General features: G+C 39.5%; 4 protein-coding genes and 7 non-coding genes across 12 annotated transcripts; all 11 read right to left on the reverse strand.

The window, feature by feature from the left end:
- Positions 1–14,753: 14,753 nt before the first annotated feature.
- LOC118491945 lies at positions 14,754–14,872 on the reverse strand. Its single transcript, XR_004892390.1, has one exon. It is a non-coding gene; the product is annotated as a U5 spliceosomal RNA (small nuclear RNA).
- Positions 14,873–29,357: 14,485 nt separating this feature from the next.
- LOC118491454 (suppressor protein SRP40-like) lies at positions 29,358–30,680 on the reverse strand. The gene is made up of 3 exons (XM_035989251.1): positions 30,509–30,680; positions 30,147–30,409; positions 29,358–29,726 (listed from the first exon to the last, which is right to left on the reverse strand). Exons 1-3 carry the CDS (start codon positions 30,678–30,680, stop codon positions 29,358–29,360), a joined length of 804 nt encoding a protein of 267 aa, XP_035845144.1.
- A 2,383-nt stretch (positions 30,681–33,063) lies between these two features.
- On the reverse strand, positions 33,064–33,182 carry LOC118491835. Its single transcript, XR_004892280.1, has one exon. It is a non-coding gene; the product is annotated as a U5 spliceosomal RNA (small nuclear RNA).
- Positions 33,183–34,079: 897 nt separating this feature from the next.
- Positions 34,080–34,197, reverse strand: LOC118491868. The gene has a single exon (XR_004892313.1). It is a non-coding gene; the product is annotated as a U5 spliceosomal RNA (small nuclear RNA).
- A 1,625-nt stretch (positions 34,198–35,822) lies between these two features.
- Positions 35,823–35,941, reverse strand: LOC118491956. The gene has a single exon (XR_004892401.1). It is a non-coding gene; the product is annotated as a U5 spliceosomal RNA (small nuclear RNA).
- A 4,226-nt stretch (positions 35,942–40,167) lies between these two features.
- LOC118491846 lies at positions 40,168–40,286 on the reverse strand. Its single transcript, XR_004892291.1, has one exon. It is a non-coding gene; the product is annotated as a U5 spliceosomal RNA (small nuclear RNA).
- Positions 40,287–42,212: 1,926 nt separating this feature from the next.
- On the reverse strand, positions 42,213–45,367 carry LOC110935897 (COP9 signalosome complex subunit 7-like). Its single transcript, XM_022178243.2, has 3 exons — positions 44,251–45,367; positions 43,411–43,549; positions 42,213–43,280 (listed from the first exon to the last, which is right to left on the reverse strand). The coding sequence occupies exons 1-3, from the start codon at positions 44,295–44,297 to the stop codon at positions 43,209–43,211; spliced, it is 258 nt and encodes an 85-aa protein (XP_022033935.1). The 5' UTR covers positions 44,298–45,367; the 3' UTR covers positions 42,213–43,208.
- On the reverse strand, positions 45,079–45,158 carry TRNAL-UAG. Its single transcript has one exon. It is a non-coding gene; the product is annotated as a tRNA-Leu (tRNA).
- A 184-nt stretch (positions 45,368–45,551) lies between the features above and the next one.
- On the reverse strand, positions 45,552–49,210 carry LOC118491662 (putative uncharacterized protein DDB_G0272516). Its single transcript, XM_035989619.1, has 2 exons — positions 46,071–49,210; positions 45,552–45,610 (listed from the first exon to the last, which is right to left on the reverse strand). The coding sequence occupies exon 1, from the start codon at positions 48,959–48,961 to the stop codon at positions 48,116–48,118; it is 846 nt and encodes a 281-aa protein (XP_035845512.1). The 5' UTR covers positions 48,962–49,210; the 3' UTR covers positions 45,552–45,610; positions 46,071–48,115.
- A 961-nt stretch (positions 49,211–50,171) lies between these two features.
- LOC110935896 lies at positions 50,172–54,924 on the reverse strand. 2 transcript variants are annotated; one of them, XR_004891787.1, is made up of 7 exons: positions 54,622–54,924; positions 54,049–54,117; positions 53,468–53,779; positions 52,958–53,365; positions 52,748–52,862; positions 50,691–52,662; positions 50,172–50,230 (listed from the first exon to the last, which is right to left on the reverse strand). XR_004891787.1 is itself a non-coding variant. In XM_035989620.1 (6 exons), exons 4-6 carry the CDS (start codon positions 53,264–53,266, stop codon positions 52,652–52,654), a joined length of 435 nt encoding a protein of 144 aa, XP_035845513.1. In that variant the 5' UTR covers positions 53,267–53,365; positions 53,468–53,779; positions 54,049–54,117; positions 54,622–54,919; the 3' UTR covers positions 52,308–52,651. The 2 variants fall into 2 exon arrangements, 1 of the variants encoding a protein (XP_035845513.1); XM_035989620.1 differs by lacking the exon at positions 50,172–50,230 and having other exon boundaries at positions 52,308–52,662; positions 54,622–54,919.
- Positions 54,925–56,600: 1,676 nt separating this feature from the next.
- LOC118491879 lies at positions 56,601–56,719 on the reverse strand. Its single transcript, XR_004892324.1, has one exon. It is a non-coding gene; the product is annotated as a U5 spliceosomal RNA (small nuclear RNA).
- Positions 56,720–64,806: the final 8,087 nt, after the last annotated feature.

Genomic DNA, 64,806 nt, shown 5'->3' on the forward strand with positions numbered 1-64,806 from the left:
TGGAAGAAGGGCTCTTACATGTCCCCTTTCTCATAGTGGATTCTTGTGGGAGTAATTTGACGGAAAAACCAAGGAAGTTTGAATTGAACAAGATTAATCAATGTCTCCCAAATAGATTAGGATTACAATTAGATTTTCTTGTAGTAACATTATCAATAGTCCATTTTCCATATAAAGAAGGAAATTTTATTTATTCGGAAATCAACCGGTTAGTAGAACATAAGATGTTTATCGAATGATTTATGGATCTTGGGATTTATAATTCGGGTCGCTCAGAGGTGCTTTAATAACATGTCACCCTTGGGTCGTTCAGAGGTATTTTAATAACATGACGCCCTCTTTAAAATCCTACCATACATCTTTTTATTTGATCCGGGTTCCTGACACGTGTCCTCCATGACACGTGTCTTTATTCTATTGGACAGGAATTTTCAAGGTGTTACATCCTCACCCCCTTAAAAGAAATCTCGACCTCGAGATTTACTGAAACAATTGAGGGTATTTCTCTTTCATCGTGGATTCTAATTCCCACGTATAATCAGGACCTCTGCGGCCCTCCCATTTGACCTTGACAATGGGTACATACTTCCTTCGAAGCTTCTTTACCTGTCGGTCCTCAATCGACACAGGTTTTTCTATAAACTTTAAGCTTTCGTCTATATGCACATCCGTATGCGGTATGACTAGCGATTCATCAGCTAGACATTTCTTCAGATTGCAGATGTGGAACACGTTATGAATACCACTAAGCTCCTCTGGTAAGTTCAACTTGTAAGCCACCGATCCTACACATTCGACGATCTCGAATGGTCTGATATACCTCGGGCTTAACTTACCTTTCTTGCCGAATCTCATTACCCCTTTCCATGGTGATACCTTGAGCAAAACTTTATCGCCAACCTCGAACTTGAGGGATTTTCGCTTACCATCAGCATAGCTCTTTTGCCTATCACGGGCAACTTTTAGGTGCTCACTAATCTGGGTAATCTTGTCCGTTGTCTCCAGGACTAATTCTGGTCCTGATAACTGAACGTCTCCTACCTCTGCCCAACAAATGGGTGTTCTGCATTTTCTACCATATAATGCCTCAAAAGGCGCAGCCTTAATGCTGGTGTGGTAGCTATTATTGTAGGAAAATTCGATCAGAGGTAAGTGTCTATCCCAACTTCCTCCTAGGTCAATCACGCATGCACGAAGCATGTCCTCCAAGGTTTGAATAGTACGCTCACTTTGCCCATCCGTCTGGGGATGATAAGTTGTACTAAAATTCAATTGCGTACCCAGGGACTTTTGGAAACTCTTCCAGAAATGAGATGTGTATCTGGTATCCCTATCAGAGATGATAGATACTGGTACGCCATGCAGGGATACAATCTTATCCACGTACAGTTGGGCTAGCATGTCGGAACTGAAAGTTTCTCTAATGGGTAGGAAATGTGCTGACTTGGTCAGTCGATCAACTATCACCCAAATAGTGTCATTTCCTTTCTGCGTCTTAGGCAACTTGGTGATGAAATCTATTGTTACCATTTCCCATTTCCAAGTGGGAATTTCAGGCTGTTGTAGCAAACCTGACGGTTTCTGATGCTCGGCCTTAACTTGAGCGCACGTCAGACATTTAGCCACATGGGTGGCTATAGACTTTTTCAAGCCTATCCACCAATAATTTGCCTTTACATCCTGGTACATCTTATCCGCTCCAGGATGGACGGAATATCTGGAACTGTGGGCTTCCTTAAGGATGACGTCTCGAAGTCCTCCATAAACAGGAACCCATATTCTTCCATTTAGTCTCAGGATTCCGTCCTTGCCATAGGATAACTGCTCTTCAGTTACTCCTAGCTTTTCATTAGGGTAGTTAGCTTCTAATACTGCCTCTTTCTGTGCGGCTAACAACCTTTCATTTAGACTGTTCCTGACCTCAATGCTTTTGGCATTGATCCTGATTGGTTTTACCCTCTCCTTTCTGCTCAAGGCATCTGCGACTACATTAGCCTTGCCTGGATGGTATCTGATTTCACAATCATAATCATTCAGAGTTTCCATCCAACGTCGCTGTCTCATGTTCAATTCTTTCTGGTTGAACAGGTGTTGGAGGCTTTTGTGATCGGAATAGATCACACATTTGGTACCATACAAATAGTGTCTCCACAACTTTAGTGCAAATACAACGGCACCCAATTCCAAGTCATGGGTGGTGTAATTCTTTTCGTGCACTTTTAATTGTCGTGAAGCGTAGGCAATGACCTTGCCTTTCTGCATTAACACACAACCCATCCCGGTGTGTGATGCATCACAGTAGACTACAAATTCATCAATCCCATCAGGTAACATCAACACGGGAGCGTTACTCAATTTCTGCTTCAAAATGTCGAATGACTCTTGCTGCTTAGGTCCCCAATTGAACTTGCTATTCTTGCGAGTCAGCAAAGTTAGGGGTGCTGCAATTCTTGAGAAATTCTCGATGAATCTCCTGTAGTAGCCTGCTAAACCTAGGAAACTGCGGATTTCCGTAGGCGTCTTTGGCTCCTGCCAATTCATGATAGCCTCAACTTTAGCGGGATCCACTTGAATACCGTGCTCACTGACCACATGTCCAAGAAATTGGACTTCTCTCAACCAAAATTCACATTTTGAAAATTTTGCATATAGCTTTTCTTGATGAAGCAGTTTCAGAATACAACGGAGGTGTTTTTCGTGGTCAGCTTGATTTTTGGAATAGATGAGGATGTCATCAATGAAGACAATAACAAATTTGTCCAAATATGGCTTGCAAACGCGATTCATGAGATCCATGAATGCGGCAGGCGCGTTAGTGAGCCCGAAAGGCATCACTAGGAACTCGTAGTGACCATAACGAGTCCTAAACGCAGTCTTGTGCACATCTTCATCCTTAACCTTCAACTGATGATATCCCGACCTCAGATCTATCTTGGAGAAATAGCTTGCCCCTTGAAGTTGATCAAACAAATCGTCGATCCTGGGCAAAGGATACCTATTCTTGATAGTATCCTTGTTAAGTTCTCGGTAATCGATACATAATCGCATCGAACCGTCTTTCTTCTTGACAAATAAGATCGGCGCTCCCCAAGGAGACGAACTAGGTCTAATGAAACCCTTGGCTAGCAAATCGTCTAGCTGTGTTCTTAATTCCTTCATCTCCGTAGATGCTAGTCTATAAGGTGCTTTAGCGATAGGTGCAGCTTCAGGAATGATATCGATCCTGAATTCCACTTGCCTGTCTGGTGGCAAACCAGGCAGTTCTTCTGGAAAAACTTCAGGGTACTCCGAGATAACGGGAATGTCCTCAATCTTGGGCTTCTGTTCATCAATGGTCACTTGTGCCATATAGATAACACAACCATTCTTCAAACATTTGGATGCTTTGAGCATAGACACTTGCTCAGGCAATCCATGATGTGTATCTCCCTGAATGGTGAGAGGCTCACCGGATGGAGTCTTGATTACTACTTGCTTCCTATTGCATACAATCTGCGCTTGGTTATGCGATAACTAATCCATGCCCAATACTACATCGAAACCGGCTAACTTAAAGGGTAGCAGGGAAAGAGGAAAAGAGTGGTTCCTAATGGATATAGCACATCCATCTAACACAGTCGAGACGGTTTCTAAAGTTCCATCTGCCAACTCTACCTCATAATTTGCACTTAAGGCTTTAACAGGCAATCCTAACAGCTCACAGAATTTACTATCCACAAAAGATTTATATGCTCCAGAATCAAACAATACTCTTGCGTAAACGTCATTAATGAGAAACGTACCAGTTATGACGTTATCGTTTTGGATGGCCTCCTGCACATTCATCTGGAAGACCCTGGCATTGGTCTTCTTCCCATCTTCAGTCTTCTTGACATTCTTTGGGCAGTTGGTCTTGATGTGCCCCTTTTCATTGCAACTGTAACAAGTTGCATCTTTCAACTTCTTGCACTCAAGAGTTCTGTGCTCAGAAGACTTACATATCCCACACATCTTGGGTTGGGATTTCTGTTCGAACCTGCACCTCCCAAAATGGTGCTTCCTACAAACCTTGCACTTGGGCCTGTCGCCCGACTGTTACTCGCTCCTCCTGGCCTCAGATCCCTTCTTACTGTCACGGTTTCCCCTATGTTTCTTGCTCGATCGACGTGAATAATCATCTTCACGTTTCCTCTGGTCAGAATCCGCATTCTTCAAGGTTCTTAGTCTCACTGCATCTTGAGTGAGGGACAGAGATAAATCGGTTACAGATCTGAATGTGATAGGTCTAGAGGCCTTCACACTAGCCTTGATTTCTGGGGCTAAACCCCCAATAAAACACGTGATTCTCTTGGGTTCAGGGGTTACCAGGTAAGGAACCATTCTGGACAAGGTGTTGAAACTGGTGAGGTATGCCTGGCAGTCTAGGTTTTTCATAACCAGAGATAGGAATTCAGATTCTATTCGTTCAACCTCATGCTGAGGGCAGTAGTTATCCTTGACAAGAGCAACAAATTGCTTCCAAGACATATTGTACAAGGCAACTTTTCTAGAAGCCTGGATCAACGCTCCCCACCAAGCTAGAGCCTCCCCCTTGAAAGACTAGGATGCAAACTTAACCATATCCCTCTCAGCACAACCACTGATGTCTACCACTGTCTCTATCTCGTCAAGCCATGTCATACAGTCTACTGCCCCTTTTTCTCCAGTAAACTCTCGAGGTTTACAGGATACAAAATATTTATACGTGCAACCCTTAGCACGTGGGGCTTCATCAAACACGATCTTCTTGGGGTGAACACTGTTTTCATTCGAGGAGTGTCGGTCATCATCTTTCTTAGATTTGGGTGGAGTAGGTGGTGGTTTGTTGTGAGCCTCAGAATGATTCTTTGGTTTAGCCTGCGGTGTAGGTAAGGTTCTACTACGGGTCTCACTGTACTCACTGTACTGTCGTTCTAAGGCTTTTGCAACCGCATCATTCACAATTGCTTTTAACTCAGCACCAGTTACTAGGAATTTTGCATCATCACGGTTCCCTACCGGATGGCTATTGACTTCCTCTGATCCAGCCATGTAGCTTCAATTGCTACATATAAATGATGGACAAGGTTTTAACTCAAAGGCTCTTATAGTATTTTATGTTTTATTAACCAAGGTTTTAAATTGCCATTTTAGGTTAATTCGTTAAAACATTAGGATTTTACTATTATCCTATGATACTTTATTATTGGCACATAAGGCCTAGTCACAAGGACAGTTAAAATAAATAATTAAGATTTTATAGTATCTAGGTGTGTTAGGTTGAATCATAGTTCATTTCCATTTAATAACAGGGAGTCATAAGCTACCACTGTCCTTAGTCACGGAGGACATTTAATTATTGCCCACAGGCACTTCACTTCAAAGAAGTGGTTAAATAATTAAGGGAATTTAAAATTAACCCTTTATGAGAGATGGCCTGTGTGACTTTACTGATTCACAGTTTGCCAAAATCATTAACATACTAACAGATGTTAATAATTGGAATCTATTGTGTGGGTTGTACCATCTTGGCCAGGTTTGCAATAACACAAAGGCTAGGTTTTACCTCCAAGATTCTTTAATAATCAATGCAGAATAGTCCTAAATTGAGATGTTAATTATGGATCTTAACCTAATTATGGAACTACCATCTTGGCCTTGTTTTATAAACCAAAAGGCTAGGTCTTGGTTCTCTTTAGATTTTTACCAAATTTAATATAATGGCAGATCTTTTTAAATTTTCATTAATTTTCATATTTCATGCAGATAATTAATCAAAATGAAAACTTAATTAAACCATCCCACAAATTGTCTTAAACAAGTACAACATTTGCCCAAAATGGGACTTCTACAAAAACAAATGCCCACGCAGGGGCGGAATTCAAGAACAAACCCACGCAGGGGTTAACTAACCAAACATGCCCACGCAGGAGCAGAGTACTAAAAGACAAGCTCACGCAGGAGCTGAATACTGAAGCAAAACGTCCACGCAGGGACTGAATTACAACTAAATAAAAATAACAAGGATCTTCAATAGTCCCTCCTTTTGGACTTTCCCTTGATCAGATCTGATAGTCCTTTGAAGAATCCTCTGTTGTGTCTGCGCTCAGTCTGAATCTCCCGTTCACAACGGCCTAGCCTCTCAAGGACTTCTTGCTGGCGTTCTGGAGGAATTATCTGTGGCTGTGGCGGTGGTACACCGGTGGAGGAGGCGGCGGATGCTGGTACCCAAAAGTCGGGTAGCCAGTAGTCCATAGGCCACCATAAGGCCCCTCTGGGTGACTAGCGTTGTAATCCCATGCTTCCTGATATGGATCCACACTAGCGTAGTTGTAGTTGTAGTGGGTATGCGCCGGTTGCTCAAAAGGATTATACGCCGCTGAACCGGCGTAAGCAGGGATTGGGTTATCGAAACCCAACGGTGGTGCCACAGGTACTGAGTTGATTTCTGGAATGGGGCTTGATGGACCCCCCAACTGTGGTTCTTCTTCTTCCTCCTGAAGTGGCGGATAATGGCTGCCACTTGATGGTTGGGGTGTGCTGATGCAGACACCCCCTCGCACGGACATCCGTGCGTTCGACCTCCTCCGCCTCGGTGGCTCCAGAGGCGGCTGCTGTTCCACTGGTGGTGGTGGTGGCGGGGTAACTGCCACGAAACTAGAATCCTGAGAAGGATCCTGTTACTGTTGCTGCTGCTGCTGGTATGGGGACAAGTGGTGTGAGGGGGTAAAATACCACTCGATGTTTCGGAACCTCTCATCGTAGCTGTCTGGACCGCGATAAGGCGATCCGTGGAAAGATGATCCGTCAGAGATCTCTATCGGGTGGTTGGGCGTCCCCGTAGCAGGCTCCATAGGGTCAGTATCCTCGTCCATATCGTTATCCCCAGAGAAGTGGTCTTCCGGTCCAAGTGGGTTAAAACCCACGGGTTCTGGAAAAAACGTTGGCCGGGTTGAACCGGCTCTGGAAGGTTGGAGTTGGGTCACCAAAGGAGTGGTGAGAGTTGGATCTCTGCAGAGGTATAAAGGCGGGTGGTTGGTCGTTGGGCTCGTTTTCTGATTGGGGCCCAAAGGAGTGCTAGTAAGAAGGTGAAGAGCTGAGGGAAACTGACCGTCTCCCGGGTTCAACATAGAGCCTCCATGGCTCTTGCGGGCTGGTGCTCATAGTAATGGATGGGGTTCGTCGGTGCGAAGGCCCGGCTTCATGATCATGACCCGTGACGGGTCCCTTGCCTCGACCGCGGAGAAATCTTGGTGGCATGATGACCTGCATACATGATTTAAATAACAACCACAATATAATTATAAAAGACTCAAAATAAAACAAAACAGAGTTGGTCCTATGTTCAATGTCTAGACTTGGAGCTCGAAGAATGTGCAATTTGTGCACTGAGATTAAACACAAAAGGCTAGTGTTTAATTCACTCAGTGTTGGCTCTGATACCAACCTGTCACACCCCGAATTTCCACGTGTCACCGGTGGGCCCGGTGGGGGATTAACATGACGTAGTTGATATCATCATAGTCAAACAACACAAATTATAATGCACAACGGAAGCAAAAGAAATAGATTTATTTCAACCATCGAATGTAATATTTAAGTATCACAAGTAGTCGAAATAGATCCACAGGCGGATCGGAATAAAAGGAGAAAATTGTTCAACAGATAAATGCATCCCAAAGCTTGCGAGGCTCTATGATGCTAAGGAGAGACCAGCCTATTACGTATAGCACCTGCACTTAATCTTTTTGGGGAAAATACGTCAGTTTACACTGGTAAATACAATTTAACTGACTCATTTTGAAAAGGTTTTAAAAATTGATTTAAATGCTCAAGGCACAAAACATTTTATAACTTAGGAATAATTAATCAAAGTTAAACTTGTAAAAGATTTACATGTTTGTTGTGCGTTCAGTCGCCCGAGTCGTGTCGGGTTTAAGGTTAATTGACACACCACTTAGTATAAGCTCGCGGCGGGAAGCCAACGTTTATACCTTAATAATGAACATAATACCGGGTGTACGCCTACACCCGGGTGTCAAGGTCGTGGCCAAAAATGATGCCAAGGATATCCGGGACATGGTCAATAAGCTCCCAAAGGCGTAAAAACAAACAAAACCAAGTTTTCAAACGGGTCACATTGATAATACCCAACTACTAATGAGTTGGGGTCAATTGCCCGACCAAGCGGTATTTTATATACCGTACCCCCAAGCCAGTATAGGGAAAATAAGTTAAAAGTATTTACCTGAGCAAGTATAAACCACAAAAGCAAAAATGCAAGTGTCTTTTACTGGGCTCCTATTCTGGAACGAAGGTTTAATATAACCTATTAGAATCCTAACGGGTCTTTTAACATAGCCTAAGCTTAGACCGATTAGTTTCGAAGAATAAATATGGTTTAATCGCGAGGAAGGCGAAAAACCGAAAAGGAATGTGACTTAGACCCTACAAGCTTGGATACTTGTATTACATGGGTAAACTAAACACATTCTGGATTTAGAGACTAAGATGTTACGGTTTGACCCGTTTCGGCTAACGTGCGTAGACTAGTCACATAAGCCGATCCGAACGCGAAAGTGCGTAACGGGTAACCATATAAATCATATACATGTTTCCTGAGATTATATGCACCAAAAATGTTGTAATATCAGTATGGTATGTCCCATTATGCCCCGAATGATTTTAAACTCCAATTACGCCTCAAAAGGGTATTTTGGTAATTTTACATAGGCTTAAAAGGTCAAAACGGGAAACCTGAGTCCTCAACCTTAGTTTACTGTTATAACATGAAATTTTATTAAATATATCAGTAGGTATTAGACCTTTAGTATAAAAACTAGTTTTGACATATACTATGTCGTAAAAATGCCAAAAAGGCGATTTGGAGCCATTTCCGGGTTTTAAAGGAAAAGCTGATATTTCTATAATTCCAGAAGGCTCAAAATATTATATTTAACATAATAAATCAGTAGGAAAAGGTTTGGGGTCAAAAGGTTTTGTAAAACTCATTTTATGGCCGAAAAGGGCAAAACCGTCATAAGCCGAATTAAGCTTAAAACCTCTAGTTATGCTCATTCTAAAAATAAATAAAAATCTTTAAAATTCCCAAAATATTATTATATAACAGTGGGTATAAAGTTTTTGTATAAAATCTAAGTTAAATAGGCTATGCGTTAATTACGCTAATTATTCACTAAGAAGGCTTCTAATTACGCTAATGAGCATAATTCTTAATCTAGACCCCAAACTGATGTCAAATTTTGGGAACAAGTTTATATTTCAGTAACTAACATGTCTACCCTTTTATTTTTCAAAAATCATGATTTTTAGACCTTTGGGCATAATGGTCAACATATGTGCATTTAACGGAATCATGCAAATGAACAAGATATCTAATGAACCGAGTTGTATAATCACTGGAGGATATACTAACATGTTATTAGGTTCAAAAGAAGCTCTAAGGAAATCTTAATCTTGACTAAAGCGGTTCAGAACTGAAAGTCAAAGCGAAAGTCAAACTATGCGACTTTCGGTTCCGAACCGGGTCTAAATAGAAAATTGTCGAGTTGAACATGTTGGAACATGCTCTTATACTTATTACCAAGTTATTTTAATGTTCAAACAGGTTACATGCAACCTACATTGCTAATTATGTATTAATTTGAAATTAAGCATCCTGTTGACTTTTTATAGTTAGCTTTGACTCGACAATTGACATGCTTAGAGTGGGAATCTGGAAGTACCCTTTTAAGGATTTGTTACCCACTTAATTACCTACTTAGAGGTATCTTTAATTCGTGATTTGACAGAGCACATTATGATTAATCACGAAGTCAAACCTTAATTACGACGGTTTGACTTTTGCTTAATTAACTAAGCTAGAATGGATTAAGGAGGTTAAGGACACTTACAAGAGTCCTAAGAAGGATTATGGAGCCTAAGAAAACTTGGTGATATCCAGAGAAGCTCCAAGAGTGCCCTTGAGTGAAGTGTGAATGAGCAAGTCCTAAATGGTCACCACTCAAGTCCCTTTTATAGTGAACTCAGAGGCTTTAGATCATGCCAAGATAGTCTAGGATAGTTAGGAGATGATCCCAGGTGTCCCTAGAGAGCTATTTACTGCCTAACAAGCCCATGGTTTCAAAATTTTACGTTTTAAGTCGGTTAACAGGCTGAACAGGCAGCTGTCCATTTTCTGCTGCCAGCGACCTCCTTACGGACCGTAAGCACAAGGTCTTGCGGTCCGTATGCTCCTCTTACGGACCGTAAGCTTAAACCTTTACGGTTCGTAACCGACCCTTGCGGAACATGCCCAGGTACCCTGCTTACGGACCGTAAGCCAAAGGCCTTGCGGTCCGTATCCGATGACGAGAGACAAAAGTTTGAAAACTTTTAAGTCTTGACCATGCAACCAATAATATCCGAAACATGCTATCTCTTTTCAGTTTGTGGGACCTCTTGCACAGCCATTGCATGGAAGAAGGGCTCTTACATGTCCCCTTTCTCATAGTGGATTCTTGTGGGAGTAATTTGACGGAAAAACCAAGGAAGTTTGAATTGAACAAGATTAATCAATATCTCCCAAATAGATTAGGATTACAATTAGATTTTCTTGTAGTAACATTATCAATAGTCCATTTTCCATATAAAGATGGAAATTTTATTTATTCGGAAATCAACCGGTTAGAACATAAGATGTTTATCAAATGATTTATGGATCTTGGGATTTATAATTCGGGTCGCTCAGAGGTGCTTTAATAACATGTCACCCTTGGGTCGTTCAGAGGTATTTTAATAACATGACGCCCTCTTTAAAATCCTACCATACATCTTTTTATTTGATCCGGGTTCCTGACACGTGTCCTCCATGACACGTGTCTTTATTCTATTGGACAGGAATTTTCGAGGTGTTAACAGGTATCAACGTACGCTCGTTATTCCTGTTCTGATTCTGTTGGTTGCCTTGATTCCTGAACGGATTCTGGTTCCCATGCTGAGCTGGCTTTGTACATTCTCTCTTGAAGTGACCTCGCTCACCACAGTTGAAGCACTTAACTGACTGTTTATCGAACCCATACTTGGTGTCTTTCTTGCTTTCCAAGCTGGTTCTGCCAGTCCTTTCCATGAAATCCTTTGCCCCGACTTACAGCACTTGCGAAAGCCCATTTGATGTCCATCAAATCCATTTCCTCCTTATCGATCTGCTGATAATCTTCTTGTGTCAGATTGATGTTTCCGATCTGACCTTCTACTAACCCACAATACGCGCTCACCAAGGTGTTCAGTAGCTCCATATGTTCCTTAGCTACTTCAACACTTACTTTCGAGAAACTTGACGTGTCAAGCCGTACTGTATTTGGCTTAGATGGCTGACCAGCAGATGATGTGCTCCCATAACAAGCTTGTTGTTGAACAGGAAGTGGATTCCCGTATAAGTCAGTTGCTACGGTAGATGGCCGATAGCCTTGCTGTTGTGGAGCTGGTTGTAGAGGATTTCCATACAGGTCTGTGGTTGGAGCTGGCTTTACTGGAACTTGTATCGGATTGCCATATAAATCTGTGCTAGTAACAAACGCCGTTTGAAGTGGAGCATGTGAAACTGGTCTCGCAGAAGTGCTGGAAGTTCCATAACACATATCAGGATTTTGTGGCCTTGGAACCCTTTTCGCCTTTAGGGTTTCTTCCTGATCTTTGTTTTCCAAGAGCTGAACGAAGTCATTGATGTTTGTCGTAGCCAACACTCCATTATATTTCAGAATTTCCAAGAAACTATTCCATTGAGGTGGCAATACATCTCCAAACTTTGTGACTACCTCTGCTGGAGTTGTTACTACCCCATAATTACTCAATTCAGTCAGCAAGTGATAAAACCGACTAGTCAAATCTCCTAAGGATTCTTTTTCCATACACGTGAAGCCATCAAACTCTTTCTTGAGTAAGTCGTGTCGCAATTGGCGAGTCGCTTCGTTTCCTACACCTCTCGTCTTCAATGCCTCCCATAATCGCTTTGTCGTTTTGAAGCTGACAAATTGATGATAGATATCCTTGCTCAACGCCTGAGTTAGAATAGCATATGCCTTCTTTTCCAAATCATATGCCTTTTCCTGATCTTCCGAAAGATCGGCAAATGTCGCGGCGGTTGAAGCGGCAACCTCGAGAGCTTGATCGAAATCTGTGGTAAAACGTAACCACAATTCCGTGTTTTGCCCAAGGACGTACGTATGGAATCTATCTACCCATCCAGGATATTCGTTTATGTGCATCAATTTCGGTGGGCGATTTAGACTTCCGGTCTCGCTTTCGCTTAGGAGTATGCTTTGAATACTTGGAGTTTGATTTGAAACAAACGCCCACTGACTGGTCGAAATTGGATTTGCTTGCGAGGATACCGGTGCGGGAGACTCGGCCCATGATGGCGACAAACCCGTGCTTCTATACTTGCTTTTAGCAGTAGATGGATTACCCCACCAATCCGGATTCATTTTGGATGCTTAATGATGAATACCTGATTGAATCACTCAAATCAAACCGTTAAATATGATTTGCAAAGCTTCTATTAAAAATTTTAAACAATTCGACGAAATAGTATTACTCGACGAAACAGTTAATAAACGACGAATCAGTTAATGATTCTGTACGACGAAACAAGTATACGACGAGACAAGTTGATTATGATGTCTGACGAAACAAGAATCCTTATCACTGATCGACGAAACACACTTCTTGAAAGATAGGCGGCGAAACAGGTAATGAAGTGATCCTACGAAACAGAATGATCTTTGAATGTCGACGAAACTGATTTGATTAAAGGTGCGACGAAACAGGTGTTAGATGTTATGCGACGAAATGAACTTCTCTTTTGGGCTCCTAATCGACGAAACGGCCCAATCCAAATTGAGGCCCAATGTACGACGAAACAAGTTAGGCCCAATTCAGGTGCGACAAAAGTGAAGTCGACGAAACCAATGCTTGTGTTTCGTCGAAGAAGTTTTTGGCGAAATGCTTTTGTTTCGTCTGCTTGTTCGTTTCGTCGAAAAAGTAACAGAGAGTTGGTGAAAAAGTTGGTGAGACTTTTCGCCTCAACCTTATCCCCAAACTGACACAGACACAACTTTTCAACTTAAGGCATGTTGATCTCACCAAACAAAGGATGGCATGTAATATTTTAATCAAATTTCAATTTCCAATTCTCAAACAACTAAACAGATACTTTGACCAAGATCAAAAACTTCAAAACATAAAGAACACTTTGAAGATGAGATGAACTTGATGAGTTTCCGGTAAACTTATGAGTTTTCCGGTGAACCGAAAAAGTTTCCGAAACACGAATTTTGCAAGAAACTTCACTAAAAACCAAAATTTAACATGTGAATATGAAGATTAAAATGGTTTTTATAAGAACTAACTGCAAAATACGAGGATTTTCGAAGTTTTAAACAGAAAATTTTCAAGAAAAATATACTTCAAAGACCCGAAAATCAACCGAAAACCACTCGGTTTTAGCAAGGAGAAGAGCCAAGGCTCTGATACCACTTGTAGGTCCGGCTAGGGGAGGATCTAGTCGCCTAATCCTCGTGTTCGATCTCGGTTTGCTATCTCGGTTGGATTCCGCACAACCGGGTTGGTTTGTACACAAGGATTAGGCGACTAGATCCTCCCCTAGCCGGACCTACACCCTTTTATAACTACCTACCTCCATCTCTTATTCTTCTTAGCCACCCAATTTGGGATCATTAACTTGTGATGTTTAATTGTTCCAGGCTTACAACTTGTTTAATATTTCAATATGAAATTTTTTTTGTAGTGTTAAATATTGAATTTTAAGAGTCCAGCCCTACCAATTTGAATTTTGAGAGTTCGGCTCCCATCGAGTTTCGTTCAAGCTCCGCCACTGATTATACACTTAGGGTGAAGGGAGTCGTTACCTATTCCAAATAGGTAAACTCCCCATTCAACCAATCAAACAGTGCCACGTCAATTCACCAATTAGTTTACCTATTGCTAAAAAACGTTGGCGGTGGTTTACCTATTTTGGATTAGATAAACTATTTTTTTATTTTTTATTTTTTTAAATTATGTGTTAAGATAAAACAAATAAAACATCAAACTTATAAATAAAAAAAAAACATTACATTAAAATCTAACTTAAAAAAATAATAATAATAAAACAACGCAACAACTAAAAAACTAAAAATTACAAGGCAACCATATTTTTTTGCGATCTCGCGTTTTCTTGCGAGTGTGATTTCCAATATCGAAGGGTGAACATTGTCGTGAGGCCGGTTAAACGTCTCCAAGTCCTTGTCGAACACAATGGCAGTGGAGTTGAAGTGAGGATGATGAAGGTGTACTGGTTTGTTTAATAATGAAAATTAGATTTTTTTAATAATGTAAACGGCTATATAGCCGTTAGAAGTGCACAATGGTCGAAAAAAAACATCTTCCCTCATCGGTAAAGCTTCACCGATCAAACAACCTCACCGAGCGGTAAACACCGTCGGCGGCGGTGTTAGCGATCGGTAAACCACTTTACCGATGGGTTAACCGCACCACACCGTTCACCCTTATACCTCTTTTTTTCTGGGTGAGACGAGCCTTACGCCAACCACTTGTGTGAGGAGCACCGTAAGTACATCTGCCAACGACTGGACTTACTCAATGCTGTTGCTATTTTGTCTAAAAAAAGTGCATGTGCCACACATTGCTAAAAAGAAAAATGTGCCTAAAGAATGTTGCTATTGTGAGAATCTTACTTTTTTCAATAAGTGAAAAGGCTCTCCAAAAATAAGTGTATGCCATTTAATGTAATGAGCACACGGTGTTCTTTAGTAAAAGGCGAAAGAATAGTTCGCGTTGTACTCACTACATGGCTGCATACCTTACAACCAAACTAACTACATGTTTTATAACTACCTTCTTCCATCTCTCATTCTGTTACCCAGCCAATGTGGGATTTAAAAGCCTCTCACCTTGTGGTTTATTCACCTCTACAACTTTTTCAACTTAATTTCATAAAATTTGTTTTTAATAAATCCTGGTTATGTAATTTAGCTTTCTAAAATAGAGATATGGACACCTTTTGGGTCTTCTTAGTCTATCAGATTCTAGTTTGTAAGTCACATATACACAACAAACGTTAATCTTCTGAATGACAAGTATGCGCTTTTCACAAAGTTGCCCCCGAACATGGATCGATCATGATTTATGAACAAGCAGAACATCGTATTGATCTTCTGAATGAGGGTTGTTCCTCCTCGTAGGAACCTTGAGGTCATAAAAGCTGTTTTGGAAAAGACTAGTGTAGAAGGAGTTTAAAAGTAGCTATTTTGCAGAGGTGACGACTTCAGTCAGTTCGTTACAAGTGGGTCGATCTGAGTTGTGTAAAATCTCAAATTGGGTAAGACTTGCCCTCAACCACTTGTTTAAGGAGCACTAAAATACATGTGATATCGTTAAGCTATTTTGTGTAAAAAAGCACATGTACCAAAATTGCTATAATATAAAAGAGCCTAAAGAATGTTGCTATTGTGGGAATTTAACCTTTTTCTGTAATATAATCTCAAAAAAGATGGTCTTTGGAATCAGTCACAAATCTTTATAAGTAGAGTTATATTCTATTATAATGATTCTCCAGTTTGTTTAATGGGTATGGAGAAAGCTTTTGATCCCATGCCAAATGAAAACAAGAAAAGAAATGTGCAGATAACAAAAAAAATCTGAAAAGAAAAAGAATTGATATTCGAGAATATAATTTGTAGGTCCACCCGGAGGATCGAGTAACCTCTATTCCCTGTTTTCCGACAAACCCGAAAGATTCAAACGGGTAAGTTAAACCAAGTTACGAACACAAAAACGACAAACACAAGATTCACCGATTAACACTCGATTGTATTAATCTAGAAAACGGTTACAAAGCAATGTTTACAAATGGTCTCTGTAAACTCTTAGTGTGTGTGTGTGTTACAGTGTGTTCGCTCTCAAATCTATTTAGACTTGTCTCCTTAATCTGTGTCTTCAGTCTGCTGTTTATATACTGAAGTGGACGGCGAACCTTCACATGTGCGACGAAGGTTGATGACGAAGCTTCACATGTGACGAAGGTTGTAACCTTCGTCACTTTTATCTTTGACGAACAATGGAACCTTCTTCATACATGTTCCAAAATCAATCTTCGTCATTCAATGGAACCTTCGTCAAGTCAGGCCCAAACTAAACATGATGTAAGCCCAAATCTATTGAGTCTGATGGAGGCCCAATAAGCTTCATATATTCGATAACATATATAGCAGTTTCATTAGAAACTTGTATTTTGTCAAAGTTTATGACATCATCATGATGATGTCATGGTGATGTTAGCTTGCGACGCTCCTTGCTTCGAGTGTCGAACTCTGGGGCGCACGACGGAGGAATGTCGTGACGTCGGGCTTGAGCCGAACCTAACCGAGTCGAACCGAACCGAGTCGCGTCCACATAATATGTATCAACAAACTCCCCCTTGGACGCTACTCGTGAGGTTCATCTTCCATGTCGAAGGATCTTCAAAGTCTTCACGTGTCGCAAGTAGAAAGTGAATCAACAAACTCCCCTTTTCATTTAGGAAGTGTATCAATAAACTCCCCCTTTGATTATGCTTGTGAATCTTTTGATCTTCAATGCTTAAGATCCTTGTGGTGTTGACTGATTGGTCAGCGGCAACTCGATCTTCTTGATCTTTTGAGTGCGTCCAGGTTGTGTCTTCATTCCGAAGCTTTTCATCTAACACGTTCTCTTCGCCTTTAGCTGGTTTGATTGCAGAATCTACACATACAAGAAAGCTAAACACGTAATGAGAACAGACACTTGGAATATAGTTAACATAAATAAACGACACACATGTGACGATTTTTCAATCAACCACCGTCCGACAGTTTGAAAGTTTAACAAATTGTTCAATTTTAATCTTTAACTTTCAAAACTTGCAAATTTCGACCGTTTATGAAGATTTAGTCGATTTGGTTTTCGTTCAGGTTTCAGGTAACGAAGACTCATGATCCAACATCGTTCAATCGAAAATAAGATAGAAATAAAATCTTTTTGGCTTTTATAAAGTTTATATTAAAACACACCTAAAATCTTTCTAGTATTTTGAATATTTGAAATGTAAAGACTGAAAGCAGTAAATAAATATATACAGAGTTGCAGAAACTAAGAAAAGTAAATATATACAAACATTCTTTTTGCGAGTTTCGAGGGTAAGAGAATCATATCAGTGTACGGTCACGCCAAAACGCTCTTGTTGTTCTATTGGTTAACATTTAGATAAGCATCCTATAACAATTATCGGTATTGTTGTCCACATAAGCTCAACTTATCAGATGTAATCATGGCGAGGGGATACATTAAGGTATGATTTATACTTACCGACCGGTGTTCATCCACATCACGACACATTCCCGTATCAAGGTATGCACGAGGGTTCATCTTACTGGTGAGTATACCGATTATCATATGTTTTGACGTATATGAAAATGTGAGAAACTCACTTATTTTGTTTGAAAACAAGCCCTATGTGATAGAATCACTTATTGATGAGGAACTTGATTTTCAGATGCATGAGGGCACAGGAGCAAGTCTGTGAACAGGTCAGTACTTTCGTACAGCAAAGAGACGAACTTGACTCCCAGATAAATGTGATAGATTATCACTTATTTTGTGGACATGTGATTGTTGATCACTTATTGAGGTCGTATGCAATATGTACACGTATGTATAGTATCATGGAAGATCTAGACTTGCGTCCCCGTTATTTTTCGGTAAAAGATACAACCATGATACCCAGATGATAAACAGCATAAGGACCACATATCTTAGAACCTCGACAATCTATCAAACGAAATTTCGGTACTAAGACCATATGCCAATGAGCGGTTCCCACCCGGTCTTCAGTCGATTTAGATTTATATAACCCTGCACACTTTAAAATGATTGTGAGCCTACCGATACATCTTATATAGAGCTGCTTATCATTTTTCAGTTTAGGTTTAAAGAGGTTTGGACAGACCACTGATGTACTATCATTTTCTCTTTTGCTCGCCAGGAAACTCATTTTTGTTTTTCTATTGTTTTTGTGTTCTTAAATTTTTCGATGTTTTTGGATTTTTTTTTTTAATTTGGATTTACTCCCCCTAAAATCAACAAACTTACAATAATTTTAAAAACACACAGATATTTACAAAAACAATTTTCTGATGTGGATTACTCTTGCTTGACCTTAATGTCGTTTACCAATAATAAAAAGTCAAATCTGGATTTATCAAATGCTTTGGTAAAAAGGTCGGCACGTTGGTCATCGGTATGGACCATGACAACATTGACGAGTTTCATATTGAAACAATCACGTTTGAGGTGATATTCGAGATCAACGTGTCTGGCCAAGAGGTGCTGTACGAGAGGATAATAATTCATAAAGCAGCATAAATATCGACAAGTATAAGAGAGATTAGAAATTTAAGACCGCATCCTGCAACTGCTTCGTGCATTGCCAGGAATCTGAGTGCTCTCCCAAACTAGATATCCACCCGATGTGGACTTCAAAATCGATTTTTGTTGCTACTTCAACTAACCAAGAAATCTCTTCACAGCAACAAGATCATAAACCTTTGGGTCCGGCTGGTCTTTCACATTGCACCAGCGAAGGTCTTTGACTTTCTCTTTGAGAAGTAGTGTGCGGTTGTTCAATCCACCCCAAGGCATCCGCACTGTAACACCCCCAAAATACCACCTGCGGAAACTCCGCGAGGCGTGTTACGCATCAGAGTCTGAGCCACCAATCACATTGAACCAATGATAAATATTTAGATAAAACATGTCATTAATTACTAATATCAAATGTCAAACATAATATTAATCCCAAAGAACTGTATACCGGAAGTATATAGTAAATCGTTTAACAATTGTTTCATATGAATACTCAAAACCAATGTATCACATATTTGTTAATCCCAGAGTCTCGATTCATGACCACTCCAGCACTCCCAGATAGCAAGTCCTTGTCTCAAGACCTAACGACCTGCAAGCATGTAGAACAAGTGTCAGACGATGCTGGTGAGTTCAGAGTTTGGTTAACGTGTTTTGTTACCAGATATATGTTAGGTCAGTTCAACGTTGTGATATGATGCTGATTATAACTTGTTGAGATACCCTAGGGAGTGTGCCCATATGTATCCGGGAAGTGTGTCCCTTAATAACCTGAAATGTGACCAGTCCCCAATAGCGCTATCGATTAATTACCCCATTTCCCTACAGGCAACCCAACAATGATTTATTCCAGGTTCAATAACCAAGACCCAATTTAACGGTTTACCCAAGATTCCCTTCCAAACGTTTACTAGTTGTCCCAAACCACCGGGACGCATGCTTGAGAAATGCAGTGAACTCACCTTGGTTTGCTCGGTAAGATTAATTACTCGTTCACACTTAATCAGTCAAGTCCTAAAGTAGGCTGCACGTATACATAATCAGTTTATAATCACGAAGTTGGTAAGTGAATCATCGCATCAATAAGCACCGAGTATCACATTGCACGTATTCGTAGTCATATGAGTATTGTTTTGTATTTAACAGCAGTTAAATATCTCAATTAACTTCTAACAGGGTTAACTCAGGTTACTGTGCAGATTGTCCAAGTTGGCGAATCACAAGTTGGCGAAACACATTCTGTTTCGTCGGAATCCCCTTTGGCGAAACACATTCTGTTTCGTCGACTGCCCCTTGGCGAAACACATTTTGTTTCGCCGAGAGGTCTATTTCGTCAAGTCTGTTTCGGTGTGATGTTAGTTACGTCGCATTATGTAACAGTTACACTATCATCACAGAAACCCTAATCTCACAACTACAGCCGTTACATATCATCATCATCATCAAACAAAACGTTCAATCATCATCTAACCAACACATGACTCGCTACTTATCTAACGTAGTTAGGTTCGTGATAGTAACACGTATTCGATCAGTGTTCAACCAACAGAATTAACAAACATCAACTCGATATGAACGTCACTAAATCCAGTTCCATCAAAAGCATATTCATATCAATCCGACTCGCTTAGTAGCATTCTAAATTAACATCATATTTCGCACAACGTTACATAACCGATTAACAAATCAAGTATGCACAATACGTATAAAGAAATCAACGAATCAAGATGCCGATTAAACAAACACGCACTAACCGGTTCGAGATGAATAAGTAAGGATTCGAGAGGGAAAGATGATGGTGAAAGATGGTTGTCGCCGTCGCACAGCAGAGCAAGTTCTTAGGGTTTCTAACTTTTGCCAAAGATATGAAACGGAAGTCTGTTTACATTAATATACACAATATACCGAACTGGGCCCGAACTGGGCCTTGGCGAAACTGGGCTCGGCGAAACAAGTCCTGTTTCGTCGAGCTATGGTTGAGGAATCACCCTCTTGTTTCGTCGAGATTGCTTATGGCTATGCAATTCTGTTGAGTTAGGTTGTGAAGGTTATACGAGACTTAACTAGTTCAAGTGTGTACTAACAGGTTCACATAATATCATTAACACATAAAACATGTAATACTCACGATACATTACATCAAATCACCATGTGCACATTACAAGTCAATAAGTCAAACAACTAATCAGTCAAGGTCAACGTGCATTTAATGCGAAAGTGAAGTTCGAAAACTCGAGTTGTCACATCATCCCCAACTTGAAAGAAATTTCGTCCCGAAATTTGATGAGCCATCCGCAACACGATGCGATGCTAATCAGGATGACTGTGCATTTTCCACGGGTGTCACATCATCCCCAACTTGAATGGGAATTTCGTCCTGAAATTCACTAGTTACATGAGATCTAGAATTGCTAAGCTTGGTGTTGTCTTTGGGGAACAAATGTGGATACTTACGTTCCATCTGGTCCTCGCGTTCCCACGTGAACTCCGGACCACGTCTTGAGTTCCAACGAACTCTCACAATCGGGATACGACTGTGTTTACGAACTTTAACTTCCCGATCCATAATCTCAATTGGTTCTTCGACAAATTGCAACTTGTCGTCTATCTTCAGTTCCTGAAATGGTACAACTAGTGTTTCATCAGCTAAACACTTCTTTAACTGCGATACGTGAAACACATCATGGACGTTACCCAACTCAGCAGGTAGCTCTAACCTGTAGGCCACTTTACCAATTCGCTCCACAATTTTGAATGGCCCTACATAACGAGGGTTTAGCTTGCCGCGTTTCCCAAAACGCACCACACCCTTCCAGGGTGAGACCTTTAACATGACGCGATCATTAACTTTAAATTCCAACGGTTTACTACGCTTGTCGGCGTAGCTTTTCTGGCGGTCGCGAGCTGCGGCCATACGGTTTCGGATCTGCACGATGTTTTCTGATGTCTCAAGCACAAGCTCAGGCCTGTGATCTGACTATCTCCCACCTCAAGCCAACAGAGAGGTGAACGGCATTTCCGTCCGTACAGTGCTTCGAACGGAGCTGCCTTAATGCTTGTATGGTAGCTGTTATTGTAGGAGAACTCTATCAATGGCAAGTGTTTCTCCCACCCCTTCCCAAAATCAATCACACACGCCCGCAACATGTCTTCAAGTGTTTGAATGGTGCGCTCGCTCTGACCATCCGTCTGTGGGTGGTAGGCAGTACTCATATCGAGTTGGGAACCGAACGATTTATGCATTGACTGCCATAATTCGGAAGTGAAACGCGGATCTCGGTCTGAGATGATAGAAGTTGGCACCCCGTGCCTAGAAACCACCTCCTTAAGATACACTGCTGCCAGCTGAGAGAATTTGTCTGTTTCCTTGATTGCCAGAAAATGTGCTGACTTTGTGAGTCGATCAACAATCACCCATATAGTATCGTTTCCAGCCTGAGTCCTCGGTAACCCTGTAACGAAATCCATGGCGATCTGTTCCCACTTCCACGTGGGTATCTCTGGCTGTTGAAGTAGACCCGAGGGCTTTTGATGTTCGGCTTTGACTTTAGCACAAGTCAAACATCTGCTGACGTAGGTTGCTATGTGAGCTTTCATGCCAGGCCACCAGTATGTAGTTTTCAAGTCGTGGTACATCTTATCTGATCCAGGATGTACGGAGTAACGTGATTTATGTGCTTCCTCCGTCACGAGTTCTCTTAAATTGCCATATAATGGGACCCAAATACGTCCGGTTACGTAGTAAGCACCGTCTCCCTTTCGTCCTAGTCGTTGCCTCGAGCCGCGTAAAGCTTCAGCCCGGACGTTTTCTGGTTTCAACGCTTCTACCTGAGCGTCTCGTATCTGGGAAGGAAGATTGGATTGGATCGTGAGTTGCAATGCTCGTACCCGCCTAGGTGCATTAATCTTTCTGCTGAGGGCGTCAGCTGCGACGTTCGCCTTGCCCGGATGACACTTGATGGCACATTCATAATCATTTAGTAGTTCAACCCATCGCCGTTGCCACATATTCAATTCTTTCTGGTCGAAGATATGCTGAAGACTCCTATGGTCGGTGTAGATGGTGCATTTGGTACCGTACAGATAGTGCCTCCAGATCTTCAACGCAAATACCACCGCTCCTAACTCCAAGTCGTGTGTCGTGTAATTTTTCTCGTGAATCTTCAACTGTCGCGAGGCATAGGCTATCACCTTCTCGTGTTGCATTAACACACAGCCGAGACCTTGAATCGATGCATCACAGTAGACCACGAAATCTTCGGTACCCTCTGGCAAAGACAAGATCGGTGCACTGCAAAGTTTCTGTTTTAACAACTGGAAAGCCTCTTCCTGTTTCGTTCCCCAAGAGTACACCGTGTTCTTCTGTGTCAGCGAGGTGAGAGGTTGCGCGATTTTCGAGAAATCTCTAATAAATCTTCGATAGTATCCGGCGAGACCAAGAAATTGGCGCACCTCAGAAGGAGTCTTTGGTGCCGCCCAATTCTTAACTGCGTCCACTTTCGCAGGATCCACATGTATCCCTTTTTTCGTTAACGACGTGGCCAAGGAAATGCACTTCCCGAATCCAGAAATCGCACTTGGAAAACTTCACATACAACTGTTCCCTTCTCAAAAGTTCCAAGATGAGACGTAGGTGACGCTCGTGATCCTCCTTATTCTTTGAATAAACCAAGATGTCATCAATGAACACTATAACAAACTCGTCGAGATATGGCTTACATACGCGGTTCATGAGATCCATGAAGACCGCTGGTGCATTTGTCAATCCAAACGGCATAACCAAAAACTCGTAGTGTCCGTAGCGCGTTCGAAAAGCCGTCTTGGGGACATCCTCTTCTCTAACCCTTACCTGGTGGTAACCCGACCTTAAGTCGATCTTTGAACAAAAACTTGACCCTTGCAGCTGGTCAAACAAGTCGTCGATGCGTGGCAATGGATAACGGTTCTTAATGGTTACCTTGTTGAGCTCCCGATAGTCAATACACATGCGGAATGTCCCATCCTTCTTCTTTACAAACAGAACTGGGGCTCCCCAAGGTGAAGAACTGGGTCGAATGAAACCTCTATCCAATAATTCCTGTAGCTGATTAGACAATTCCTGTAACTCCCCAGGGGCCAACCGGTATGGAGCTCGAGCAATTGGGGCCGCTCCCGGCGCAAGATCAATCTGAAATTCTACTTGTCGGTGAGGAGGTAGCCCTGGTAGCTCCTCTGGAAACACATCAGCGAATTCTCGCACCACTGGTAGGTCTTCGATTCTTCTCTCCTCAGACTGAGCGTTAGTAACTAACGCTAACATTGCAGGATACCCCTTTTGTAGATACTTTTGCGCATGCATGGCCGAGATAATACCAACCATCGTCCCACTACGATGTCCTTGAACTAACAATGACTCCCCATTGGGGAGAGGGATACGCACAACCTTCTCCTTACACAAAATTTCCGCTTGGTGCTTGGACAGCCAATCCATGCCTACCACTATATCGAAACTACCGAGCGTAACGGGAAGGAGATCAATATCAAACACTTGACCCACGAGATCTAGTTTGCACCCGAAAAGGACATTCGAGGCTTCTATCGTTTTACCATCTGCTAATTCTACTACTTGCTTAACTTCTAAAGGTGTGGGGGTTATCCCCAATCGTTGACTAAACTCTAGGGACACATAACTCCAATCGGCACCAGAATCAAATAACACAGAAGCAATATGATTGTTTACAGGAAACGTACCGGTGACAACATTGCCGTCATTCCTAGCATCCCCTGCCCCAAGCTGAAACACCCTGCCCCGAGCACCATTACCCCCATTGTTGCCATTGTTGTTGTTGTTCCCAGCATTGTTGTTATTCGGGCGGTTGTTGTCGTTAGCATTCTGGTTTAGCTGAGGGCAATCCCGCTTAAAGTGACCCTCGTCCCCACACTGATAGCACCCCTTTCTGAAGCCCTGATTCTGCTGGGGTGGTTGTCCCTGCTGTCTCTGGTTCTGCTGGTTCTGTTGCTGCTGATGTTTGGGCTGTGGAGCCCTACAATCTTTGGCCTCGTGGCCCGCTTTACCACACCTGCTACATGTCCGTCCACACTGCCCGAAATGATGATAGCCACACTTGTTACACCGTGGCTTCCTCCCTGCATACGAACCCTGACTTTGGCTACTTCCCTGGCCTTGATTGACAGAAGACGACTGGCTGATGCTACGATTGCTATTGTTGTCTGGCCTTTTTCTGAGTCTGACCCGCACTAGATGCTTTGTCGTAATCGTTCCACTTCCGCTTGTTATCATTAGCGGACGCAGTGGTAGTGGGTGCAGCAGTAGTAGTGGCTGAAACACGCGGTGGTAACGAGTTACTCTCCACCTCTTGATCCACAATCTTGTGGGTCAAACGGACAATCTGTGTCAAATCATTGAGATGGGCTGTAGTGACCAATCTTCACACGCGGAGGCAGCCCCTTGATGAATAACTCGATCCTCCGAGACATAGGCCGGGACAAGTTCGGGCACATGTCGGCCAATTCATACGATCGCTTCACATACGCTTCGACTTCAGATCCAACCATCTTCAAGTCATAATACTCGTTTTCCAACTTCTGGGCCTCATCCCGAGGACAATACTCTTCCCTGATCAGCTCTTTAAAGTCATCCCAAGTTATGGCATTCGCTGCCTCGATGCCCAGCAACTGCACTTGGGCATTCCACCACGTTAGGGCACCATCCGCCAGGGTACCCGCAACATATTTCACCCTGTCCCCAGCGGGACAGTTACATATAGCAAATACTGACTCTGCCTTTTCGAACCATCTCAGAAGTCCCACAGCCCCTTCAGTCCCGGTGAAGGTCTGTGGCTTACAGTCCATAAACATTTTGAACGTACACGCAGGCTGCTTAGGTTGAGGTTGCACTTGCTGACCTAAATGACGAAAGGAAACACATTATAGGAGTGAAAAGACGTGCACGCGATATAAGAGGAAAAAGTACTTGGTACATTCCGTACCAGCTTGATAGGCTGCTAAAGCCTCAGCCACACGGGTGTTAATTAGGTCAGTCAACTCAGCCTGAGTCATGTTAATGTTGCCACGTTCGTGTCCTCGTCCACTCATGATTCTATATATATAAAGATGAACCGATTCAGGAAATCGAAATAAGATGGAAATCAAGTATCATGTTGATATCTATGTACTACCAAGTTCACACATAATAAGGCGGAACCCTTCTCACACTCGATAAGCCTCACTGGGACTTGCATGCACCCCACGTTATTATTAAGTGTGCACCCATAATAATAAAGCAATTTGCATGCTTATCTCAGTGCCTCTTAGCTTGCGCTCGAAGTTTCCCCCGTTCACACAACACAACGAATGGTATCGCAGATTTGCAATCCGTATAAGTCGAAAAGTAGTGTCACACTATCAAGTCATCATAGTATTAAGTGTATCGTTTCATGCAAGTGATGAGTGGGTGACTACTAAGGAAGTAATGCATAAACTAAACAGAAGACGAACCTTGCAATCTGGAGTTGAGTGTCATGATCGATTCTTCGAAGGTATTCGGTTATAGTCTGGTTTTATAAAACGTTTTAAAACCTAGTTCGCTATAACCAGTGGCTCTGATACCAAACTGTAACACCCCCAAAATACCACCTGCGGAAACTCCGCGAGGTGTGTTACGCATCAGAGTCTGAGCCACCAATCACATTGAACCAATGATAAATATTTAGATAAAACATGTCATTAATTACTAATAGCAAATGTCAAACATAATATTAATCCCAAAGAACTGTATAGCGGAAGCATATAGTAAATCGTTTAACAATTTTTCATATGAATACTCAAAACCAATGTATCACATATTTGTTAATCCCAGAGTCTCGATTCATGACCACTCCAGCACTCCCAGATAGCAAGTCCTTGTCTCAAGACCTAACGACCTGCAAGCATGCAGAACAAGTGTCAGACGACGCTGGTGAGTTCAGAGTTTGGTTAACGTGTTTTGTTACCAGATATATGTTAGGTCAGTTCAACGTTGTGATATGATGCTGATTATAACTTGTTGAGATACCCTAGGGAGTGTGCCCATATGTATCCGGGAAGTGTGTCCCTTAATAACCTGAAATGTGACCAGTCCCCAATAGCGCTATCGACTAATTACCCCATTGCCCTACAGGCAACCCAACAATGATTTATTCTAGGTTCAATAACCAAGACCCAATTTAACGGTTTACCCAAGATTCCCTTCCAAACGTTTACTAGTTGTCCCAAACCACCGGGACGCATGCTTGAGAAATGCAGTGAACTCACCTTGGTTTGCTCGGTAAGATTAATTACTCGTTCACACTTAATCAGTCAAGTCCTAAAGTAGGCACGTATACATAATCAGTTTATAATCACGAAGTTGGTAAGTGAATCATCGCATCAATAAGCACCGAGTATCACATTGCACGTATTCGTAGTCATATGAGTATTGTTTTGTACTTAACAGCAGTTAAATATCTCAATTAACTTCTAACAGGGTTAACTCAGGTTACTGTGCAGATTGTCCAAGTTGGCGAATCACAAGTTGGCGAAACACATTCTGTTTCGTCGGAATCCCCTTTGGCGAAACACTTTCTGTTTCGTCGACTGCCCCTTGGCGAAACACATTCTGTTTCGCCGAGAGGTCTATTTCGTCAAGTCTGTTTCGGGGTGATGTTAGTTACGTCGCATTATGTAACAGTTACACTATCATCACAGAAACCCTAATCTCACAACTACAGCCGTTACATATCATCATCATCATCAAACAAAACGTTCAATCATCATCTAACCAACACATGACTCGCTACTTATCTAACGTAGTTAGGTTCGTGATAGTAACACGTATTCGATCAGTGTTCAACCAACAGAATTAACAAACATCAACTCGATATGAACGTCACTAAATCCAGTTCCATCAAAAGCATATCCATATCAATCCGACTCGATTAGTAGCATTCAAAATTAACATCATATTTCGCACAACGTTACATAACCGATTAACAAATCAAGTATGCACAATACGTATAAAGAAATCAACGAATCAAGATGCCGATTAAACAAACACGCACTAACCGGTTCGAGATGAATAAGTAAGGATTCGAGAGGGAAAGATGATGGTGAAAGATGGTTGTCGCCGTCGCACAGCAGAGCAAGTTCTTAGGGTTTCTAACTTTTGCCAAAGATATGAAACGGAAGTCTGTTTACGTTAATATACACAATATACCGAACTGGACCCGAACTGGGCCTTGGCGAAACTGGGCTCGGCGAAACAAGTCCTGTTTCGTCGAGCTATGGTTGACGAATCACCCTCTTGTTTCGTCGAGATTGCTTATGGCTATGCAATTCTGTTTAGTCAGGTTGTGAAGGTTATACGAGACTTAACTAGTTCAAGTGTGTACTAACAGGTTCACATAATATCATTAACACATAAAACATGTAATACTCACGATACATTACATCAAATCACAATGTGCACATTACAAGTCAATAAGTCAAACAACTAATCAGTCAAGGTCAACGTGCATTTAATGCGAAAGTGAAGTTCGAAAACTCGAGTTGTCATACGCACACCCGGTTGGTTTGATCAACAAACACATTTTCTTCAATCACACCGCGAAGAAATGTACACTGCACGTTCATCTTGTTGATTTTGAACTTCAGACGTGTTGCAGGTGCGTACATTTTGATTTGAATCTATCATGTTGACCCGATCAAAAAACATAACAACCAAATTTTTGGCACATATTTCATCTTGTCGAATTTTTCAACTTCATTCAACCACATTCTTTCACCAGACATTTTTGTCTTCTATTCTCCTCTCTCCATCAAAGGCAAAAAATTCTCCTAGATGTAACAATATTTTGAAGCCTTATGTCGCCGATCATGTGCATGGACGCTCCACTATCAACAATCCTAAGACTATCAATAGTTCCTTCTGGAACATCCTGCACACTCATTCAGAGATTAGTTGGAGAGAGGGACCCAAGCCTTCATGGTCTTGGGTCGTCCTTCATCATCGAGAATTGTAACATCCATTTCCCGATGATTCGGAATTGATGTAGCTCCCCCTGAAACAGTTTTCAATTTTGGTTTCCAAATCTGTTTTTGTTTTTCATGTTTAACATTTGATTTAACAGATTTTGTTTGGACAACCTCTGGTTTTAAAACCTTCTCAACATTTTTCCGTTGTTTCTTTATCTGTTTCACTTCTTGTTGTTTAACAATACGAGGGTCCTGTTTTGGTGAAACAGATCTTTTATGGTATTTGTTACCACGGGGGGGTTCAGCCTTTGACTTTCCCTTGGTGAGATATGGACAATTCTTAACAATGTGTCCATACTTACAACATTCAAAGCATGATCTCCGCTCAACAAACCTCGAAGTATCATAACTGTAAGAACTTGACGATGAACTTCGTGATCTTGAGGTACTTGGTCCTACATCACAGCCGTTTGTGTGTTGTGTATAGTTGTTTTGACTGTTTCTTTTCAAATTGTTTTCGAAAGTTTCAATTTTATCAGTCCCTCTGGATTTCACGAATTTTATCTTCTGAATCGTCTTCTTGATTTGGCTTTGTTTGCCTTTTCCATTTCCTTGGGCAGCGTGATTTTGCTTTCGTTGATTGTTTTGTTTTTGCAATTTTTGATTCCCATATTTCTTTCTAACTTCGGATTTTGGGATAGGAGCACACTGAGTTACTACAACTCTTGGGCTCGACTTTCCCAAAAACTTACTGGTAGAATCTTCGAAAACTTTATCAATCAAAGATTGATTGACATTTTTGATAGGGAAATCCTTGTCTGAATATATTTTATCAGATCCAATCAACGTGTAAAGCAAGTTCACGCTTTCACAACTTCCAGATGAGGATTCAACGGACTTGGCTTTAGCAGTCACAAACGGTTTTGCAGGTGGATCACAAAGAATGTGATTCTCGAGAGGTATGTTTTCTCTTTTGTTACCGTTTCTGACTGTTCAGAGTTAGTATCCTCGGATTCATCATCTGACGAATCAGCATCCTCAACAATGACTGGAGGATCCTGATTTTGTTCAGCACTTGACACATCTGTATCTGCTGACACATCTGAATCTGAAGATACTTCCTTTTTGTAACCTAGCCCAATTGTGAATTCCTCAAGGCTCAATGAAACTGAGGGCTCAAAATGAGGTTTATTTTCCTCATCAGACATCGAAGAATAATCGTGTTTAATAGGTGGTGGACACTTCTTATAACCTATGCACGTGACATCCTTTTTCTTTTTCTGTATGTCAATGATGTGATCCAGCACATACCTAGAGTTTGAATAACTATTCAGCTTAAGCTGGATCGCCTCACTTCCTCACACTTAGCACAGGCCTAACTCTTTTTGCATGATCTCAAGACGATTGATGTAAAGGTTTATTTCAGTTTGTTTTCTTGAAACCATTTTCGTTAGCTCGGTCTTATCTTCTTTTAATCTTTCAATTATCTTTTTAAATTCCTTTTCATAATTTTCACGAAACATGTTGGCCTCTGTGCATTTCGAAAGATCCACGATCAAATGTTGATTGTGGATAAATGTCACATCATATTTGCTTAGCAAATCGTCATATTTGCTTTGCAAATCGGACAATTTAACATTTAATCCAACACACATATCACATCTATCACAACTATCAGATTTTGATTCATCGACACGTACCTGACTGGAATCACTCTCAGATGTTGACCTATCTGCATCAGAATCAACAACCTCCTTTGATGATTCACATTCAGATCCATCCTTGCTTGAACTTGAAGTTGTAACATCTTCAATTGAAGTTGAAACGTCTTCAACTGAACTACTGTCATGTTCAGAACTGTCATAGTTTCGCGATGATTCACCATTGCTGGCATCTTTGACAATTTTAGCATAAAACGCCGTTTTTGTTTGACTACAGTTCCTTGGATCAAGAGATGATGGTGCTACAGTAGAACGATGGCATTTTGAAGCAACTGGTGGTAATGGATTTCCATACAAGTCTGTTGTTGGAGCTGGCTTTACAGGAACTTCTATCAGATTACCATATAAATCTGTTGTCATTTTCAGTTCACTTTGCTTTTGATTAGTAACCGATGCCCATTGTTCTGCCGTAATTCGAGGTGGTGTGGGAGATTCGGCCCATGATGGCGATAATCCCGTACTTCTATACTTGCTTTCCGCATTAGACGGAGTACCCCACCAATGCGGATTCATTTCGAATATATAATGAAGAGTACCTGGTTAAAACAATCAAATCAAACAGTTAAATATGAATTTGAAAGCTTTTGTTAAAAACTCTAAGTATGATCGACGAAGATTGGAGAGTTCGAACAAGACTTGTGTGACGAAGGTAGTTAAGTTCGGCGTGTACACAAGTGACGAAGGTTGAGGTTAAGTGAGTGTGAGGAAGGTTGAGGTGAGGAAGGTTGAGTTGAGGAAGGTTGAAGGTGAGTGTTACGAAGGTTAAAGGTGAGGAAGGTTGAGGTGAGGAAGGTTAAAGGTGAGGAAGGTTAAAGGTGCGTGTTACGAAGGTTAAAGGTGAGGAAGGTTAAAGGTGAGGAAGGTTTAAAGGTGAGGAAGGTTAAAGAGAGGAAGGTTGATGTGAGTGTGACGAAGGTTGTAAGTGGGGAAGGTTAGGGTGAGGAAGGTTGTAATGTATGGGGAAGGTTGTTTAGTGGCGAAGGTTGTCTGCATGTATGGCTGAGGTGAGGAAGGTTGAGGTGAGTGTGACGAAGGTTAAAGGTGAGGAAGGTTAAAGGTGAGGAAGGTTAAAGAGCTAGGGAAGGTTAAATAGATATTTTCACACAAAGTAAATCTTATCCTCTGAACCTTATCTTTTATCTTCTGACAAAAGACACCCATTTTCAAACTACACCTCACTGTAACAGTTCACTCAACAACTAGTAATCATGTCTTTTGTACACAAAAGTCAAATTAATATATTTTAAGCACAAACACTTCAATCATTCACCAAAACAAAGATCAAAATACAGAAATATATGGAGAATATTATGAACTGTATGAAGATCTGATGAACGCACTTGATGATTTAGGCCAAATTTTCACCGGATAAATTTTCGTGACCCAAATTTTTGCTAAATCTTTCAATAAAACCCCACAATAACGTACACGCATGTAATATAACAAGGTTTCCACTAAAACAAGAAGCAAAACATACTGATTTTCAAGGTTTTGAAAAAGATTTTTCAGAAAAATGATTTTCAATCAAGAACATAAACTGAAATACACTTTCAAAATCTATCAAAACACGAGAAAAATCGACTTGGTTTAAACAAGGAATCGAGCCAAAGCTCTGATACCAATTGTAGGTCCACTCGGAGGATCGAGTAACCTCTATTCCCTGTTTTCCGACAAACCCGAAAGTGCGGAATCCAAACGGGTAAGTTAAACCAAGTTACGAACACAAAAACGACAAACACAAGATTCACCGATTAACACTCCATTGTATTAATCTAGAAAACGGTTACAAAGCAATGTTTACAAATGGTCTCTGTAAACTCTCAGTGTGTGTGTTACAGTGTGTTCGCTCTCAAATCTATTCAGCCTTGTCTCCTTAATATGTGTCTTCAGTCTGCTGTTTATATACTGAAGTGGACGGCGAACCTTCACATGTGCGACGAAGGTTGATGACGAAGCTTCACATGTGATGAAGGTTGTAACCTTCGTCACTTTTATCTTTGACGAACAATGGAACCTTCTTCATACATGTTCCAAAATCAATCTTCGTCATTCAATGGAACCTTCGTCAAGTCAGGCCCAAACTAAACATGATGTAAGCCCAAATCTATTGAGTCTGATGGAGGCCCAATAAGCTTCATATATTTGATGACATATATAGCAGTTTCATTAGAAACTTGTATTTTGTCAAAGTTTATGACATCATCATGACATCATCATGATGATGTCATGGTGATGTTAGCTTGCGACGCTCCTTGCTTCGAGTGTCGAACTCTGGGGCGCACGACGGAGGAATGTCGTGACGTCGGGCTTGAGCCGAACCTAACTGAGTCGAACCGAGTCGAACCGAACCGAGTCTCGTCCACATAATATGTATCAACATAATTCGAGCAGAATGAGAATTACAAAGAAAATTGTATGAATACCCCTTGTTACTTACTGAAGGAAAAAAGAAAAAGCTACAAAGTGAAGAAATCTGGATAGATTGATTTGTAAACTAATATGGTTATAATGGTGGTGTTGCCTGGCCAAGTACAAATTAGGTAACTTCCTCTAAAATTCCGGTCCGTTGAACTTTCAAGTTTAATATTTGTGTGTTTCTCAGCCCATTTTGGGTATTTTTGAAATACCTGGTCGGGTTGTACCTGAGTGTGTTTGAACCCGCAACTAAAGGGGTTGTTCTAAAAGTACTTATGAACAAACATAAATGAAAGGTAGAAAAATTAATTATTCAGTTTGAAAAGGAGGTATAAATTAACAATTTTTAATATTTATCAGCTTTAAACTAAAAGATTTGTTGAAGAAACATAATAAAAATTAAAAGACAGGTTTTAAAAAAAGGTATAACTTAACATTGTATTTATATATATATCAGTTTTAAACTAGAAGATTGGTTGGAGCTCTTCAATAATAGAAGTGGCTCTCCAAAAACTAATGTATGCCATTTAATGTAACAAGCACACGGTATTCTTTAGTAAAAGGCGAAAGAATAGTTCGCTTTGTGCTTATTACATGGCTGCATATACATTCAAACCATACCAACTTCCCTTTAATAACTACCTTCCTCCATCTCTCATTCTCTTACCCATCCAATGTGGGATCAGTAACCAGTGATGTGCAATTGTTCCAACATGTTATATATTTTAATATGAAATAATGAATTTGTATAACAATATGTGTATGATTTCTACTTTTTTGGACACTTTATCCTAGTTTTTGCGGTAACTTGATATAAAAATATGTTTTTATTTGTTAGAAAGCAAGTCTGAACAAAGTATGTTGCTAATTTCTATCAGATTCTTGTTTGTAAATCACATGAACAAGACAGGTGTTCATCTTCTGAACGACGGGTTCGTTCAATTGATTCATGAACAATCTTCATTTTGAGCTTCATGATCTTCTGAATTACGATGGTAATTGAGGTCATGAATGCATTTATCCGCATAACCATTCGACTATACCTCTTTGTCCTCGGCGAGACTTACCCTCAAAGCCTCGACTACTTGTTTGAGGAGCACTGTAAAAACAGATGATACCACGAAGCCAATGACTTGACTTACACTACACTGTTGCTATTTTGTGTTGCATTATGTTGCATCTAGACTACAAGGTTAACATCAAGGTCATTGTTAAGAAACTCGTAAGACCATAACAAACCAAAACCGATATTCGAGCAACTTTTTACTTGGATTCTTTTTGCCCTGTGAATTTTGAAAGTTAATAATTTTTTGTGATGGAAGTAGTCTAAGAATAGGTAGGTGAGAAATAAACTAGTGAGCAAAACAAACAACCTCAATGAGTTTTGACTAAAATAAGATTTAAACTAAAAATTTTGTTAGAAATACAAGTTAAAAAAAAAGATTATGATATAGAACTCTAAAAAACTACAATTTTTAAACTAGATGATTGATTGGAGCTCTTCAATAATAGAAGAGGCTATCAAAAATAAATGTATGCCATTTGATGTAACAAGCACACGGTATTCTTTAGTAAAAGGCGAAAGAATAGTTCGCTTTGTGCTCATTACATGGCTGCATATCCTAAAACATTACTAACTGTGTTTTTTATGACTATCTTCTCCCATCTCTCCTTTTCTTACCCAACCAATGTGGGATCTCAACAAACCTCTGATGTGCAACTGTCCCAACTTGTTTTATATTTCAATATGGAAATTATATTTTTCAATAAACCTCTGATGTGTTTGATTTCTGTTTTTAATTTGGACAACATATCTTAGTTTTTGTAATAATTTGATATAAAAAATGTTTCTTCTTTGTTAGAAAAATTAAGTCTGAACAAAGCAAGTTGCTATCAGATACTTGTTTGTAAATCACACGAACGAGACAAATGTTCATCTTTTGAACGACGGGTTCACAAGATTGCTTAATGAACAAGTACAAGAGAGTTCATTTTGAGCTTCTTCATCTTCTGAATGGTGATGGTATTCGAGATCATGAATGAATTTATTTACATAACTGTTCCACTATACCTCTTTGTTCTAGGCGAGACTTACTCTCAACCACCATATCGTGAAGCCAATGACTCGACTTACACTACACAGTTGCTACTTTGTGTAAAAAAGTGCATGTACCAACTATTGCTAAAAATTTAAATGTGCCTAAAGAATGTTGCTATTGTGAGCATCTACCTTTTTTCTGTATCAAAACCTGAAAGTTGAAAAAAAAAGAAGGCCTTTGGAATCAGTCACAAATCTTTATGATTAGAGTGATTAACTGGTTATATTCTGTTATAATGATTCTCCATTTGTTTAATGGGCGTGGAGAAAGCTACTGATCCCATACCAAATGAAAACAAGAAAAAGAAATGTGCAGATAAATAAATAAAAAAATCGGTTGCAAATATAGAATCAAATTCTGAAAGAAAGAAAAAGAAACGATATTATATGAATATTTCAAGCAGAATGAGAATGACAAAGAAAATGGTATGAATAGTGAAGGAAAAAAGAAAAAGAAGAAGCTGCAAGAAGAAATTTTACAGAAGTAGCCTTTACTTTCTCATTATAAACTTAATCCTCATGTTAAAAGATGCTATCCAATTCTCAATACGATTACAAACTAATGGTAGGTAGACGAGCAACAAGCTGCGCCGCTACCCCTTTCTGAATAGCAAACCCTACCCTGCTAAACACAAAATTCTGCCCCTTAACATGTGCGGTGTTACTGCTTACCACCTGTTGAACCCGCTTAAGGAACCGCACCGCGTCAGGGGCGAGAGCGCCAAATGTATCGAAATTAGGTGATTTCATCTCAAATTCTGTTGAACTCTCAAGCTTGATAAATGTGTGATTTTTGATCCATTATGGGTGTTTTTGAAATACGGGTCGCATTGTACCTGAGTGTGTTTGAACCCGCAACAAAAGGGTCGTTCTAAAAGTACTTAACAAGTGCAAAGAAACGAGAGATATACCTGATTGTGTTTGAACCCGCAACTAAAGGGTCGTTCTATAAGTATTTAACAAGTGCAAAGAAAGTTATAAAAATAAATTAACAATATTTTTAGAATTATCAGTTTTAAACTAAAACATTTTTTGCAAAAACATTTAAAAAAAAATCAAAGATTAGTTTTACAAAAACATGTAACTTAACGTTGTATTTTTAAATATCAGCAAATCAGTTTCAAACTAGAAGATTGGTTGGAGCCCTTCATTAATAGAAGAAGCTCTCCAAAAATAATTGTATGCCATTTGATGTAACGAGTACACGGTATTCTTTAGTAAAAGGCGAAAGAATAGTTCACTTTGTGCTCCCTACATGGCTGCATGCCTTTGAACATTGCCAACTGCAGTTTTTATAAATTCCTTTCTCCATCTCTCATTCTCTTAGCCACCCAATGTGGGATCAATAACTTGTGATGTGCAACTGTCCCAACTTGTTTTATTTTTCAATATGAAAATTTACATGAAATCCAAATTATAATGAACCTGTATAACAATATGTGTTTGATTTTGGACAATTTATCTTAGTTTTTGTAATAACTCTATATTAAAAAAAATATGTTTTTATTTGTTAAAAAAAGCAAGTCCGAACAACGTTGTTGCTATCAGATGTTTGTTGGAAGTAACGATTTAAGTTTTCCACACATGGGGAAGGTTCATTGTAGAACACTAAAAAAGTGGGGAACCACGGGGAACCGACTCAAACGAACTCCGATTGGATTCATTCCAGCGGCGTTGGAACCGGCTCATCGAACCCTAACTGAGATCTTTTAACCCTAAACCCTAAATCCTAATCCTAAACTCTAACCTAAAATAAGGCTAACTAGCTAAACCGTAAAATCTAAACTAACCCTAAAGCTAAACTCTAAAGGCTAAACCCTAAAGGCTAAACCCTAGAGGCTAAACCCTAAGCTAACCCTAAAGTTAAACCCTAAAGCTAAACCCTAAACTTTAAAGCTAAACCCTAAAGCTAAACCCTAAAAGCCAAACCCTAATATATTTAAGGTTTAGGGGTTATGATTTAGGGTTTAGGGTTAAGAGATCCTAGTTAGGGTTCGACGAGCCAGTTCCAACGCCACAGGAATGAGTCCAATCGGAGTTCGTTTGAGTCGGTTCCCCACTATTTCCCACTTTTTTAGTGTTCCCCAATGAACCTCACACTTCCACACATTTGTATAATTATATATAGTTCTATTCTTGAAGAAACACGGAACTAATTTTAGAGTTAATTAGTTTGGTTTATGTTTCAAACATGATGGTTAATCTTCTTATAACTTTCCTGAGCTCCTCGATGATCCGATCTTCCTGCAAAACAAAACACCATTAGCTCGTTAAGAGGGGAATATGGGGGTTTCCCTCTTAACCAAGACTCTGGCGTGAGAATAAATATCTGCTTTGAGGAAATAAGTGTGTGTTAAGAGTGAGGGTGAAGAGAGCAGAATGAATTAACCTGTGCATGAAGGTCCTCTATTTATAGCTGGAGAGCTGTAAGAAGAGATGGGCTGATGGGCCTTGGGCCAGAAGGCGACAACAATATCCTTCTTGTCTCACTGGTGTAGATCGTTGGTGCCTTCTAGAAGATCTCCGGTGCTGGCGCACCTTGATTGGAGCCACGTGTCCCTGTTGTCGGCCTTGTTGTCCCTCTGCCATCAGCAGGTAAGTGGAGATCATGGGGCAGGTGTCGCCGCCCCCTGATTGGTGCCACGTAGACGTCCTTGTGTACTTATTGTCTCCTGCACGTCAGACGATCGTGGAGCATGATAGAGCACAGCCTGGTGGACGCTGATTGACTCTTTCTTCTGCCACTTGTACCTTGAGTACTTTCTGAAGTGGCCTTACGCTCTAACTTCTGCGCGACCCTTGCTGAGCACGTAACTAGCCCGCGCAGGGTTATAGATGCTGAAGGTTTTTATTCAGAATGCTAAGTGCTGAAACTGGTGTTCTCTTTTGTTTGGACCTCGCGCGAGGTGAGTCTTTGTTCAAGTAACATGCGCGAGTCTAAGATTGATCAGCTTGCTGAATAAGGAGTATGGTCCAGCGTGCGACCTGAAAAAGGTTTGCGCGGCTTTTTGGGACCATACCCCTTCAATTCTGGTTTTTGTAAGTTTTGTGTGCTGGATTTATGCTAATTTGGGTTTGAGAAATCTTGTAGGTTAAGGGGTTGGATGTGGATGCTCTTCACATTTCTCACATTAAGGTGAACCAGGCACAGTAACAAAGACGTAGGACTTATCGTGCTCATGGAAGAATCAATCTTGAGTATTGTTCTCTAAATTTCTTTATATTTTCTTAAAATATATGCTTGTAAAGTGGCAATTTAGACCAATTTACTTACGAATGGATTTGTGTAGTTTTAAAAAAAAAAAAATTTAATGGTAAACTGGTAAAATAATAACAATATTAAAATGAAACGGGTCAAAGAGGTTTAAAGTCACCCAACAGGTGTGATTGTGTGTATTATGCATACACTGAGTTTAATGTGTTATCTGTTTGTTTGGCAGCTTACATGTCTTCCTTCTCCTTGTCGTATTGAGCTGACCCTATCTGAGAAGGAAGAACCTGTTAAGAAAGAGGTTTGTTTCGGAATCGGGATTGTGTTTCGAAAAAATAAATTATGCGTTATGGAATAAAACAATAACCAAACAATCAGCTGTAATCAAACAGGCTGTAGAAGATAGTGTTTGGATATGTTCAAGTTGTTTAAAATATCACCGTAATCAGTTGTATGAGTGTTTGGAAAATCAGATACTAAAATTGTTTTTGAAAATGTAATTATCAAGTATTTTATCTTGTGTTGTGCTTTTGCAGCCCGAGACTCAGTTTGATAGCCAACCCGATCGGGCCACAATCGGGCATATGTGGGTCGACCAAAGTGAGCCAAACCTGGGTCATTTTATTCAAATGGATTCTATGAGACTTTGGATCACATGCTCATGCAAAACCCACGTTCTGTAACACACATTTATCTTATTTTCTTCTATTTTTATTTTCTTTATTTTTCATTTTCAAGTTAGTTATCCCACTTCCCTAAATGTTAGCAACGTAGGTTGTTTTTAGTTTCCACATTTCCTATATGTATTGTGGATGAGTAACTGAAAAGAGGACAGTGAGTTTATGTTTGAGAAAAGAATTTTGTTGATTTATCTCTTGAGTGTGAGAGTTGAATTAATTGTCAATGCTAGCTCAATTTTGGCACATTGGGTGGTGTTCTTAGACACGATTTCTGAACCGAAGTGGTGAATCTGTATCTTCGGTTACGACGACATCGCAGCCCTACCGTTTGTTTGGTGGTGTTTTCTGTATCCAAACGAACCGTAGAACTATCTTAAATTTTATTGTTTGTTTTGAACCGGTGATTCGAGGGTCATACTCCTATCAAACGGATAAAATAAGATAAATGTGTGTTACAGAACGTGGGTTTTGCATGAGCATGTGATCCAAAGTCTCATAGAATCCACTTGAATAAAATGACCCAGGTTTGGCTCACTTTGGTCGACCCACATATGCCCGATTGTGGCCCGATCGGGTTGGCTACGGGTTGGCTATCACAGTTGGCCTCAAGAAAGACAAAGTAGAGTCTGGTTTTTATCGGGCGGTGGATTGGCGTTACTAGAAAGAGCTTTTGTTATATTCTTGCACATATAAATTTTGAAAAATTCATCTGATATTTTGAGATTTTCTATATTTTATTTTGTTATTATTTACTTGCATTTACAAGGTTAAAATCATGCTCATTGTCATAAAATCTCTTCAAGACCATGACAAACCGAAAGCGATACTGAATCCACTTTTTGCTCGAATTCTTCTTTTCTGTGTATTTTGAAAGAAAATTACTAAGTTACAAGCCGGCTTGATAATTCATTTGTGATGGAATTCTCGTGGTGGGTTTTAGTGTTAAAACTGATTAGTAAATTTTGGTGTAGCAGTTGTTAAGTGTGAACATGCAGAGGCATATATGCTGTGAGAACAAGCCAATTACCCTGATGGAATCTAAAATCCAATGAGTTTTGTTTTTTTTTTAACATGAGCTTTGTTCTGAAACATATAAAACCATTAATTGTTTTAAAGTTGTTATAATGGTTTACTGTTGATTTCGGGGACTTAAAATGGTCTACTGGCATACATTTATAAGGTAATTTTAACTCCTTTACATAAAAATTTATTGAAATAAGTTTGTTGTGACATGTTAGAAAATTGACATCCAGAAAACAGCGGCTCCAGTATCACCGTGTTTTGAACGCAATTGCAGTAAATTAGAAAAAAAAAAAAAAAAAAAAAACACTGCAGTTAGACGTTCTCAAATGGAAGTTTTTTAAGAACCGCAAATTCACACACCTAATAATCTACTTATGCATTTTACACCTACGTCCCCCACAAGATTAGAACCCTCACTTCTTAGGAGACAACACCTTACTCCTTGGTACCTCGAGTAAAAGTGATCCTGACAAACCGAGTGAGCAAAATGAACTTTTCAAATTAACAATAAAAAGGTATGAAAAAAATAGTACATTTCAGAACTATAAACTTTAAACTAGATGATTGGTTAGAGCCCTTCAATAATAGAAGAGGCTCTCCAAAAATAAGTGTATGCCATTTGATGTAACGAGCACACGGTATTCTTTAGTAAAAGGCGAAAGAATAGTTCGCTTTGTGCTCACTACATGGCTGCATATCTTTGAACCTTATTGACTCTGTTTTTTATAACTATCTTCTCCCATATCTAGTTCTCTTACCCAACCAATGTGGGAAATAAACCTCTGATGTGCAACTAGTGTGCAACTCCAGTTTGTTTTATCTTTTTCAATATGAAAATTATATATTTCAATAAACTAGGTTATCACCCGGGAATACTCCCGGGTTGTAAATCTTTATATCTAAAAAATAAATATACATCTATATATATTAATTAATAAAAATATACCATGTAGTTGTGAATCTTTATAACCTGGAAACTTCCCGGGCAGAAAGAATCAATTTATAATCTAATTATGTCTTTAAATAAATTAAAAGACATGTTTTCAAACGTTATTAAGTATTTAAATAAATAAGTTAAAATTTGGTTTGAATACTTTGCGGTACCAATGTTGAAAGTAAAAGACGCGTTTTCAAACGTTATTTGCCGTAAAATAACACTTTTTTTTTTCATGGGGCACCTCCTTCCTTTTCTTTACATGTGCACCCATATGCTATGCGATACGGTACCGGTTAAGCCAAAGAACTTATGAAGAAATGAGTTGAGCCACGTCACTTTTTTTACCATAATCCCAAAGAAATAAAGACATTTATGTTTTTACCTTTTTTAGCCGAAACCCGATTACCAAACCTGACCCAATGCTACCTAAACCGAGTATTTAACACAATTGTACATGAAGCCACACATGACCTAAGTAAAAATATAACAAAAACTTTCCACAACAAAACTTTTAAACACATTAAAAGAAGATAATTGAGATATATTTCCTTTTTTTAAACAGCTAACAAATCAAATTTTATTAAAAACAAATTAGCATTGTGCTAATCCACATCCAAAAACAACCGGACAACAAACTACATCATAGACCCAAAAAAATTAACACGAAATTTTGCCAGTTTTCCCATGATAAACCAACGGATTTTGACTGATGTTTAACCCATAGGTACGCCAAAACACTAATTTCCTACTTTAAACTCTTCACCTTAGGTTGTTTACGGTTGAAGATAATATTGTTTTGACTTCGCCAAATGCACCACACGACCGTTAGAATAATGGAGTAGACAACCTTTCTCCACTTCACAGAGCCTCTCGCTTGCTTATAAAACTTCAACTGGTCCTCGAATTCAAAGAAAAAGAAGCCATAAAGCATGTACCATGTATTAATAAAGTCCCAGATAGTTTGCGTCATCCCACACGATACTAAAAGATGTTCTGCAGACTCCTCATATGCTCCACAAAAGCTGCACATAATAGACCCAATGGTAACACTTCGTCTTTCCGGATTTGTACTCGTAGGCAAGTGATCCAACCCCAACCTCCACGGTAAAAAATGACTTTAAGTGATACCCAATTGTTCCATTCAAAGACCGTGCCGAAGTAAATTATTCGAAACTGAGACCAATATCATGGCCATCAACATGTCCATAAAAAACCTATCTATAACATAGTGTAAACATGAGTGCCAAAAGTGTACATCCAATTTTGAATCCCTAGGCAATTACTTGTACTTAGACTGACAGCAAAAAAAAAAAAAACAAAGACAAAATAAAAAATGAAGCATAAAGGGTTAAAAAGTTCAGTGAAAAATAAAGCTTGAATAAATAAAAGAATTACATGTATCCCCTCCCTGAAATTACTCGACAATAAAGTCCTCACACTTTCTTACTAACATAAAAGTTCTATTTTGGGAGATAAAATCCTTAGTACATATCAAAATATAAATGAAAGAGTCTTTTTTACATGATCAAAATATAAATGAAAAAGTATTTTTTACATGATTAAGTCCCTAAACTTGAATAAAAAAGACTTCTTCGCTAAGTTTTAGAACTCAAAGTTTCTCACAAAAATAAAATACATGAAGTTATATGCAGATTCAATGAAAGTCTATTAGGTTTTCGGACAAATGCGAACATACTAAAATGTGATATAACGTGTTACAAAATAAAATGTGATAGCATGCTATCAAAATCCCATCTTGTTCATCGTAAATCGCCCATATTTGTTTGGGTTTAAATACTTTCTCCGATCTGTCGTTATCAAAATCATGGAAATCAGGGTCCGGGTTGATCATCGTGTTTTTCGTCTTTTCCCGTTCTTTTCGGCTTTTGAAGCTAACTTCATTTCTTCTAAACTGACCCGAATCACTTATCGGACTTTATTGATTAACTTTCTAACATCAATAACAGGTTCAAATGAAAAGCACCCGTTTGGTACGCTATTGACTAAGTCTTCTAACTTGACCCGAATCACTGATCTCGGGCCCGTTTCCAGAATGAAATGCTGCAGTGTACGAAGATTTTGTGAACCCGTTATCGGTTGTATACGACCACCGGCAAAACGCCACCGGAGCCACACCCGTCTCAACAGCAACAAAAACGCCATGACAGTTCTTACAAAAGTTTCTCCGCTTGTTCTTTCGCTCTAATAGCTTCTTCTATGTTAGATTCCATCTCGAAGGTTAAAATTTAAACCAGATCATGTATAAGTTTCAAATTTCAGTAACTATATAAACTCATATCATGTAGTCTCTTCATCCAATTAAAAGTTAAAACATCAACGTTTGACTATTGGTCAAACATCTCAAATGCAGTCAACATTTGATGAAGAGATGACTATTGGTCAAACATCTCTTCATCCGATTAAAACATCAAAGTTTGACTATTGGTTAAACATTTCAAATGCATCCGATAACAATTTACAAACTTATAACTCATTGGTATAATTAATCAAAGAAGAACCCATACAGAAAGTTACTGAAAGAAGATAGTATATATGGTTATGATATAAGGATAGAAATATGAAGTCTAAACATAAAAATAATATGTAGACCTTGAAATACGGTCGAATAGAAACATCAGACCCACAAAATGCATGCGAATATTTACCTATTGGATCGTCAGTCTTCACCAAAATCCATTATTCCACCAGGTTCCGCAAAACGCCTGTGCCCTCGGAAGTCAATGTCAGCCTGCTCATAGTGAATAACATCTGCCACATCTTAAGTATGACACACCGGCAAAAACATATAGGCTTTGCCTGGTATCAGATACTCGTGATTCGGAAAATTATCAAACCAAGAATAAAAGAGCGGTATTGACCTTGAGGGAGAGTGCATTCTTCGCTTCTTCAAGCATTTCAACATTTTCCTTTTTATGTTTCTTGTCCAGCTCACTCATCGAGTCCATCCATTTTATCTTTTTTTTAATTGTAATAATTAAGCCGTCTGATGTACCCAACCTACGAAATGTCATTAATCAGAGCCACAATACGTGATTTATTTTATAGCAGATAACAAATTAAATATTCGAAAAAATGTTATTTTCCAAAACATCCTGAAGAACGTGTTTAACATCAAATGTGAAGAAATGGTAAATATAATTTGAGATTACCAATCTGAGAGTGTATGTATCATGTTCCCCAATTGGGGCATGAGATCCCAAATGAGATCGCGTCGAAATAAAAAAAAGGATTCCTTTATCACCTACAAAACTTTAACAATCAAAAAACCAAAACCAAAACCAAAACTTTAACAATAAAAAAAAGAATGTTTACAAACTAATTTGATAACTATGTCAACAACACAAAATTATGTAAAAAACGTCGGAATTACCCTAAGTAGCAACAAACCACAAAATAAGAACATGCGAGAAGCCACACCACATGCAATCAGAAAATCAAAGCTTCAAACAGAGAAGACGAAGAACAAAGAATGAGTAGAATGTGACATCGTATTTGGCCGTCAAAAATTTCACAGAGGAAAAAATATAAAAGAGTATAAATCCAGTGCTAGTGCTGGATGAATAAATTTAAGAGAGGATTTGAATACAACAAACAAATCGAAACAACATAAGCATACCTCTGTTTCGATTAATTTCTCTTAAAAAAAGATGCGGCATTTGATTCATCAAAATCATACACCACCAAACATAAACATATACCTGCAGCTTCGTAACCTACACAAAGATCTCTGCGTAGTCACTTCCATCTTCAAAGTATATACCTTCTTCTCGAACTCACTCGTATACTGCTCTTCCGCTCCATTAGCTATGGACCCTCAATGTTCTCATGTTCATAAAATCAAGATGTAAAATCAACACAAAGTTGAGAATGCATTACCTGTGGGATATCCTTTAAAACGTTACTAACGTAAGACTTACAACAACCTATATATGACTTGCGCTAACTTAATAAAAAAAACTCCTGGAACTAAAACAACCAAACAAAATGAATAAAACTAACATAAAGTTACTTTTTAACTTATTGTCATCACTATAAACGATCTATTTTAGACCTTTGACAAATAGTTTTGGTAGCACGACAGTTGACCTTTTGTAGTCAAACAGTGACTCTTTCTTCAGATTCAGTTTTTAAAAACGGTGAAAGATAAATTCAAACACATAGGCTAAAAGATTTGATGGTTACCAATATAACACTCCCTCACTTCAAAGAAAATATTAACACATGTCCAGGATATATAATTGAAAATAAATGTTTGACCATTGACCAAATATGATATAATTGAAAATAAATGTTTGACCATTGACCAAATATGTGGCATAAGCTTCAATAATGTCAAGATAACCAGTTCAAAGTTCCTCTTGCGACCAAGATCGTAACGCCATCATGTGGTAATCTACTTCTCATATGATGCCTAATAATAACCACATATATCAATAATGCCACAGTTAACTTCCAACTAAACTTTTTCATTTTGACCCACTTGATATGAAACACAACTAAAAACAACCAATGAATATGAAAAATAATGACAGCTGTGGGATTTGAAGCCACGCCATTTCGGACCAGAGCCTAAATCTGGCGCCTTAGACCATTCGGCCAAACTGTCTAGATGTATATAATATTTGAAGAATTTAGAAAAATATAAATGAGACATGACAATAAGTTAATAAATAATGAGATTAATAAAAAATAGTGACAGCTGTGGGATTTAAAAGGTATTTCCTGGAGCTACGTTAAATCAGGAATCGTGATTCCAAAACATTTAATCGCGATTTTTGTCACACCCCCAAATAACCACCTAGGGCATGTCCCTATTGGAGGTGCAACGATCCAACAAAGAGCCACCAACCATATCAAACGCAAGTTATAATGTATTGAAATACCCAATTGAAAGAAATGTATCGTTTGAAAAGTTAAACCAAAACCAAAGTATTGAGCGGAAGCATAAATGTATAAGTGTGTAAATGTATCGAAACCAAATCAATGTAATTGTTTATCATGACCACAACCACTCCAGCAGCATCAGACGGCAAGCTCCCAAGTTCCTTCAATAATTACCTACAAGCATGCAACAAGTGTGTCAGACTACGCTGGTGAGTTCAAGGTTTTGTTAACTAGTTATGTTACCATATGTATGTTAATACGATTTAACACTGCGATACAATGTTGCTCATGCTAGATACCCTAGGGAATGTGCCCATATGTATCCGGGGAGTGGGTACCCCTTAACGACCGTTTGCTATGTTGCCTTCGTTAGATACCCTAGGGAGAGTGCCCATATGTATCCGAGGAGTGTGCCTCTAACAACCATAGCCATACCCAGATAATTAGTTCACGCCCGTCCTTACGGCCCGGTGTGAGGTTTCCCACCTAATAGCGCTATCAACTAATCACCCCCATTGCCCTCCAGGCAATAACCAAAACCGATTAAGTTATTTACCCAATGTTTCCCTTCCAAATGTTTACCAGTTGTCCCAAACCACCGGGACGCATGCTTGAGAAAATGCATTGAACTCACCTTGATTTGCTCGGCAGAATATTTCACTTGTTAATTTATTCAATACTCGCGACCTAGGAGAGTGTTTGGTAATGATCAGTTTTACAATTTGTTTACACATAGATCCCATCAATGGTTGTCACGTATGGCACGTATAACAGTTAAGCAACAATTCAAGCAAGAACAATGATTATTCAAACAGTTGATCAATAGTACACAGTATCGAGTAGCTCAATCAAGTTACAAGAATTCATAGTATAACACATAGCAAGTATTCGTGCCCCATAAAAGTTTACTTTACAAATCCATATTTCAAATAGACACCTAACAGTTCATATTATTCCTAATCTAAGTGTGCGGTCCAGTTGACTCGAGGCCTAATAATAAGAGTATACGACTAAGTCTCAAACGTGCGATCTAATGCCCGCTCGGCCCAACAGTGCGTCGCACACTATTCCTGACCCACTATACGGCCCAACCCACACTGTGTAAAATCATTCTGTACAGCTTGTACTCGAGCCCACAAGATGCCCACCTAATATTGTTTAACCCATAAATGCTACCCAGCCCAGTACATCAAGTCCATCCCAAAGAAATCAGCCCATCATAACGTTATTATTTCTCCCTTGCCAATTGCCGTACCAGACCCCAGTCCGAGTTATATATTATTATTTCAACCCTTGTACCCCAATTACACCTCCCAAATCCATGCATGACATACAGCACAATCAATATACACAATTAATTATTACAATACCCAAGCCGCCCCCTATTGGACCTTTGCTCGGTCCACTAGATGATCAATACCTCAAAAACGGTCACATGCACAAACCCTATCACAATTATAAATCAAATTAAAGATAATATATCATATGGTTTCTGATGTTGTCTAATTAATGAGGTCTGCACATATTCATTATTAAATTGTTCCAAATTATGTTCTGTTTGTTAGGTGACATGATGGCCGACATACTAGTATAATCATACATAATTCATTATCATATGAAGACAATCAACAATGGCCGACAATCATGAGTGTTCCTTATCCAATTGGTTGCACATTCAAGGTGTTTCACAATCATATGATTGGACCGAATCTAAGGCTTACATGCCTTCATGTTATTTGACCAATTAGTTCACTAACCTACAAGTATACCCATGTGATCACCTATTTATCAACAACACAATTATTAGTCTCATACATGTATGTCAGATTAGTCATATCTCACAACCAATATCATCAAAACCTTATCTATCTATTGGACCCTTTTATGGTTCAATTACATCATCACAAATGTCGGCAGCATATACACACACAATCATAAAGGTTAACAATTATTAAACACTAACCAGAAACTTGACTGCCAAAGGGTGTTATCTCGAACAGGGGGGGGGGGTCTCCTACGTCCGTCGCATTCAAGAAGATGTAGGGTTTGGTTTGTTATAAGATTCCTTGTTACGCACATGTAAAATTCCTGGTTACGTGCACTTAAATAACATTACCTAGGCGAATCTACTAGTTGACCCAACTGGGCCTAAGCCCACACCAAAAGATCAATGATTATGCTCATCTAATTAGATTAGGAGTAGAACTTAATAGCCGGCCCAAAGTAGGACTTGTTTGGGCTCGGCAAGTCCAACCATGAATATGTGGCTCGTATAAGGTTCGGGTATGTGCATATGAGCTCGTATTAGCCGATGTGTGAATGAAGGTACGGCCCAAAGTAGAAATTAAGGTCCAAACATGTAAATACGAATAGTGATTCCTGTTTGCGATACGATTGAACAATAGTGCAATAGGAATAATACCAAATTGAAAGTTACGAGGTTGGACGACACTAACCTTGAGGGTTCGGGTTGTCACATCATCCCCAACTTGAAGGAAATTTCGTCCCGAAATTTAGCACGTAGTCACAGAGGAAGCTAACTGGGTTGCGTGGTTTTCTGGTTTTCCTGGGGTGTCACATCCTTCCCCCGTTGATTTGGAATTTCGTCCCGAAATTCCGCAGAACGATAGGAGTGAGGTCGATAGAAAAGGTCTGATCAACAAGAACAAGATAGCAACCCTAAACTATGTGTGTGGCCTTTAGACTTTTACCGTTTGCTAGTTCTACTATGTGCTCGGTGTTCAGAAGTGTTGGGGTACGATTAAGCATTTGACTAACTTTTAAAGACACGAAACTAGTATCGGCACCCGAATAAAATAAAACAGTAACACAAAAGTCGTCAGGTAGGAACTCACCCTGACCGATCACGAAGACACGTCCCCTAGCACCATTGTCGTCGTTGTTACCCCCATTGTTGTTCCCATTTCCTTGGTTGTTGTTGTCCTGATTCTGATTCAGCTGGTTCTGTTGTTGCTGATGTCTGGGCTGCGGGGCTCTACAATCTTTGGCTTCGTGGCCTGCTTTACCACACCTGTTACATGTTCGTCCACACTGCCCGAAGTGATGATAGCCGCACTTGTTACATCGCGGCTTCTTCCCTGCATACGAACCCTGACTTTGGCTACTTCCCTGGCCTTGATTGACAGGAAACGACTGGCTGCTACTGCGGTTGCTACTATTGTCTGGCCTTTTCTGAGTCTGTCCCGCGCTAGATGCTTTGTCATAGTCATCCCACTTCCGCTTGTTATCATTAGCGGACGCAGTGGCAGTGGGTGCAGTAGTAGTGGCTGAAACACGCGGTGGTAACGAGTTACTCTCCACCTCTTGATCCACAATCTTGTGGGTCAAACGAACAATTTGTGTCAAGTCATTGAGATGGGCTGCGGTGACCAAACTCTTTACATGCGAAGGCAGCCCCTTGACGAATAGCTCAATCCTCCGAGACATAGGCCGGGACAAGTTCGGGCACATGTCGGCCAATTCATACGATCGCTTCACATACGCTTCGATTTCAGATCCAACCATCTTCAAGTCGTAGTACTCGTTTTCCAACTTCTGGATCTCATCCCGAGGACAATACTCTTCCCTGATCAGCTCTTTAAAATCATCCCAAGTTGTGGCATTTGCTGCCTCAATGCCCAGCAACTGCACTTGGGCATTCCACCACGTTAGGGCACCATCCGCCAAAGTACCCGCAGCATATTTCACCCTGTCCCCAGCGGGGCAGTTACAAATAGCAAACACGGACTCTGCTTTCTCGAACCATCTCAGAAGTCCCACAGCCCCTTCGGTCCCGGTGAAGGTCTGTGGCTTACAGTCCATAAACATTTTGAATGTACACGCAGGCTGGTTGGGTTGAGGTTGCACTTGCTGACCAGCTTGATAGGCGGCTGCTAAAGCCTCAGCCACACGGGTGTTGATTAAATCTGTCAACTCAGCCTGAGTCATGCTGATGTTGCCACGTCCGTTTCCTCGTCCACTCATGGTTCTATAATAGGGGAAGGGAACAAATTTAGGAGTCGAGAACGAGAGAAGTGTTCAGGTTTATCACGTTAGGGACGATTAACTACCATGTTCATACACAAACAGGGAAGAACCCCTCTTACACTCGTTAAGCCTCATTGGGATTTGCATGCACCACGCGTTATTATTATGTGTGCACCCATGATAATAAGGCGGTTTGCATGCTCCTCTCGATGCTTCTTAACTTATGTTTGAAGTTTCTCCCACCCCAATCAACACAAAATATGCACTACCAACAAGATTAGGATTTACTAGATGCAAGCGTTATGTTACACTATCAATGTGTCATGATGTCTATCATGTCGTATCGTGTATGCTATAAATATAGTTACGTTTACTAGGCATATAAAGCATAAGCTAAGGAGGAACGAACCTTGCAGTCTGAAGCTGAGTGTCATGGTCATCGTTTGGATCAATTCGGTTATAGTCTGGTTTTATGAAAACGTTTTAAAACCGAGTTCTCTATAACCAGTGGCTCTGATACCAAACTGTCACACCCCCAAATAACCACCTAGGGCATGTCCCTATTGGAGGTGCAACGATCCAACAAAGAGCCACCAACCATATCAAACGCAAGTTATAATGTATTGAAATACCCAATTGAAAGAAATGTATCGTTTGAAAAGTTAAACCAAAACCAAAGTATTGAGCGGAAGCATAAATGTATAAGTGTGTAAATGTATCGAAACCAAATCAATGTAATTGTTTATCATGACCACAACCACTCCAGCAGCATCAGACGGCAAGCTCCCAAGTTCCTTCAATAATTACCTACAAGCATGCAACAAGTGTGTCAGACTACGCTAGTGAGTTCAAGGTTTTGTTAACAAGTTATGTTACCATATGTATGTTAATACGATTTAACACTGCGATACAATGTTGCTCATGCTAGATACCCTAGGGAATGTGCCCATATGTATCCGGGGAGTGGGTACCCCTTAACGACCGTTTGCTATGTTGCCTTCGTTAGATACCCTAGGGAGAGTGCCCATATGTATCCGAGGAGTGTGCCTCTAACAACCATAGCCATACCCAGATAATTAGTTCACGCCCGTCCTTACGGCCCGGTGTGAGGTTTCCCACCTAATAGCGCTATCAACTAATCACCCCCATTGCCCTCCAGGCAATAACCAAAACCGATTAAGTTATTTACCCAATGTTTCCCTTCCAAATGTTTACCAGTTGTCCCAAACCACCGGGACGCATGCTTGAGAAAATGCATTGAACTCACCTTGATTTGCTCGGCAGAATATTTCACTTGTTAATTTATTCAATACTCGCGACCTAGGAGAGTGTTTGGTAATGATCAGTTTTACAATTTGTTTACACATAGATCCCATCAATGGTTGTCACGTATGGCACGTATAACAGTTAAGCAACAATTCAAGCAAGAACAATGATTATTCAAACAGTTATCGAGTAGCTCAATCAAGTTACAAGAATTCATAGTATAACACATAGCAAGTATTCGTGCCCCATAAAAGTTTACTTTACAAATCCATATTTCAAATAGACACCTAACAGTTCATATTATTCCTAATCTAAGTGTGCGGTCCAGTTGACTCGAGGCCTAATAATAAGAGTATACGACTAAGTCTCAAACGTGCGATCTAATGCCCGCTCGGCCCAACAGTGCGTCGCACACTATTCCTGACCCACTATACGGCCCAACCCACACTGTGTAAAATCATTCTGTACAGCTTGTACTCGAGCCCACAAGATGCCCACCTAATATTGTTTAACCCATAAATGCTACCCAGCCCAGTACATCAAGTCCATCCCAAAGAAATCAGCCCATCATAACGTTATTATTTCTCCCTTGCCAATTGCCGTACCAGACCCCAGTCCGAGTTATATATTATTATTTCAACCCTTGTACCCCAATTACACCTCCCAAATCCATGCATGACATACAGCACAATCAATATACACAATTAATTATTACAATACCCAAGCCGCCCCCTATTGGACCTTTGCTCGGTCCACTAGATGATCAACACCTCAAAAACGGTCACATGCACAAACCCTATCACAATTATAAATCAAATTAAAGATAATATATCATATGGTTTCTGATGTTGTCTAATTAATGAGGTCTGCACATATTCATTATTAAATTGTTCCAAATTATGTTCTGTTTGTTAGGTGACATGATGGCCGACATACTAGTATAATCATACATAATTCATTATCATATGAAGACAATCAACAATGGCCGACAATCATGAGTGTTCCTTATCCAATTGGTTGCACATTCAAGGTGTTTCACAATCATATGATTGGACCGAATCTAAGGCTTACATGCCTTCATGTTATTTGACCAATTAGTTCACTAACCTACAAGTATACCCATGTGATCACCTATTTATCAACAACACAATTATTAGTCTCATACATGTATGTCAGATTAGTCATATCTCACAACCAATATCATCAAAACCTTATCTATCTATTGGACCCTTTTATGGTTCAATTACATCATCACAAATGTCGGCAGCATATACACACACAATCATAAAGGTTAACAATTATTAAACACTAACCAGAAACTTGACTGCCAAAGGGTGTTATCTCGAACAGGGGGGGGGGTCTCCTACGTCCGTCGCATTCAAGAAGATGTAGGGTTTGGTTTGTTATAAGATTCCTTGTTACGCACATGTAAAATTCCTGGTTACGTGCACTTAAATAACATTACCTAGGCGGTTCTACTAGTTGACCCAACTGGGCCTAAGCCCACACCAAAAGATCAATGATTATGCTCATCTAATTAGATTAGGAGTAGAACTTAATAGCCGGCCCAAAGTAGGACTTGTTTGGGCTCGGCAAGTCCAACCATGAATATGTGGCCCGTATAAGGTTCGGGTATGTGCATATGAGCTCGTATTAGCCGATGTGTGAATGAAGGTACGGCCCAAAGTAGAAATTAAGGTCCAAACATGTAAATACGAATAGTGATTCCTGTTTGCGATACGATTGAACAATAGTGCAATAGGAATAATACCAAATTGAAAGTTACGAGGTTGGACGACACTAACCTTGAGGGTTCGGGTTGTCACAATTTTTGAAAAAAAAAAACCATAATCGATGAAGAAAGGAATCGTAGAATCTGAAACACAAATCACTAAAGATCTTACGTTCATTAGATTTAAGATGGAAGAAAGTTGTGTCGGATGAATAATCATCGTTCGATTGTTATATCAGATCTTCACCATAAAAAAACCAAAAACAAACATCAGTAATAACTTCGATAAATGATGAACACATAATTATAGAACACAAACATCATACCTTCTAAGTACTCAACACCAATCTGGACCTCCCAAACCCCACCAAAAGCGTCCTCAATCGTCAAACCCATCTTCCTATCCAAAGCAGGAACTTGTGCCCGCTTTTTACGAAGTCGCTACGAATAACAATTTGAATGGTTAGATTATCAGTTGCTTATGAAAGTGAAAATTATATAAAATATTAAAAACAATCAAAATAACATAATCTTACATAATGATTATCAACACGGAAAGTAATAGGTACCCCTTCATCCTCATTATGTTCAACAATATGATCAGCAATCGGATTAGCCGATTCATCATCGGAAATTTCAATCGGATCATAGTTTGGTTCTTCTTTGACAACACTGAGTTCAGGAGGGTAACACAAAAGGGCAAGATCACAACTAAAAACACTCATTTCAAATGTATTCATATCAAGCATTTCGAACACCACCAAATGGTTATCCGTGATAGACATCTCCTGCTTAATCCGATTCCATCCAGTTGTTACGTAGAGCTCATTTTCAAAGTCATCCATACGGACAAACCATTTACGGTTTGTACAAGTTCAGACTACAACAGGATACGTAGGAACAGTATTAAGCATCTTATGATGAACAAAATATTTGTTCGCATGCTGCACATAAGAAAAAGAAATTATTAGTTGTGAAGTCTGATAATAAGAAAACAAATTTTTGACATATTAATGTGATAAATCAAATATTATATGTTTAAGTACCATGCAATTAGCTCTATCTTTGACACATCCTGATTTGTAGTAGAAGTAATCGGAAGGCGCAAGAGAAACATCCTGATAAAAGTAGAAGATCCGAAAGCAAGCCAGTGCTTCTTCATACTGGAAAACCAACCATGACTTGGATGGTATTTTCAATGCAGTTATCATATCTATCCATCCATTGTAAAAAAAGAAGTCACATCCAATCTTAAACACCTTTACATTAAACAACCTTCCATCAAGTGTCCCAATAACCGCATTCTTCACAGGGTAGTTAAATGTGTTAATCCACACCTCATATTGCTTTGGTAGTTTCTGAACATGGAAACAATAAAGATTATTATTAGTATTATTATAACAAACAAAGAATATAAAATCTACATATTTTGATAAATGACATCCTTATTATTATTATTATTATACTATATAAAGAATATAAAATCTACATATTATTACTGTATAACATCCATGACCCATCTGAACTTTTTTTGGAACCTTTTGGTCTAGTGCATTCAATACAAAGTAATATTATTATTGTATAACATATAAAGTAACAGGTTACAACATAATAACATGTTACTCACCATAGATTTCTTTTTGCAGTCCCAAACTTGTACCGCAAATCCGTAAACCATTGTAGCTTTCAACGTACACTGTTTACATAAAAAAAAGTGGGATTTTATTAGTTCAATTTCATGTTTAACACTAAAATCTTCAAACAATAACAATGCATACAATGAAATCATAATGTTCATTAACTTATCAACAATGAACAAAAAACCTCAAAAAAGTTGATTAAAACCCTAACGAAACCCCAATAAATGGATGAATAAAATCAAGACATAAAAACAGATCTTATGCAAAACTTGTTTATAGAGCCGATAAAACTATCATCAATCAATAATCAACATCACTGTCAATAACAACACTACAATGTGCAAACAACAACTCAGCATACAATGAAATCATCTGGATGAAAATTTTAACAACAAAGAATGTAAAAAAATAAAAAAACTTGATTAAAACCCTAAAAAACATAATCATACACCAAAAAACTTCCGATAGAATGAGTAAATCGATTATCAAATCGCATAATTTAAACCTAATGAATCTATGAATAGAACAATAGATCAATAAATCGACAAAGAAGACATTACCGTGTAAAACTGATGTTATAGGTCAAACGTTGATCCGATAGAATGAGCCAGGAACGATCCGATTGAAGCCTTTCGCCGATGGTTAGGGTTTATAAATGGTTTCCTGTGTCATCAAAAGGCTTTTGAGAAATGAAGAATACTGACTTTCCTATTAGACGATTAAGAAGACGAAGAATGATGGAGCCAGATTAATTGCAGTCTGAATCATAGGGTATACGATTGCAAAGAAGAGAGAAACAGGATCTTCAGATTTAGGGTTTGTGAAAATATGGTATTGTGTGAAGGAAGAAAGCGTTTCAAAAAATATAAGGGATCCGGCTTTTAATATTGGGTGACCCGAATCCTCAGCCGGATCCCGCGTCCAAATATTGAGTTTTGGTTTGTGTATTCAGAATTTTGGTTTGTGTAGAGATAATTAGACAAATTCCCTCCCAAAATCAACCTCTACTAAATCAATGGATGCCACATAAGCAAAATGGCTCCACCATTCAAAGACAAATAGCCCAAATCATCTCCTTTATTAATATATATAGATCCCTGTTTGTTTGATTTCTATCTTTTAGTTTGGACATTTTTCTTAGTTTCTGTAATAATTTGATATAAAATAAATGTTTTTTGTTAAAAAAAGTAAATTGCTATCAGATTCCTGTTTGTAAATCATGTAAATGAGACAAATGTTATTCTTTTGAACGACGGGTTCACAAGATTGCTTCATGGTCAAGTTTAACGACTACAAGCGAGTTTGTTTTGAGCTTCTGAGTAACGATGGTAGTCGAGATCATGAATGCATTTATTTGCATAACCATTCTACTATGCCTCTTTGTTGTAGGCCAGACTTCAACCACTTGTTTGAGTAGCACCATGACATAAATGCATCTGATACCATGAAGCCAATGACATGACTTACACTACACATTTGCTACTTTGTGTAAAAAAGTGCATTTGTACCAAATATTGGTAGAAAAAAAAAATGTGCCTAAAGAATGTTGCTATTGTGGGCATCTAACTTTTTTCTGTATCAAAACCTGAAAGTTGAAAAAAAGATGGTCTTTGGAATCAGTCACAAATCTTTTATAATTAGGGTGGTTAACTGGCTATATTCTGCTATAATGATTCTCCATTTGTTTAATGGGCATGGAGACAGCTACCAAACCCACACCAAATGAAAACAAGGAAAAGAAATGTGTAGATAACAAAACAAAAACGTCGGTTGCAAACACCACACACACACACACACACAATGGTATGAGTACACTTGTTGTTAGTGAAGGAAATGGTGTTGTTGCCTGGCCAAGAACATATTAGGGGACTTCATCTCAAATTCTGTTGAACTTTCAAATTTGCTATTTGTGTGATATTTCAGCCCGTTTTTGGGTATTTTTGAAGTAACGGGTTGGGTTGTATCTGAGTGTGTTTGAACCCGCAACTATAGGGTTGCTATAAAAGTACTTCTTAACAAACATAAGAGAAAGGTATAAAAAAATTATTATTTAGTTTTACAAAAGGTAAAAATTAACAGTTTTTTTTTTTTAATTTATCAGCCTTAAACTAAAAGATTTGCAGCAGAAAGAAATAAAAGATAAAAAGATTAGTCTTAAGGAAAGGTTATCTAAACATTGAACTTTTTTGTAGTGTTTAGTTTTACCTTTCAAAATTTTTTTGTAGGTGTTAAATATTGAACTTTTAAGAGTCCAGCGCCACTGATTATGCACTTAAACTTCTTTTTTCTGGGTGAGATGAGCCTTACGCGCGCGCCAACCACCTGTGTGAAGAGCACCGTAAGTACATCTGCCAACGACTGGACTTACTCTATGCTGTTGCTATTTTGTGTAAAAAAAAAGTGCATGTGCCACACATTGATAAAAAGAAAAATGTGCCTCAAGAATGTTGCAATTGTGAGAATCTTACCTTTTTCTGCTTAAAAATTGGAAAATTGAAAAAACAAAATTTAAAAATTTAAACTAAAAAAATTGGTTGGAGCTTTTCAATAAATGAAAAGGCTCTCCAAAAATAGGCGTATGCCATTTGATGTAACAAGCACACGGTATTCTTTAGTAAAAGGCGAAAGAATAGTTCGCTTTGTGCTCGCTACATGGCTGCATACCTTACAACCAAACTAACTACATGTTTTGTAACTACCTTCTTCCATCTCTCATTCTGTTACCCGGCCGATGTGGGATTTAAAAGCCTCTCACCTTGTGGTTTATTCACCTCTACAACTTTTTCAACTTAATTTCATAAAATTTGTTTTTAATAAATCCTGGTTATGTAATGTAATTTAACTTTCTAAAATAGAGATATGGACACCTTCTGGGTCTTCTTAGTCTATCAGATTCTAGTTTCTAAACTACATGTACACAACAAACGTTAATCTTCTGAATGACAAGTATGCGCTTTTCACAAAGTTGCCCCCGAACATAGATCAATCATGATTCATGAACAAGCAGAACATCGTATTGATCTTCTGAATGACGGTTGTTGCTCCTCGTAGGAACCTTGTTGATACATGTTTGTGGACGCGACTCGACGCGACGTGATTCGATCAAAGCACACGACTTTCCTCCGTCGTGTACAAGATCAAACATGGGCCAAGATGGATAAAGGACTTAGATTTAGTCCATGGGCTGAAACAAGACAAGAAAACAAGACATGGGTTTAAACCAAAGACGGCAAAACAGAAGATGGGCCTTACACTTTGGGCCAAAGCCCAATCTCGGTGAAACAAAACTGAAAGTCGACGAAACAGAATGTTTCGTCGACATGGATTCCCTTTCATCGACCAAGATTCCATTTCGTCGAGAATATTGTGTTTCGCCAAGTTTCTGATTCGCCAAGTCTGATTCGTTGAGTTAGTTCTGTTTCGTGGTGTCTGTGACTATATATAGTCGGTCTGTGGATAAGAAAAAAGGAGAACACAGAGAGCACAAACACACACACACGAGAGAACTTAGAGAGTTTATAGAATACATCTGTAAACATTGAGCTTGTAACTGATCTTTTCATACGTATTAATACAGAGGTGTTAATCGGTGAATATTGTGTGTCGTTTATTTGCGTGTTCTATCTCGGTTTGCTATCTCGGTTGGATTCCGCACAACCAGGGTGGTTTGTATACAAGGATTAGGCGACTAGATCCTCCTAGCCGGACCTACAAGTGGTATCAGAGCCTTGGCTCTTCTCCTTGTTAAAACCGAGGTGTTCTTGTTGGTTTTCGGGTTTGAAAAGTTTTATTTTCTGAAAAACATTGGTTATCCGGTTTAAATCTTGGTGTTTTGCTTTATGTTTTGTTAAAAACCGTGTTATTCTCATGCTCACATGTCAGTCTTTGGTTTTTATTAAACATTTTAGCAAAATCGTGTGTTTCGGAAAGTTTCGTTTCACCGGAAAACTGATAGTGTTCTTATCATCTTCAAACTGTTCTTCAAATTCACAACTTTTTGATCTTGTTAAATTATATGTGAAACTTGTTTGTGTGTTGGAAACTGTTATAAGATTAAAATATTGAGAACCATACTTGTTTGGTGAAAAGAAGGATGTCTTAGCCGAAAGGGTGTCCGTGTGTGTCAGTAACAGGATAAAGGTTGAAAAGTTTACCAACCCACTGACATCTTTTTAGACGAAACAGAGAATCAACGAAACAAAATTTCAGTTTCGTCATCAACATTATTGGCGAAACAAGTGTCAGTTTTGTCGTCTATTTGGGCCTGTGTTTCGCCAAAAGCCCAATAGAAAAATATTCTTGTTTCGTCGAGTAGTTTTTGGGCTCTTGTTCCTGTTTCGTTTCGTCAAGGTAAAAGCCCAGAAAGGACCATCTTGTTTCGTCATGCCCAATAACACCTAATATGTTTCACCATTAACTTTTCTAAGTGGGCAGTTTATTTCGTTGAAAAGAGTTGGGCCTATTTCGTCAATTCAAAAGCCCATAACCACTTTCTGTTTCGTCATTTAGTGAGTTGGGGTTTTGTTTTGTCAAGTGGGCTTCTTTTTCAAAAGTTTGTTAAATTAAAATCTGTTTCGACAAGGTTAACATTGCAAAGTCTGTTTCGTAGAAAATTGTTTCGTCAAAACACTTATAGTTTTTAAACAGAAGGTTTGTATTTGTGGTTTAACTGTTTGATTTAAGTGTGATTTTCAGATATTCACTTTTCTTTATCAAACATGAATCCAAGTTGGTGGGGAACTCCGTCTCCGGATGAGGGAAAGTACCGGAATACAAGTTTATCTCCCTCATGGGCCGAATCACCCGTATCCACTTCTTCGCAAGCAAATGCTATATCTACCGGTCAATGGGCATTCGTATCAAATCAAACTCCGAGTATTCAAAGTATTTTATTGAGCGAAAGCGAAACCGGAAGTTTGAATCGACCTCCAAAGTTGATGCACTTAAACGAATATCCGGGATGGGTTGATAGGTTCTACACATACGTGCTGGGGCAAAACACAGAATTGTGGTTACGTTTCACCACAGATTTCGATCAAACAATAAAGGTTGTCGCTTCATCTGCTGCTACGTTTGCCGATCTTCCTGAAGATCAAAAGAAGACGTATGATCTGGAAAAGAAAGCATACGCCATTCTCACTCAGGCATTAAGCAAAGATATCTACCATCAGTTTGTCAGTTTCAAGACAACGAAGAAATTATGGGATGCGTTGAAGACCAGAGGAGTAGGGAATGAAGCAACACGTCAATTGCGACACGATCTACTCAAGAAAGAATTCGATGGCTTCACGTGTATGGATAAAGAATCGTTGGGAGACATGACAAGTCGGTTCTATCATCTGCTTACTGAGTTGGGTAATTTTGGGGTTGTGACGACTCCAGTGGAGGTAGTGAAGAAGTTTACTGATGCTTTGCCACCCCAGTGGAATAGTTTCTTGGAGATTTTGAAGTATAACAGGGTTTTGGCTACTACAAACATCAACGACTTCGTGCAGCTTTTGGAGAATAAAGATCAGGAGGAGACTCTGAAGGCAAAGAAGGTTCCAGTTCCACAGAATCCAGAGATGTATTATGGAACCTCAAGCACCTCTTCTGCAAGACCAGTGTCTCATGCTCCTCTTCAGATGGCATTTGTCACGAGCACAGATCTTTATGGCAATCAAATACAGGTTCCTGTCAAGCCAGCTCCAACAACAGATTTGTATGGGAATCCTCTACAGCCAGTTCCTCAATAGCAAATCTATCGGCCATCTACTGTAGCAACTGATCTATATGGGAATCCACTTCCTGCTCAACAACAAGCATGTTATGGAAGCACGTCATCTGCTGGTCAACAATCAAAGCCAAATACAGTACGGCTCGACACATCAAGCTTTTCAAAGGTCAGTGTGGAAGTAGCAAAGGAACACATGGAGCAGCTAAACACTTTGGTGAGCGCATACTGTGGGTTAGTGGAAGGTCAGATTGGCAACATTAATCTGACACAAGAGGACTATCAGCAGATTGATAAGGAAGAGATGGATTTGATGGATATCAAATGGGCCTTTGCAAGTGCTGTGAGAGGGCAAAGGACTTCATGGAAAGAACTGGCAGAACCAGCTTGGAAAGCAAGAAAGACACCAAGTATGGGTTTGATAAGCAGGCCGTAAAGTGCTTTAATTGTGGTGAACGGGGTCACTTCAAAAGGGAATGTACAAGGCCAGAACAACATGGGAACCAAAATCCTTTCAGAAACCAATGCAACCAGCAGAACCAGAACAGGAACAATGAGCGTACATTGATACCTGTCAACAACCAAAGCCAAGCAGGACCATCAAATGCCAACCAGGCACTTGTGGTTCAAGTAGATGAAGGATGTGACTGGTCAATTCAGTTGAGTGGTGATACTCCGGATGGAACAGCATGTTTTGCTGAGGTTGTTAAGGATTTAATTCACACCAGTGGTGGAGAATCTTCCGCCAATGGTGGTGAATCTTCTGAGGATGAAGACTCTTCTGGTTATAGTAGAAGTTCGGATGAAGAATCCTCGAGTTCAGGTGATGATCATGTGGGTGAGACATCAAGTGCGTCAGTTGATGCAGATATTGATGAGCTTTTGGAGGAAGCTGCAGCAGGAACAAATAAAAGATCTATTTTGGTGGATCAAGCTGCTTATTCCTCGTCTTCTCTTCATTCAGCCTTTATGGCTAATGTCGACAGTTCATCAAGTCAGGTATGTGTCGATGAACCCACTGCTGTTAATTGTGATAATTGTGCTAGATTAGATGTTAAATGTGCTGATTTAGAAGCAAACATGTCTGAGTTGCAAGGCAAACATGATGCTTTACAAGCTAGTTTGTTTGACTTGCAAGACAAACATGTTACATTGAAGGATAAGTGGTGTGAATTGCAAAGCAAACACGAGGCTTTGTAAGAGAAGTATGATGTGACATTCATTCACAACCAGAAGCTAACCGTGGATTTTTCTAAGTGCACTGAAGCCAACATGTTTTATGAAAACCATGAAAAGGAGTTTAAATCGGTAATTGAGAAATTAAAGAAAGATAAAACCGAATTAACAAAAATGGTTTCCAGAAAACAAACTGACATTAATTTGTATATAACTCGACTTGAGATAATGCAAAAGGAAATGGCTTGTGTGAAAACTGAAAGTGAGGCGATCCAACTTAAGCTAGACAGTTATTTGAGCTCTAGCTATGTGTTGGATCACATCATTGATGTTCAGAAAGAGAAACGGGATGTCACATGCATAGGTTACAAGAAATGTCCACCACCTGTGAGACACAATTATGATGCCATGCCTGACGAGGAGGATAGAACTTTCTTTGAACCATCTGTTCCTCTAGACGTTAAGGAATTTGCAACAGGACTTGGATACAAGAAAGAAGTATCATCAGATTCAGATGTATCAGCAGATACATGTGTGTCTTCTGCTGAACTGAATCAGGATCCTCCAGTTATTATTGAGGATGCTGATTCTTCTGATGATGAATCTGATGATGCTATCCCAGCAAAGTCTGATGCGGTAATCAAAAATGAGGACATACCTCTTGAGAATTACATTCTATGTGATCCTCCTGCAAAACCCGCTAAGACTGTTGCAATCGAGTCCTCGTCTGCAAAAGAGTCAGAGAGTATGAATTTGCTGTACACTCTTGTTGGTGATGAAAAAATTTATTCGGACAAAGATTTTCCTATCAAGAATGTTAATCAATCTTTAATAAGTAAAGTCTTTGAAAATTCGACAAGTAAATTTTTGGGAAAGACAGGATCACATGTTACAGTAACACAGTGTCCTCCTATTCCAAAGGCCGAAGTTCGAAAACAATACGGCAATCAGAAGTTACCAACAGTGCAAAAACAGCAAAATCATACCAAACCCAAAGGAAAATCAACGGCTCAAAGTCAAAGGAAGCCGAATCAAAAGAAGAACAAAAATGTGAACTTTGTGAAATCAAAGGGAACGGACAAAATAGAAACTTTTGAAACCAAATCTAACTTGGATTTTGTTAAACAAGCAAAAGTACTAAAAAGAAATGAACCAAGCAGTTCAAAACCTAGTACCTCAGGATCACAAAGTTCATCATCATCGGCAAGACGATCACATGATACTTCGGGGTTTGTTGAACGAAGATCATGTTTTGAATGTGGTACAATTGGACATGTCATTCGAAATTGTCCATATCTTCATAAACAAAAAGGCAAAGTTGATGATCCCCGTGACAAAACTGACCGCAAGCGATCTGTTTCTGTAAAACAAGATCCCCGCCTTGTAAAAGAAAGGGAAAAGAAACAGAAACGACAACAGGTCAAGAAAATTGAAAAAGCGATTAAAACCGATGTGGTTAACAAAACATCTGTTTCTGTAAAACCAGACAATTCAAAAACTTCAGACAGCCATGAAGTTAAGATTTTAAAGAATAACACTGGTAAAACAAAACAGACCTGGAAACCAAAAACGGTTAATGAATCAGGGGGACCATCACAATTTACAAATCATCAAAGAAAAGAAGTTATTGTTGTTGATGAAAATGGAAGACCCAAGACCACAATGGCTTGGGTCCCCATCTCCAACTAATCAAGTGAGTTCATGTGCAGGGTGTTCCAAGAGGAACTATCAGTAGCCAATGGATTGTTGATAGTGGGGCATCCAGGCACATGACAGGCGACATGAAGCTTCTCTACGACGTCAAATCTATTAGAGGAGGTTATGTTGCTTTTGCTGGAGATAAGGGCGGATATATTACGGGTGAAGGAATGATATCCAACGGGATTGTCAGCTTTGACAAGATCAAATTTGTGCAACAACTTGATCACAATCTTCTTAGCATTTCTCAAATCTGTGATAAGCAGTTCTCAGTACACTTTGATGCTAATGGATGTTATGTGCTGAAACCCGGCTTCAAAATTCCTAAAGAATGGATTCTCTTGTCTGCTCCAAGGATAAATGATTTGTATGTCCTTGATATGAGCCAAGCTATCACAACGTCTGCACAAGTAACTTGTTTCGTTTCCAAAGCCATAGAAAAAGACTCAATCTCTTGGCACAGACGAATGGGTCACATTCACTTACGCAAAATGAATCATTTGGTGTCAAATGAATTGGTGAATGGTGTTCCTCTTAAAAATTTCCATCTTCAAGACGTCTGTGTTTCGTACCAGAAAGGAAAACAAACGAAGAAGCGACACCCTACAAAGAAGATCAACACGGTGGCAGTTCCTCTTGAACGTTTGCACATGGATTTGTTCGGTCCTGTCAAGCATAAAAGCATTCGGAATGATCAATATTGCCTCGTGATAACTGATGATTATTCAAGATTTTCTTGGGTGGCGTTCATGGCACACAAGAGTGAAACCTTTGGAATTATCAAAAACTTAATCGTTCAGATTGAGAATTTGTATAAATTGAAGGTTGGGCGGATACGTAGCGACAATGGTACTGAATTTAAGAATCATGCCATGGAGGAGTTTTTCACTTCAAAAGGTATTCTTCACGAATTTAGTGCAGCATATACTCCTCAACAGAATGGCGTCGCTGAACATAAGAACCGCACATTGATCGAGACTGCTAGGACAATGTTGGTAGAGTCGCAGTTGCCCATTCCATTCTGGAGTGAAGCTGTGGCCTCTGCATGTTATACGTTGAACCGAGTCCTTACGGTCAAAAGGCACAACAAGACCTATTATGAGCTTCTTCACAAACGGAAACCAGATTTGTCGTATCTTGAACCGTTTGGAGCTCCGTGCACAATAATCGATCCTAATGGAAAGTTTGGGGCAAAAGCAATTGAGGGATACTTTCTTGGGTATGCCACCCCGAACTTAAGAGTCTGGAATCTAGAGACTAAAAGGGTCGAGGAATGGTCTGAGGTCAGAGTACAAAGGCACACTTTGCCAGTCAAATGTCCTGGTCAGCCTTGGATGTTTGAGTACGATGACTTTTTCAATTCGATCAATGTTGAAGCCGTTGAAGAAAATGTTGCGGCAAGGATGTTTTTCGAGAGTGACAATGCAACAGTTTCACCGGTGGTTCGTCCAATTCTTGTCAATCAAGAACCATCTTCGGTGAACAACAATGCTCTCGACAATGAGGATTTTCACGATGCTGCCGAGTTGAACGAATCTTCAGAGGATGATGAATTTCTAGATGCAGATCAAGAGGCTCCAACAACAGCAGTTCATGGTACTTCAGAGGGTACTCCGCCAGTGGATGCCCCTAGAACAGTTGAAGCTACTGCATCATCCTCTTCGTCAATTTCGGGTATTGATTTAGTTGTTGATCTCAACCTCAACAACCTGGGTACAAACATTCCAGTTCGAGATAATCCTGAAACAAGGATTCATAATACCCATCCTCAACAAAACATCATCGGAAATGTGCAAAGTGGCATTCAAACGAGAAACATGTTGCGGAACAACAACAATGCAGGCTTGTATGCAGCAATTCGAGAATCCGAGCAACAAAACGATTGGTCTTTCGCGTGTTATGTCTCACAGGAAGAACCAAGAACTTGGAAAGAAGCTATGAAAGATAACTCTTGGGTTGAAGCAATGCAGGAAGAACTGCAACAATTCCAGAAGCTAGGTGTCTGGAAACTCGTAGAGAAACCTGCTGGTTACAAGAAGATTGGTACCCGTTGGGTGTTTAAATGCAAAAAGGATGACCGTGGAGTTGTTATTCGGAACAAAAGCACGTTTAGTCGTTCAAGGTTTTCGTCAGATAGAAGGGATCGATTACAACGAAG

Source organism: Helianthus annuus, chromosome 4, assembly GCF_002127325.2.
Source record: "Helianthus annuus cultivar XRQ/B chromosome 4, HanXRQr2.0-SUNRISE, whole genome shotgun sequence".
Lineage (NCBI taxonomy): Eukaryota > Viridiplantae > Streptophyta > Magnoliopsida > Asterales > Asteraceae > Helianthus > Helianthus annuus.

Excerpts from the sequence above, each read along its gene's own strand:
- LOC118491454 (XM_035989251.1), bottom strand. The coding sequence starts at position 30,680 with ATGAATCCGCATTGGTGGGGTACTCCGTCTAATGCGGAAAGCAAGTAT. Across the intron at positions 30,410-30,508 it reads AATGACAACAGATTTATATG|CACCATCATCTCTTGATCCA; the intron begins GTAATCTGATAG and ends GTTCTACTGTAG. Across the intron at positions 29,727-30,146 it reads CTGAGAGTGATTCCAGTCAG|AAAAAGAAAAAGGATGTCAC; the intron begins GTACGTGTCGAT and ends ATTGACATACAG.
- LOC110935897 (XM_022178243.2), bottom strand. The coding sequence starts at position 44,297 with ATGGAAGTGACTACGCAGAGATCTTTGTGTAGGTTACGAAGCTGCAG. Across the intron at positions 43,550-44,250 it reads TGTAGGTTACGAAGCTGCAG|GTTGGGTACATCAGACGGCT; the intron begins GTATATGTTTAT and ends GACATTTCGTAG. Across the intron at positions 43,281-43,410 it reads AGAATGCACTCTCCCTCAAG|GCTGACATTGACTTCCGAGG; the intron begins GTCAATACCGCT and ends CACTATGAGCAG.
- LOC118491662 (XM_035989619.1), bottom strand. The coding sequence starts at position 48,961 with ATGGTTGGATCTGAAATCGAAGCGTATGTGAAGCGATCGTATGAATTG.
- LOC110935896 (XM_035989620.1), bottom strand. The coding sequence starts at position 53,266 with ATGGATGACTTTGAAAATGAGCTCTACGTAACAACTGGATGGAATCGG. Across the intron at positions 52,863-52,957 it reads TCCGTGTTGATAATCATTAT|CGACTTCGTAAAAAGCGGGC; the intron begins GTAAGATTATGT and ends TGTTATTCGTAG.